Raw genomic sequence first — 72,089 nt, forward strand, 5'->3', positions numbered from 1 at the left:
TGTGTATGAAGCGTCAAATTTTTTTCTTGTCTCTATTGATCCTTGATCCAACGTTTCTGAGCTAAAATCTTGATATATATTTAAGGTCATTGATTAATGAATTGAAAATATTATGGGATGATGGTGTTCTCACGTATGATGCCCACAAAAAATAAAACTTCAATATGAAGGTTGTTGTTTATGGACAATTAGTGACTTCCCTACATATGGTATGTTATTTAGTTGGAGTATACATGGGAGGTTGGCATGTTCGTACTGCATGAAGGATACAAATCTTTTAGATTGATGCATTGAAGAAAGCCGTGTTGGGATAGATGACCCACTACAGTGGAAGTGCCATGGCCCTTTTACTATCAGGTCAGATTATTGGGATGCAATGTGCAACAAGTGGGCGAGCCATGAATTTTGAAATCGCTCAGCAATGGCTACACAAAATCGAGTGAAGATGCCCGATATCCATCTACACACAGGTGGTTCTAGGACTTTTGGGAGTCACCAGAAGATAATGGTAACTCATTAATATATATATATATATATATTGTCAAATTTATAAGTATTTTTGCATACTTTTTAATTGATTTTTTTATCATTTAACCTTGTAGGAAGCCGAAAAAAGAGGCCATTTGTCTTCTAAGGATGTGTTTGTTGAAACGCATAAACGTAAAATCACGTGAGAGTTCGTATCAGAGAAAGTGAGAGCGACAATGATATGTATTTATTGTATTAATAAATATTGTAATATACAAGTTACCATGAATTACATTATCATAAACATTATAATTCTTAATTCATACTGTAATCATTACTTTGTATGAGTCGTACGAGGAGCAGATGATTGAGCGATATGGCGATGACTTCACTCAGCATCCGCCTTTTGATCCTGCAGCATGTGTGACTGCAACCGGTGAATCCAAAAAAGGTCATGTGTTCGGGTTTGGGAGTAATATGAACATCACAGCAGTCGTTGCTTCTTGCAGCCAGGGCTCTCAGAGTTCTCCCGCCAACATTAACTCCGAGCGTTCGATTGACCCTATTATTTCTTGGGATGGTGTCCGCCAACTTCTTCAGGACACAATGCATGACTTTTTATATGAGGACATTCTCAACCTTGTCTATAATGAATTGTGCAACTTTTTTCGGGACAGAAGAACTTCGTCTACCTTCAACATGAACTCTGGTGCTCGTCAGGTACATATAATGTTTATTTCAATACATATCTAAAGTTTCATGTTATTAGTTTCATGTCAATAGATTTCAATACATATATACATGATTGAATACATATATGCATGATTGAATCACTATGAAATTTTATTGATAGCATTAGAACACATGTATGCATGATTGAATCACTATGAAATTTTTTTGACAACCTTAGAACACATATAATCATGATTTTATCGCTATAAAATTTTTTTTACAACCTTAGAACACATATATGCATGATTGAATCACTACACTGTAAAAAAAATTGATAACCTTAGAACACATATATGCATGATTGAATCACTATGAATTTTTTTTTTACAACCTTATGTATAAATGAATCACTATAAATCTTATTTGACAACCTTAGAACACATATATGCATGATTGAATCACTATAAATTTTTTTGACACCTTTATAACACAGATATGCATGATTGAATCACTAAATAATTTTTATGACAACCTTAACACATATATGCATGATTGTATCACTATGATTTTTTTTTGACACCCTTAGAACATATATATGCATGATTGAATCACTATGAAATTTTGTTGACAACCTTAGACCACATATATGTATGATTGAATCACTATAAATTTTTTTGACGCCTTTTGAACACATATATGCATGATTGAATCACTATAAAATTTTTATGACACCCTTAGAACACATATATGGATGATTGAATCACTATAAAAAAAAATTTACAACTTTAGACCACATATATGTATAATTGAATCACTATAAATTTTATTTGACAACCTTAGAACACATATATGCATGTTTGAATCACTATAAAAATTTTTTAACAACCTTATAACACATATATGCATGATTGAATCACTATATTTTTTTTGACACCTTTTGAACACATATATGCATAATTGAATCACTATAAAAATTTTATGACACCCTTAGAACACATATATGCATGATTGAATCGCTATGATTTTTTTTGACAATCTTAGAACACATATATGCATGATTGAATCACTATATAATTTTTTTGACACCTTTTGAACACATATATGCATGATTGAATTACTATAAAATTTTTATGGCACCCTTAGAACACATATATGCATGATTGAATCACTATAATTTTTTTTGACAACCTTAGAACACATATATCCATGCTTGAATCACTATGGCATTTTTTTGACAACCTTAGAACACATATCTGCATGATTGAATCACTATAAAAAAATTTTGTCAGCCTTAGAACAAATATATAAATGATTGAATCAGTATGATTTTTTTTTGACAGCCTTAGAACACATATATGCATGATTGAATCACTATAAATTTTGTTTTACAACCTTAAAACACATATGTGCATGATTGAATCACTATGATTTTTTTTACTGCCTTATAACACATATATGCATGATTGAATCACTCTGAAAGTTTTTTGACAACCTTAGAACACATATAAGCATGATTTCATTACTATGAAATTTTTTTGACAACTTCTGAATTTTGTTAATGTCCTTCACTTTATTGTTAGTGTATGTGTCATTCAGCCATGTTACTTTGATTACCTTAGATTAGGTGCATTACATATAATTTATTTCATTATATTTTGTTTATCAATACCAACATTTTGCTTCTCTTGTAGGATACTAGAGATGATCAATGTAGAGGAGCTGATGGAGGCATGGATGGAGGGGCAGATCGAGACAATGAAGAGGATGATGCTCTGAATCTTGACGAGGATTAGCTTCATGTGTTGAATTCGTTTCACGTACTTGTTGTTTCAAACGAAACTTTTTGTATATGTTCACTTGTAACTAATTAGAACTTGGCAAGGATTATACTGGGTTGTTAAATTTGTTTCACTTATAACTTGTGTTAAATTTGTTTCACCTACTTTGTATATGTATTTTTTATACACAGGTTATATAAATTGTATAACGAGAATTTTTTTCTCAATATTTATATTTTAAACAAAATTGTTTTATTTTTATTTATTTTTTGTGATGGATTAACGACGGATATTATCCATCACTAATATTCAGCGATGGATTTTTTGAAGAAATTTAGTCGTAAAATGGCGATGGTATTTGTCGATAAATAATATATGTCACCAATTTAGCAATAGATTAGGGACATATATTTATCTGTCTTAAAATCTGAATCAGTCGATGTTTTGTGACGGAATGTAATCCATCGCTAAATTGGCAACAGATATTAGAGACAGATATGTATTCATCGTTAAATTTTAGCAACGGATTAGCGACAGATATGTATCTATCACAAAACCAAATCAATGCTTATTTAGCGATGGATTAGAGACGGATCATGACATTCGCTAATCCATTGCGAATTAGCGATGGAAGTAGTGACAGATCAGTTCTGTCGTTAATTAGCGACAAAAAAAATGTGACAGACGCTATCTATCGCTAAGTCGTTGCTAAACAGTTCAGCGATGGATTTGCGATGAATTAGCGTCATATAGCGTCCGTTCGCTAATCCGTAGAATTCTTGTAATGGTTTCCCACTAACATTACTTTTATATCAAGTTTCTTCATCTCTGCTGATGAAATCAATAAGATGGCTCATTCCGTGGCTTCATGCAGCTTGATATTGTATTTTTTTCCTTTCTCTCTGCAATCGTCTCTTTATAAGGATCATAAAAATGGTTTTTTAGTTCTTTCTATTAGCCTTGTAGAATAACGAATCCAAATTGGCATTTTTGCCAGCTCCTTTTTGTTGACAAAAGAACATGTGGTATCAACCTGTTTCCCAAAACCACGCTCTTCATTGCCCTTTGCCTCTTTAATATTCAGTCTTTCTCTATTTTTTAAAAATTTTAATTATATCATCTATTTTCAATATTCCATGTAGTTGGCTTTGAAATAATGCTCTTTGTGATATATGTCCAGTTTCTTGTACCTTTCGCTTCATAGCACCATGGTTTTCTCGACCCATTTCAAAGAGGCAAAGGCCAATATGGACATTAGCTTTTCCCTAATGCAAGTAAATAATGGACATTAGCCTAATGCCTGAATGACTCTAGTACGCATGATGCTACTATTGCAATTTCATTTTTTCATGGGAAAAGGACAAACCAAAACAGACGTTCAAAAGTAAATGAAGTAGAGAATTTGAAATAGTGATTTTAGTAGCAATGTGTAGCATTTTTCACTACCCACTAAATAGTAATTTCATTAGCAACTTAAATAGATATTTTCAATATAAACCCAATAGAGATGGAGTATCACCAATTAATAAGTGACTGTCACTAATGTAAAGAGTGTCTCAATATTGCTTTTCGAGAGTTACTATATGATTGGTACTGCACATTGACCATCAGTGTCGCTAGTTGTACTACTATAATGCAAGATGAGTGTCGCTAGTTGTTGGTCCAAAGTAGTGTCGCTGAATAAGTGAGAGCATCTCGTGGTCTTGGCTTGAGTTGCTACAGGATTTGTTTTACAATCTGCTAAAAAGGAGTGTCGCTCCCCATTGTGCACCGGTTTTTCAATCAACTAGTTTTGGTTACATTAAACAAATTTTCAATATTAAATAGAAAAACATATTCGATTGGTTAAACTAAATAGAAGGTTATATAGTCACCTGCAAAATCAACTTAAAATCAATGTTTTGTTTTCTACGTACAGAACACCAACATTGATAAAGATGATAGCCTGATAGAAGTGCCGAGACGATGATAGAAAATCTCTCTCTCTCTCTCTCTCTCTCTCTCTCTCTCTCTCTCTCTCTATATATATATATATATATATATATATATATATATATATATATATATATATATCTTTTCGGTATTACTTTTCAATAAAGCAGGGTACAGGTATATATAAATATTATTGATTTGAATTTCCTTAAATCAAGTATATTGGTTACAAATGGAAAGCCGATATCTCCAAATGAGAGGATCGACTTTCCTGATATACATGTAAATTTACATGACATTACAAAAGGTAAAACAGTAAAAAAATAATGCTAATATGCCCCCTCAAGTTGGAGCGTGCGGGTCAAGCATGCTCAACTTAAATTTTAAGATGGAAAGTTGATCACTACCCAATGTCTTGGTAAATATATCTGCAACTTTAGAATCAGTAGGAACAAAACCACTTTGAATCTTTTCTCGGATAAGATGGTTGCCTAACTCAATATGTTTTGTACGTTCACGATAGACTGGGTTGCAGCAATGTGAAGAGACGCCTAATTGTTACAATATATAATCATATGTTGAGGATGGGGGATTCCAAGATCTGTCAATAAGTATTTCACCCAAGTAAGTTCGCAGCTTGCCAGAGCCATAGATCAATACTCGGCATCTGCAGAAGAACGAAAGATCGTGTGGATTGTTTCTTTGATTTCCAAAAAAATGGATTAGACCCAATCATGATACAATAGCTAGATGTGGATCTGCGGGTCATTGGGCATGAGGCCCAATCCGAATCACAATACCCAATAATGTCTAAGGAGCTGGCTGCATTCATGAGTAGACCATGTCCAGGAGTAGCTTTAACATACTGTAAGATTCAATAAGCTACATCCAAGTAGGGAGTGTGCGGCTGGCTGAGGAATTAACTCAAAATATGAATTGCAAATAAGATATCTGGCCATGTGATGGTAAGATAGATGAGACATCTAATTTGGCAACGATATATGCTTGGATAGTTAGAGGGCATTACCACCCTCATTGTCAAGTATGAGGTGCTACTTCATGGGAGAATTGCACGGTCTAGTTCTCAAATATCCCATATCCTCTAATATATCTAAAGCATATTTTTGTTGAGATAAAAATATACCTTTCTTGGATCAGGCCACTTCAATGTCAAGGAAGTACTTAAGGAGACCAAGATCTTTGATACAAAACCGAATATTGAAGTCATGTTTGAGTTATTTAATTTCGGTGAAATCGTTGCCGACTATAATAATGTCATCAACGTATACTAGCAAGAATAATTGATTCTGCTTTCTGGTTCGAGAAAACAATGAGTAGTCCTCTTTGGATTGGACAAATCCGATTTGTTTCAAGTATGAAGATAGTTTGGCAAACCAATTTATTGAAGACTGTTTAAGACCACGAAGAGATTTCTTGAAGCGACGAACTCGATGTGCCCCCTTACTGAAAAAACTAGGAGGCAATTTCATGTATACCTCTTTATTCAAATCACCGTGGAGAAACACATTGTTGACATCAACTTGATATAAATGCCAATTGTGAACGGCAATAACAACAATGAGGCATCTGACTATAACAAGTTTAGCTACTAGGGTATATGTCTCATTATAATCAAGTCACTTGATCTATGTGTTCCTTTGTGACCAGCTACACCTTATACCGTTTGACATAGCCATCAAATCAATATTTGATTTTATAGACGCATTTGCATCCCACTGGTTGGGTGTAGTAACCAATGTCCGCACTTGTGGAGGGGTGACAACCAATTTTCTGATAACGGTTGGGTTACATCAAGGATCTGCTTTAAGCCCTTTCCTATTTGTGATAGTGATGGATGAGCTTACGAGATCAATTCAAGAAAATGTACTGTGGTGTATGTTGTTTGCTGATGATATTGTTTTGATTGATGAGTCTAGAGCTGGGGTTAATGCTAAGTTAGAATTATGGAGACAGACATTGGAAGCTAGAGGTTTTAAGTTGAGTAAGAATAAGACTGAATATATGGAATGCCGGTTTAGTAAGCAACAAAGTAGTGATGGGAGTGTAGTGAAGCTTGGTGAGCAAGAAATACCAGTGAATGATTATTTCAAATATTTGGGATCCATCATTCAAAAGTATGGAGAAATTGATGGAGATGTAAATCATAGGATAAAGGTTGGGTGGATGAAATGATAAAGTGCAACTGGAGTGCTGTGCGATCGTAGAATGCCATTGCGGTTGAAGGGAAAGTTTTATAGGACGACTATTAGACCTGCTTTACTATATGGTACGGAATGTTGGGCTGCCAAGAGACATCATATTCAAAAAATGAGTGTAGCTGAGATGCGGATGCTTAGATGGATGCGTGTAAATACAATGAAAGATAAAATTCGGAACGAGGAGATACGTAAGAAGGTAGGCGTTGCACCCATTGAAAATAAGATGAGAGAGAATCGTTTACGGTGGTTTGGACATATTCGGCGAAGGCCTAATGATGCTCCAGTTAGAAGGTTTGAGAAATGGGAAAATATATTAGTTAAAAGAGGTCAGGGTAGGCCTAGGAAGACTTGGATGGAGATAATAGGAAAGGATATGAATGCTTTGAACCTCACCGAGGACATGGCATTGGATAGAAATGATTGGAGGAAAAGGATTCATGTGGAAGACCCAAAATGAATTTCTTTTTTGGTTCATATCGCTCACCCTAATTGTTTTGGGATGAAGGCGTAGTTGTTGTTGTTGTTGTATTTGCATCCCACTGGTTGTTTTCCTTCAAGTAAATCAATTTGCGATGATTTCACTGACCATAGCATCACGCCAATGTTTGTGTTGCATGACTTGAAGAAAGGTTTTATGTTCTAAACTTGTAGTGATGGCTGCTAAGAAAACTCAGTGATTATGAGAAAACATGCAAGAAAAGAAATGACATAGAGGATGACTAGTGCTTGGAGATGCGTTGCTCGAATCATCTAATTGAAGTATGGGAGCTGCTGAGTAACATCTAAAATCTTTGAGATATGATGGTGGGTGACAAACTCTCGTATTTTTGGATAAGAGTTGGTTTATATGCATGACTTGAGGAAATGGCCTGAGGTATATCAATGGTGTCTTATGTAGGAAAACTCATGGAGGGTGAAGAGGCTGGGATTTGTGAACCATTAGATATGGCTATAACTGACTCAGACCTTTCGGTTTGAAGTGGAAGCTCTTATGACTCAAAAATGAGAATGGGCAATATACTAATGTCATCATTGTGAGGAAGACTATGATCTCAAAATGGAAAAATGTTTTCATAAAATTTGACATCTTTACTAACAAAAAATTTATACAACTCGAGATCATACTCTTTATACCCAACTTGACCATACAAATATCCCACAAACACACACTCTTTAGCACGATTATCAAACTTCTGGGTATGATAGATGTTACAAGCGTAACATAGGCATCTAAAAACCTTTAATTGATCGCAAGGAGGTGTTTTGTTGTGCAATACCTCATATGGCATTTTACCCATCAATGGTTTTAATGTGAGATGATTTATGAGGTATGTTGTAGTGAGAATGCATTCCCCCAAAAATTGATTAGTAAATCAGTTTGGAAACAAAAAGCATGAGCCACATTTAACAAATTTCTGTTTTCGTTCAACTACCTTGTTTTGTTGTGGAGTCACCACACAACTATTTTGATGGTTGATGCTTTTTCATCTAAGATATGTAATCATATCGTTAGAGAAAAATTCAGTATCATTATCTGAATGGATACTTAAAATATTAGTACAAAATTGGATTTCAACCATCACAATAAAATTTTTAATAACATTAAAAGTTTTAGATTTATGTCTCATGAGTTATACCCATGTACAACAACTATAATCATCCACTTTGGTCAAGAAATATTGGGCACTGACATGGATAAAGTTAGGTATGCTCCCCATATGTCATAATGGATTAATTCCAATGATTTAGATGTGGAGATTAAACTTTGTCAAAAAGGTAATCTAGTTTGTTTGGATTTATAACAAATAGCACAAGGGTCATTTGGTATATGCTCATGCACTTTATTAGAATTAATAAGAACTTATAATCGAGAGTTTGACAAATGTCCAAGTCTATGATGCCAAAGAGAAGAAGTTGATGAAACATTAAAAACATGAGTACCATCAATCTTAAGAATGTAGAGGTTGCCCTGCAGCCTACCCGCTTCAATCTTCTTCTTCGAGTGTAGGTCTTGAAAAAAACCATAATCATCTTTGAATATAATCTCACATTGTAAATCATGAATTAATTTGCTAACTGAAAGAAGATTAAAGTAAAATTGAGAAACACATAAAACGTTGTTCAAGGTAATTTCTATGGACAACATAACACTTTCGATGTGTGTTTCAAGGATGGAAGAACCGGTTGAGAGACCGATGAGAGGGTGGGAGATAGCTCCGGGAGACATAATGGTAGACAATAAATCGGCAATGTGGTCAGTTGCACCTGAATTGATAATCCAATATTGAGATATAGATAAACAAACTGAAAAATTAGTTATGTTACCAGCGAGGTTAGCCATGGGTGATAGAGTTTGGTTACCTAAATTGACAATAGCTATGATTTTGTTATATTGCTCCCGAGTAAATTAAGGAACATTAGAACTTGGGTTCGACTTTTCGGGTTCAAGCATTGCAACACATGCATTTGCGCTAGCTTAGCCGCTAGAATGAGTGTTGGGAGTGTTCCTTGGTCAAATAGGAAAACTATGAAGGTGATAGAAACAAGCTTTGAGATGACCCAATCTCCCACAATGATCGCACTTGGGTCGAGTGCATCCCTGGGGTGCCTTTGAGAAGTCTGTTTTTACAAATTGTCTACCTCTATCCATGGCAACAACAACTGAGTCATGGGTGGATGTAACTCAAAGATCTTGTTGTCTCTATTCTTGTACTATCAAGGCTTATGCCTTAGAGATAGTTGACAATGGGCTCATGATCAGGAGTAGCCAGCTTCAGATGGCATTATAGTTATCATTGAGTTCCATCAAGAATTGCACGAGTTTCTCTCATTGTTGGAGCTCTTGGATGATTCTCATGGCTCTACAAGTGCATAGTAGGATGATAACATATGTAGACATCTCATCCCACATGCCTTTCATCCTAGTGAAATATGCTGCCATCGAGGATTGAGTTTGTCTTAAGTTGATAATATCTTATTTGATCTGGTAGATCCTGGAGCATTTGATTGAGAAAAGTGTTTTTGGAGTTCTGCCAAGACCTCAAGAGGACTCTGCATAGATGACACTCAATGCGAGATCTTTATGCATCGAGTTAAGAGATCTTTATGCATCGAGTTAAGTATCCATGACAGCATCATGTTGTTGCAATGTTCTCATGTAGCAGCATTGTTTGAAGATAAATCAAGCTTAGTAATGGTTCCATTGACAAAGCCCAACTTGTTCTTGGCACTCAATGCCATAACCCTTGCTCTACTCCGCATGAAATAGTTATCACTGGTGAGTTGTTGAGAGACCAACGAATTTCCCAGGTTGTCGAAGTAGTGAATAAGGAATGGGTTTGACATCAACATGGCATTGAATGTCAACCCATTCCCGAACATATCAGAACTGTTGTTGTTATCAGCGAGGAGTCACACGACCACGTAGGTTTGATGAGATGCTGTTGATCAAAAAACAGGAAATAGCAGGCTCTGCGGGACAGAGGCTGGGCTATAGTCTGAGGATCAGAAAACTTGGTTTTGCAGAAATGCAATGACCTGAAAAAGATTTTGCTGCAACACCAAGGTTTCTGCTCTGAACTCTGACCAGAGAACTCATCGTTTTGCAAGAGTCTGATGACATCAGCGAGACCAGAAAGGTTATGCAGAAACCAGAAAACGATGGATGCATATTGTAGCTAGCAGGACGAAGGGCTGATTCAGAAAAGAGTTTGTTGCAACCCACAAATTAGAAAGTAGATCAATCTGAATGGAAGGGCAAATCAAAGTAGAGGCTCTGATACCTTGATAAAGATGATATCCTGGTAGAAGTGCAGAGACAATGATGAGAGAAAAAACCTTTTTCAGTATTTTGGGTATTACTTTTTAATAAGACAGGTATATATAAATATGCTTGATTTGAATTTCCTTAAATCAAGCAGATTGGTTACAAATGGAAAGTCGATATCTCCAATTGAGAGGATCGACTTTCCTGGTATACATGGAAAACGTCCTGATTTACACCTAAACTTAGGTGACGTTACAATTGGTAATACAGTAAAAATAATAACGCTAATAAACGTTGACACCAGCTTGCAAGGGAGTCGTTCAAGCCACAAAGCGAGATGAGTCCACAGCTTGCAACGGAGTCGTTTGAGCCACAAAGCCAGATTAGTCTACAGCTTGCAAGAGAGTCGTTCGAGCCACAAAGAGAGATGGTTTCGCGTGACAGAGTGCACAGAAAGGAAGATCGAGAGAAGGTTGAGGGGGATCGAGAGAGAGAAAAGAGGTGGCGGGAAAGAGGAAGATCGAGAGTAAAGGAACGGAACCGAAGGTAGAACATAATGGCATGCCTTGCCCTTTTTCTTTTTCTTTTTAAGCATAGTTAACGGCGTTCTGCCATTAACCTCGGTCAGCCAATTTCAGGTCCCCACAAAAGCATGCGGCACCTAAAAATGAACCGAACACTAAGCTACGTACTCGGTCAGAACACCTAACCACGTCCCCACCTTACCTGGTTGCAGGAATTTCAAAGGTGGGCCAATAAATGATTTAATGACAACTGGATTATATCATTTCAGACCTTAATATGGTGCATCTGGCAGCTTCACAACAGTCAAGTGTTTGGGATTGGGTGGAAAACAACCTTCTACTGTTCATTTAGACTGCAACCAGATGACCAGAATACATGTTTTGCGTGTGCTCGGGAGCTCCATTCACCCAATTGCTATGGCTTGACATGAGTTTAATTGTTGGCACCGACCTCTGGAGGGGCTGGGTTAAGATCAACCTCTATTACATTTTTATTCAGAGATGGTCAATGGGGTTTACTATCGGAGTCATACAGGAAATTAACATTTTGGCAGCAAGCTAGATTATTGGTGATGATAGAATCTTGTGCAGAGATTGGGATTGTTGGGAGAAAATTAATTTTTTGGTCCCCCATGCCTCTGGTGTGCAGAGATTTCTCATTGAATAGATTGGATCCAAAGTATGGTTTTATGGGTTTTATTAAATAATAAAATGAACACATCTACATGTTAGGATTAAACAAATTAAAAACATATGCAGTTGTGTTTTTTAGAAGTGTTTAGGGTGGTTTTTATGAGGTAAATATTTGGTGCTATATATTGAAGGCACAATTGAGTATAAAAACCTTGTTTTCAAAATTTTTTTATTTTTTTCATAGATGGGACCTTATGTATTTTTAGATTTTGAATAATGTGATCATGACATGCAAGCAGGCAATGGCCCACATTGCATTAAAATTTCACAACTCCAAAACTCATTTTCAGATTGAAAAAACATGACACAAGGTTTGATCTTTAGCCAACAAACCATAATGAACACATCTATGTGGCTAGATTGCGTTGATAAAGCCTGAACCTATGACTTTTAGCTCAATAGTTTTGTGTCTTTAATAGCAGCAAATATTAATAATGCTATGGTGCTTCGGGAGTACCTACTCCCACCTTGTAAAAACCATGTGTAAGTTACATCTTCTGAATCTGACTTCATAGATGCATTCAACATAGTTTATTTGACAGGAATTCGGCTTTGGATCATGATTTTTGGACACAAAAATAAAGTTTTTTAGGTTTTGAAATTTTGGTACATTGTCGGCCATTGATTTTTAAATATCTTAAAAAACCTATATATAGGTGGCATTCACATGATTCAAAATGTGTTTCTACTAAAAAAGACATATATATATATATATATATATATATATATATATATATATATATATATATATATATATATATATATATATATATATATATATATATATATATAAGCAATGATAGGGTGCAGGAGCACCTACTCTCACCTAATAGAAGCTTTAGATTCTCAAATTTCTTTAACTTTTTTTGTTGTTGAAACCACCTAATAGAAGGGTTTAGGGTGGTTTTTATGAAATAAATATTTGGTGCTATATATTGAAGGCATATAAAAACCTTGTTTTCATATTTTTTGATTTTTTTTCATAGATGGGACCTTATGTATTTTTAGATTTTGAATAATTTGATCATGACATGCAAGTAGGTAATGGCCCACATTGCATTAAAATTTCACAACTCCAAAACTCATTTTCAGATTGAAAAAATATGATACAATGTTTGATCTTTAGCCAACAAACCATAATAAACACATCTATGTGGCTAGATTGCGTTGATAAAGCCTGAACCTATGACTTTTAGCTCATTAGTTTTGTGTCTTTAATAGCAGCAAATATTAGTAATGCTATGGTCCTAAACCCTAAACCCTAAACCCCATTTGTCGATTGATAAAGATTGGTAGCACCTATGTGTATTGGCAGAACATACACACAGTAATATTTCAGAACAGTAGTAAGAAGCAACACTGACAAACAGAACCTATGACTTTTAGCTCATTAGTTTTGTGTCTTTAATAGCAGCAAATATTAGTAATGCTATGGTGCTTCGAGAGTACCTACTCCCACCTTGTAAAAATCATGTGTAAGTTACATCTTCTAAATCTGCCTTCATAGATGCATTCAACATAGTTTATTTGACAGGAATCATGCTTTGGATCATGATTTTTGGACACAAAAATAAAGTTTTTTAGGTTTTGAAATTTTGGTACATTGTCGGCCATTGATTTTTAAATATCTTAAAAAACTATATATAGGTGGCATTCACATGAATCAAATTTTGTTTCTACTAAAAAAGACATGTGTGTGTATATATATATATATAAGCAATGATAGGGTACTCCCGGAGCACCTACTCCCACCTAATAGAAGCTTTAGATTTTCAAATTTCTTTAACTTTTTTTTGTTGATGAAACCACCTAATAGAACGGTTTAGGGTGGTTTTTATGAGGTAAATATTTGGTGCTATATATTGAAGGCACAAAACTATTGAGTATAAAAACCTTGTTTTCATATTTTTTAGATTTTTTTCCTAGATGGGACCTTATGTATTTTTAGATTTTGAATAATTTGATCATGACTTGCAAGCCGGCAATGGCCCACATTGCATTAAAATTTCACAACTCCAAAACTCATTTACATTGAAAAAACATGATACAAGGTTTGATCTTTAGCCAACAAACCATAATAAATACATCTATGTGGCTAGATTGCGTTGATAAAGCCTGAACCTATGACTTTTAGCTCAATAGTTTTGTGTCTTTAATAGCAGCAAATATTAGTTACGCTATGGTGCTTCGAGAGTACCTATTCATAGATGCATTCAACATATATAGTTTATTTGACAAGAATCGTGCCTTGGATCATGATTTTTGGACATAAAAATAAACTTTTTTAGGTTTTGAAATTTTGGTACATTGTCGGCCATTGATTTTTAAATATCTTGAAAAACATATATATAGGTGGCATTCACATGATTCAATTTTTTTTTCTACTAAAAAAGATATATATATATATATATATATATATATATATATATATATATATATATATATATATATATATATATATATATATATATATATATATATATAAGCAATGATAGGGTGCTCCCAGAGCACCTACTCGCACCTAATAACAGAAGCTTTAAATTTTCAAATTTCTTTAACTTTTTTTTTTGTTGTGACCCTATAGATATGATCTACAAACATTATTTAGATTTTTTAACAAGTTTTGGATCATGTGATTAGCGCATAAATGTAGGTTTTTTAGGACCTTACAATGTATCAAAATTTTATGACTTGAAAAAACCTATTTTGATGTTAAAAAAATATGATATGAAGCATGATTCCTGCAAAATAAAAACTATGTACATCTATATGATTTGATTGAAACCTACAACTATGATTTTGGAACATTCAGAGCATTGTAACAATATATATATATATATTTATATATATATATATATATATGGGATACCACCCTCGGTGGTCGGGTCTCATGTTTTGAATCATGTGAATGCAATCTATAAGCAGGTTATTATTTAAGAATACAGCAAATTAAATCAACAGCCAACAATGTGTCAAAATTTCATGAATTGAACCACGAGAGTTTACATTAATCAGGCGACTCATTCCAATGCATGTTTCCTTCAAAACGCATGTGGCTAATCCATTTCCATCCATCTTTACGATTGGATTTGGGTATCTTTTCATTAACTTTGCATAATGAAGTGTTTGAGGATCAGCTTGAGCATACATTTTTTCTTCCTTCCGATAAAATATAAAAAAGGTTCCGCGTGAGCAACTAAAGTTTGCACCTGAGATTTTTTCACTGCATAGTAGCGTACGAAGACACAAAAGGTGGGATCTGCGGTACTCCCAAGTTATTCCAGAATCAATACCGAATAGTATTTGAAGAGATACAACACATTGAGTTGAGCCAGTACTACGGAAAATTGATAAGACATGACACACAGAAGGACAGGCACTCAAGAAGCGTTTCCAGGAGTACATAAAATTCAACGGTACGCTACCACCATTAGAGTCCCTTGCGCTCTGATAGCACAAATGCGGCTGCATCAGATGATTGTGTACGTATGGACCTTCATCTAGCTGTCCAAAAATAGTTAGGAGTCCATGTTTTCCATTCAAGGCTTCTTCAACTGAATGCAGCAGCCGGGCCTTTCAGTTGTACAACAGCAGCAACTCCTGTGGCCCAGACCCAGTCTGGTTAAATAGAGTCTTGCCTAGTGTATGTCTCTATTCCCTGCATGCTGCTGAGTTAAATTTCACTCTAGCTGGAGCAGCCATAGCAGTAACCCCTATCTTTGTCAGAGGAAAGAAGCAAAAAGAAAAAAAGAATGCAGGAGTATGGTGGAATCATGATGCTTGGATTTGGGTTGGTTTGAACCTAGACGTATAGCTCATGAATGCAACCTAATAACTAATACTATCCAGGCTAGCCAAATCTCTGTGCATAAATGTACTGGCACAAGATGCTTGAGGCTGCTATAACACAGGAGGGAGGATGTGATTGCACACTTTTAGCGTGCTGCTGCATCTGATCACCTTCCATCTTTAGCAAATGAAATAGTAAATTTAGCAAGAGCATTTGAAGCAAGCGTGTGATTAAAGAGGCTAGAAACACAAGCACTATTGTTCAATCTCAAGCAAGCTTCTATTTGGCACATTATACTTTTCTCATTATCCACTCTTCAGTATCAAACCACCATGAAAGGTATAAACGCTGCAATATTGGAAGTTTGTATCAAATTAAGTACCAACATTAAGGTTTAGAACATACCAGCAGCAGCCTTTTTCACAGCATAAACACTCTTAGTGGTCAAGAAATTAAAGGCTATGCTTTCGTCAAGTTTACCAAGCCGAAACACAGAAATGATGGCTCCCAACTAAGCGAGAACTCAGTCTATACATTGGAGAGAATTGAACCAAGCAACTCTTACATGCAATTAAAAGTGGGAAAAAACAAAGAGTATTGTCATTCCATGTTGATAATATATGAGCCAAAATTACAAAAGGTGCGTGAAATTGTGTGACGACCCTGCAGGAAGCTGGCGATGAACATCTAGAGAAGGAAGCATTTCATTCCAAGCACAAAGCAAGCCTTTCTTTCCTACGCACAAGGATGTGGCACTTTGCCCATACAAGAGCTCCAACGAGCACCATGAGGATGGCAAGCCGGCCCGAACCAGGGTAGGCTACACCAACAATCGGTAACATTAGGAAGCAGTAGAAGATAAACAAGATGTCGTTCAACATGGGCGATGAATAGAACATCCTCCCAAAAGACTCAAGAGAGAGAGAGAGAGAGAGAGAGAGAGAGAGAGAGATTTTGATTCATGAACAGAGTGTTTTTATTGCTTCTGCTGCTTGCCGTATTTTTTACTGATAATCTCTGGAAATCAATTTTTTCTCTTCTTGGAATTGTCACAATTCAGGCAATATTATTACAATATTACGACAGCCCCCTCATTTGGGCAACTTTGCCAGCATCCTCTTCTTCTAAAGGTACCAGACGTGATTCAAACTCGACTCTGCTGGTCAATATCTCGTCGGGCTCTCTTTTTTTAGTTCGGTGAGCCAAGCTCTGGCCGAGCTGCTTGTGAAGGTTATAAGAGCCCGTGAGGCTCTCAGCTTGGCTCTTGTATATTGACAGTAAAATAATAGACACTTACGTACGCACACCATAACGTAGAGCATAGTTAGCAAAATTCCGTTTAGAATACTTCTTTTCCAATAAAACTTTGTAAATGTAAAACATGCAATGAAACTCTCTTTTCAAAGAAAACGCAAATAAATTTGTTCTTTCAAGGGAAACGTTTATTACAGGGAAATTTATCTTTAGAAAAATTATTTTTCATAAAAACTCAATTATTGATCCAATTAGATGGGATCTTTAGATAAGATCGAACCGCTCTTGTGTGTTGTCCATCTTTCCCCTTCCCCTCCCACCACCGCCCCCTTCTTCCGCCTCCCCGTCGGACGGCCTCCCCAGCAGGATCCCAAGTTCCTGGATGTGCACGTCCGGCAGGAAAAAGAAGGGAAGGAGAAAGAAAGGTCAATACAGGAGCCGTCTGATCTGGTTCATACCAGTAAACATAGTTTGTTGGTATACATATATTCTAGTTTTCTTATATATAAGGTCCAAAACCTACAACCGATGATAGATTGAAGTCATTCATTCTCTAGCGATCAAGTTTTTCATCAATTGGACTTTACACATTAAATTTTTATCATTCATTTAGTAAGAAAGATTATGAAATTTTGATATTTATTTGTCTTTTTTGAAAGGGCTAAAAATCAACGGACTACAATACTTTGTATTATGCATTGTGAGCAGTTTAGTTTCAAATAACATGTCTAGATGTCATAAAGTCTTCATGTAATGCATATTTCTTAGAAAATAAATTATAAAGAACAAATATATAAGGTCTGATCCGTGAAATGCTCAAACATTGGAGAAGGAGAGGCAGCCGATCATCATTGGTTGTAGATTTTGGACCTTCATTTCCTTGTATGGTCCCCTTTCCCTATATTTATTTATGTCTTTTTGACCCTTTTTTATAGCATTGATGAATTAAACCCGTGTATATTGTTTGCTGATTTCTCTGAAACTAAAGTTTCTATGCTATTTTTCTTATCACCTTTTTAAATGCCAAAACATTTCAAATAACATATTCAATATTTAACGGTCGTTTGTCATTTCACGTATTGCTAACTATGATGTAGAATAGTTAGTTCGCATTTGCGTCTTGGAAAGAGGAGGGTTCTGGTGTGCAAATTGTATCTTTATCAGAAAGAAAGAAAAAAGTATTTCTTTTTAGGAAACTAGCTCGAGCTCAGATCGTTATGTGCTCAGGTTGAGCTTAACTCGTCCCAACCTCGAACTGACTGGAGCTTACTATGAAGCTTAACCAGCCTAGCGTGGGCAAGCCAACCGCAATCCTTTGGGGTCCACTTACCTGCCCTAGTATTGTTTTCTTGAGTATCAGCAGTCGTATAATGGAACTCTGAATTATGGCCTTTTTTGTGAGAGGATCTCTCGGTCATTTGATGGCAGCTTGGGATCTGTCACAAAGATTGGCGACTTGGAGGACATGGAATGCAGTTCAACATGCAAGTTCCAAAACTTTTAAAATATGGGACATGGGTAAACGAATTCTTTTAATTTTTTGATCAATAGGAGATATATTTGATATTTTAATATTTAAAATACCAAACTATTATACATTTTAGAATAATGACCGCCCAAGAATCATATATGCACATTATCGCTCGTGTCACCATGGACACTCCGCCAAAATGGTGTGTCGCTATCTCATATCTTGGGATAGTGAAGCTCTTAAAATCTTTTCTTTTTTTTAAAGAAGTGTATTTCATTGGCCTAATAGATTCAGCATAACAACCAGGCCACGGTACAAGAAATATATCCCCTGACTAGATTCTCTCTCTCAAGGGCTACTCCCTTCTCTCTTTGAGTGAGTTGATCCTATTTTCCTAAGTAAGGCTACAACCAAGGCCCACCTCGAACCGGTGCTGTCAACACCAACCCTACGATGGTTTCAACCTTCTCAAGCCCAAATTGTGAAGCACTTACCTTCCCCAGCTGAACCAACCTCTGAAGTAGTATGTCAAGTCTCAATAAGTCGTCCAACCCTTCCCTTAACCCCACCAAACCAATTTAGAACCTATTCATTCAATTTAGCCTTACCCATTCTCTCTCCCTCACCCTGTCAAGATTCTTTTTTTTTTTACTTTCTCGAAGAAAGATCACCATGATTGGATGTACAAAATGAATCATTACTATGTAAATCAATCAATACCCTGCGCACCTCAAAGGTGAAGAAGCCTTTATGTGGTTCTATTGGCGTAAGCAATGTTGTGACACCTCTACTTGGATAGAATTCGAAAGAAAACTCTTGAAAAAAACTTAAAGTAAAAAGGGTTCATTCAAGAATAACAAGCGGAGTTTGAGGACCTTAGCACTATGTGCAGTGACTGGTTTGAACCCGTTTTGGTTGATGTATTCATGAGATGTCTAAAACAAGAAATTAGAGTTAAGCTCATGGCTCTTGACCCTCAGACCTTAGAGGAATGCTATGTGAAGGATTGAATTGTGAAAGTGTTTGGAAAGGTCCTTATATGTAAAGAGGCCTACCCGACCCCCCTAATAGGCCCGAAATGCCCACTCAAGGCAAAGAAGGGGTGTGAAGCCTAAATTTGATTCCCAAAAAAAATGAATTTATTTTCAAGTCCCAAATGGCGGATAGATGCAAGAAAGGGTAGTGTTACAATTGTGATAAAAAGTGAAGTTTAGTGCACAAATGCAATACCCTTAAGATGTACATAGTTTGTGAGAGCGAATAAAAAAGTGAGGATGAACCAATCTAAATCGTGAAAAAAATGGATGAAAAAATGGATCGAGGACTTGAAATCACATTTCATGCTCTTATGGGGGTGTCCTTTTCAAACTCCATGTGAATCAAATGAAGGATTTACCAGTAGCAAGTCGAAGTGCTAGTTAACACGAGGTCAACCCATAATTTTGTACAAAAAGATATCATGTTGATCCTTGGATGTCATGTAAAGGAGCAACCCATGTTCAATGTAATGGTTGTAGATGGCAATCACCTCAAGTGCACAAGTGTGTGCCCTAACGTAAATTTGGATCTCTAATAATCCAAAATTAAGGTGGATCTCTATGTGTTGTCCATCAAAGGTGTTGATATAGTGCTAGAGATGAGTTGGTTCTGATCCTTATGAAGAGTCTATTGGAACTTCAGTAAAATGAAAATGAGTTTTGAAAAGGATAGAAAAACAACTTGCCTAAGGGCCCATAGGCCAAAGGAAGACGATGATATAGGCCTTATATGTACTCTCCAACATTTTAGAGCTACTCAAAAGGTTGTCTTTTGCGACATCCAAACAAAAAGCCAAAGGAGTGTCAACGGGGAAGGAAAGAAAGTAAGAATGAATATACTCTCAGTAGTAACTTGTGATCTATGGATCAAGACATGTAAAATACAAGGGCATGGTGAAAAAATCTAGAAGTTAAAGAGGAACATGAAAGAGGATTCAAGTGGTCACCGCTAATACCAAGTGAAGGGTGATGGCCATTTACAAGAGAAAGTTCTTACTTCTTGAAGATACCAAAATCATTCCCGACCTCTTCCACCATTACTACTTGTCTCCCTTGGGTAGACATGAAAGGGTCTTTAAGACCCAATAGCAAATCAAGGGTGAATTCTATTGTCCCAAAATGAAGGAACATGTAATGAAGTATGACAAATACTGTTTTGCTTCGCAAGCCAACAAATACAAGGCTATAAAGCCTACCGGCTACCTCCACCTCTTACCCATTTCAAACCGAGCTTGGTTTGATATCTCTATGTACTTCATTGAAGGTCTACCTCCCTCCAACAAAAAAAAAGTCATTTATATTGTACTTGATAAGTTTACCAAGTTCTTCCACTTTATATCTCTACCCAAAAAATACTCTACTCAAACTGTCATAAAAGCCTTCTATCAAAACATAGGGAAACTCTATGAAATGCCAAAGTCCATTGTTTATGGCCGTGACTCTATTTACCAACCAATTTTGGAAGGAGTACTTCACCCTCTTAAAAACCAAGATAAAGTACAGTACAACCTATCACCCCCAGATCGATGGTCAAACCGAAGTAGTCAACCAAACAATAGGGACCTATCTTCGTTGTTTCACCAATGAAAAACCTAAGTCTTAGCCGACTACTTAACGTGGGTCGAATGGTCTTACAACACCTGCTTTCATTCCTCCACTCAAATGACCCCTTATGAAACCTTATATGATCAACCCCCACCCAAAACCTTAACCTACGAGGATGGAAGTGTCAAATCCCCAAAAGAAGTAGACAAACAATTGAGGACAAGAGATAAACATATTCAAGACCTCAGAAATAATTTGACTAAGGCACAAAACTGAATGCGGCAATTTCATGACAAGAAACGAAGGGATAGAGGTTACAAGTTGGAGAATGGGTGTGGCTCAAGAGAAGAACGCGAAGGCAAGTACCAGAGCATGAATGGGTCATTCACAAGCTCACTCCTCTGATATTATGGGTCATACCAAATTTTCCAATAGATTGGCCCAACTGTATACAATATCAAATTCACCCTGTGTTTAATATGTCAAGACTTAAGTCACACCATGGAGACATGCCTGAAGGAATGTCAGCTTCCTCAAACCAAACAGAAGCCAAGAGGCCAATTCTACCTCTCAAAAGTTAGAAGTTGCACGTCAATGAAAGAAAAGTCAAGAAACATCTAATGGAATGGGACAATAAGGAAGCTCCAGCCTGGGAATTTGATTACAATCTTTAAAGACGATACCCCAGCTTATTGCCTAGTGGATTGTCTCTTTAGAAGTCTGAGCATAGTTGCTTAAAGTAGCGAAGATTGTTTGGTTGATCAATGATAAGGTTCACACCGCCCTCCAGTCAACTTCAAATGCCTGTAAGCATCTTTGACTACTATAAATGATATGAGGAACACAATGCATGAAGTTTCAGATAAACAACAAACTTTAAATGCATGCATGCAGCTAATTTATACAACCATTGGATAAGGAAACATGCACAAGGATGATATGGCAAGAAGTGATACTAGAAGGCTTTCACAGAGATAAATGGTTGCAAGGATATCTTGTAAGAATGACTGACCAACAGGACACATGCAACAAGGAATCCATAGCTGCATGAAGGTTGACAAGACCAATAAATGAGGAAAGGATCCACAAATGTTCCAATATGGCGTGGCTCCTTATAGTTTAGGAATGAATGTAAACTTGGGAAAGAATCGAATGATGAGATGGTAGAACTTCATACCACTTTGAATACATTCAAACCACAATATAGAATTAGCCATCATCTTTACATTCAAACCACAATGTAGAATTATCTATCATCTTTGTCATTGTTTTTCTTGTATGATTCGCTTGAAAAGCCTCACGAGTCTGTCTCAGCATTGCTACTCTAGCATTTCCAAAAGATCTTGCAACTTCAACATCAATAAGGCTTTTGATTTTGCTAAATATGAAAAAGCTTTTCTATTTTGGGCTTTCATGGCCAGACTTTTGGTCACCATGAGATATTATTGAATCATGTACAGTCCAAGGTGCAAGTCTTACTACCACAATCAGTGGTAGGCTTGAGGCATGACTAAAGCTTGCTCACATGCTAGGGCCACGAACCCATGTCCCCTGCAAGTTCAATGAAGTTAAACTTCACTCTCCTTATTGTGGTTTATAAACCAAAGAAAGTGATGTAGGAGGTGAATAAGACCATCCACAAACATGAATTCTAAATAGTATGGTCTATAAATAAATCACAACCCCAAGAGATAGTCCATCCAACACTTAGTGAAAAAAAATGACCATCTTATGGATCCAATCTTGTTAGAGATAACATCAATGAGAAGAATATATGTTCATATTAACTCAAGCAGTAAGTGTGTAAGAGTTTGCACATCTGATGTGGGTGACATCGGGAATAAAGTTCATTCAATGTTGGAAGGCCACCCAATGGCTTCTGTAAACTTAGCCAACCATGACAAAACTTGGCCAAGGAATGTGAAGGAATTAAATGTCTATAAGTTTGCACAAAGGCAGAGAAGATCGGATTCTTATGGGAGGCACTATGTGAGATTTCAAAGTCTTACAGATAGGCATGCCTCAACCTCGACCCAACTAAATTGGGTTGCCAAATTATCAGAGTGGCACAACAAAAGCAAGGATGACTCCAGAATCTTAGACAACCATGCCTTACTCGGGCGAACTAGAAAACCCGATTTGAGAATTCTTTTTTGTAATGTGAAAGGCAAGGCATGTAAGAAGAAAAATAATAAAAAAATCACATGAGTGGAAGATGACCATTGAGGATGGTCCAATAGCTCTACCCCAATGCCAAGTACTGGGTGAAGAGGACTTCTATACAGGAAGGTTTCTACTTTTTGGCAATATCGAGATTGTGTATGACCTCCCCTCATTCCTTTGAAGTATTCTCAAAGTGGGTCCTAAGACCCTACAAGGAACTAATGGCGAGTTCAGTTGACCCAAGAAGATACTTTGGGTCATGGACCCTGCCTCAAATTTTTGTAAGTTGGACAAATAGAGAGGACTTGTCTCAAATTGGTGCACTACAGATCAATTAGGGCTTTATGATGGTAAAGGCATCCAAAAGTCCAAGAAGCTCAAAGGAAGTGAGGGCAAGCATGCATCAAAGTACAAGCTCAAATCTTAATGAAAACACCCTCAAGGAGAAAATGCAGCTCATAGTGTTTGAATCAAATCCAATCACTATTTTTTATTCGAGTGGAGGCCAACATTGGATCCACCGCTAGTGAAGTGAGCTTTCTCCTCTAGAGGCTCACAGTTGCAGATGACTCACATATAGGAAAGACATGTGGGTGTTGTGTGGTGCTAAAGGCTGTAAGATAGTCTGCCAATAAGACGAAGGGAGTGCTTCCACCTTCATCTTTGATTCCCTCTTTGCAAAGCTACTTCTTGGAAACTTGCCTAAGGGACTAGACAATTCTCAAGATTGGAGGGATGATACGATTCCAATCTCTACGAACCTAACTCATGATCCAAATAGTGAGAACCTAGTCTTGGGAGATCCAGATCCAACTTCAATGGCTCGGAAAGTGCAATTAAATCTCTTGTAGAATGAATTAGATCCAATATCCAAGCCTTCGATGCTCCAAGCCACCTCAACCATCGTGGGGCCCATGACACATGAACCATGCCAACTCAGCCAGAACACCACCTCAGCATGGGATCCACCCTTGAACATCCTCCCTATGAAGGACTTGATGGCAAGTGGGCCCACAAGGGGCACCCCTTCTAGAGAGCTCCAAGGGAGATGAGGGCCCCACCTCATGTGCTCCCCTCACGACCCATAAAGGCCCTTCATGAGACTCGTGTAGCCTCTTGGGAATACCCAAGCAAGGCCTAATAGCTTGGGCCTCTCATTAGTGATTTTTGTTAGGTCTTCTCTCTCTTTGTTAGGTGTTATCTCAAGTTAGAATAGGTTGCTAGGTTTGAACTTAATATTGCTTAGGAAGTAGTAACTTTGCTTTGGTCTTTGCATTTTACTTTTACTAATCCACTGGGGCCTTGGCCTATATAAAGGGCCAACCTCTATAGGTTTTTAAAAAAAGGAAGGAAAAAATATATTGAACTTGAGCTTAAGCTCCTTATCTCCATGGGCATGTCTCTCTCTTTTCTTCTATCCCTTGGCCCCTAGGCCTTCTTCCAAACTCTGGTCCCTTCTTGACCTTATTGTAAGTCCCTTCCCTTGACTCGTCTCTCTTACTCATAGTGGTGGCTGATCCTTAGTGGATTTGATCACTACGAGTGGACCTAGACTCCAGCCCAAGCCCATCTTCACCAGGGTGCTCAAGAACTCACTTAGGTGGACTCACCATTCCGAAGAGCTCATGCATTTTCAGTGGTTCTAGCACGCATTTGCAGTGGTTCTAGCACATCCCCAGCCATATCTACCAGTTGCAAACCTTCCCAAGTACCTCTCCTATATAAGTCCCAATAAGTCGAAACCATCTTCATCTAAGCTCAAACTCACCTCTGCACCTCCTTGACCCAAACCAAGTATAGTTAACCAACCCAATTTTGTATGTTGTTAACTACAAAATTTAACCAAACTTTCCTAGGTCATGGATTCCTCATCCAACCTGATCTAACCCTGCAATTTTAACCATAGGTGCTCCAAGGTGTCCCCAACCTACCTCCAAAAACCAGCCTCAAACTCCAAACCAGACCCTTAAATTTTAACCATACCTTTCCAAATGTATCTAAAAGTGTCACCTAAAAAATCAGCCATTTCTGTTTAGCCAATTGAGAAAAATCACCTTTTTCATAAAGTCTTTTAGAACTAAACAAAACCTGTTTTTTGTTTTTCTTATTTGAATCTATATGAATTTTGTTTTGGATCAAATCTGAATCCTCTGTGCTCAGAATGTTTCATTGTTCTATATTCGAGTAACAATTGTGTACAACGGCCATCTATCGTTAAGTCCCATGACTCTCATCCACAATTGAAGGGTCCAAGTCATCTCCCTCAATGCTTATATGTGACTCTTCTCAGTGGAATTTGTTTATTTATTTATTTTTTGCATATATCCTCATGCTTCTCATGTATGGTCTTTCTCTGCTCCAACAAATATCTTGAATTAGGTAATTCTTAGATAGTGTCAAGTCTACAAGTTACGATTTTTTCTTTCTCCTATTTGTTCATGTCTTATCGTGGATTTTAAATGGTAAGTCAAATGTTTTTGCACATTTTGCTTTGTGCTTCTTTCATTCTTTTGTATATTCTTTTTTTTAGATGTCTATTTTTTGCTTTGTGTTGCCCTTTTGTTCATTGAATTTGTTGAATTTTTCTTTGTTGAATGTGTTTATTTTTTTCTTTCTTTGTAGGAATTAGAACTTCATCTGAAATACATGCATCAACCGTACTTTAGATTTTGGGGAATATATCTAAAAAGTTGCCACATTTTGGCATATGGTCAGGCTCATATTCATTTTTTTCTTGGTTCAGCTTTGGTCATCAGCTCTTCTATCTTCCAAGCTTGCATCGTCAGCCGCGGCAATGATCAGTTGCCGAAATGGCTTTCATCACGGAAGCCTTTACTCTTAAGATCATTATGTAATTTATAGTTTGTCTTCGCAGCAAATATATTGTATTATGTAAATGCTTTAATGTACAAGATTGCATTGTCGGTTGAGACACAAAAAAAAGTCAATGAAATGGCATCGATCATCCTAATCTTTACTCTTTGGATCATTTTGTAATATGTAATTTTTCTTATAAATGTTTTAATGTAAATATATTAATATCATTAGTTTGTTCGTGTTTGTTCATATTTCTCCTCAATTATTACTTTGTTGCAAAAATTTCCATATTTTCAATTATAAGCTCCCTTGTCATGCTATTTTGAACTCTCTTTGTCTCTCTATCTCTCTCGTGTGTGCCTCTCTTTACACTCCACCTCTCTCTAACTATCCATCTCTGTGATGCATGACTCGTACCAACCTACGTGATATTTTGGGGAATATATCTTAAAAGTGCCTACATTTTTGCATATGATCGGGCTCATATTCACTTTATTCCTGACTCAAATTTAGTCATAGACTCTCTTGCCTTACAGATTGCATTGTCAGTCATGACAATGACTAAATGGCTTCGATCATGCAACCTTTACTCTTTGGATCATTTTGTAATTTGTAGTTTGTCTCTGCTATAAACATCTTGTATTATGTAAATGCTTTAATGTATAAGATTGCATTGTCGGCCGTGACAATGAATAGTCGACGAAATGACATCGATTAACCCAATCTTTACTCTTCATGCTTCCTTTGATTTGTTTATATTTTTTTAGCTTTGTATTTTTTAAGGTTTGGATGATATGTGTGGTCGTTACCTTGTATTAGGTACCCCTTCTTGTAGGTCCCATAATCACATGTAATCTTCTTGTTGCGCAACACGTAAACTGTGAGTCATTTGAGGGTACTTATTATTATTATTATTTCTTTTACAGACTTTCACTTGCTTTGATGAAGCTTTTTTGAAGTCTAGTGATGTCTCATTTTTTTTGTCGTTATGTGCTTGAGGGTATACATGTCTTCTTTCTTTTTCTTTTTTTCTTTTGCAAAGGGGCTCGTAATAGGCTTTGGTTTTGGATGTGTTTCATGTGTTAATGTATACACCGATGGTGATGGAGGAATGGTATGCATAAGCAATGAAAATGGTAGGTAATGTGTTGATGTTAGCGTGTTTGGCTTTCAACTTCTGCCAACAATCGCTAAAGGATCAACCAACAAAAGTCAATAGTATGTTTGAACGTGCAACATTGCTCCCACATGTTTACTGCAGTCGAGAAGACTTAAGGTGACCAAGCACAGTAACACACTTAGTATATGAATTGAAACTCAATTCATTCTCACATTTTTCTAGCAATAATATAATAATGTTTAGATGCTATTTTTTGGCCCAGCCTACCTTAGAATTGACTTGGATGAAACCCATTATCCTTATTGGCATTCCACCTACCACACATGCATCATTTGTATAAAGTAACAATGGGAATTACAATATTGAACTCAATATTTTTATATTGGAAAGTGCACATTAAATTGAATGGATTTCGTCAGCAAATACGGTAGCACTTTAAGTTGGGTGAAGGGCCAAACATTGTTTGTTAGTGGCTGTTGTCTCAAGGCAAAATAACAAGCATTGCCTAACCTTAGACTATTGGGAGGTGCGGTTTATTAATTTGCACCAGAAATAAATAAATAAAACAATTATTTTAATCCGCAAATGGCAATATCTTCTCCTTAGAATTGGAAACAACAATAAGGACTAACTTGGTGGACCCAAGTTAGGATCCAATCAACAAAGTTGTAATGTGTCCAAACTTAAGTGGGCCAAGTTCTAGGTCGGCTAATCCTCCCTGCAACTGAAGTAGGCTTTTCAAAGCTATTGAACTTGTGCTCTCGTTCAACTTCATTGCGTTATGGCTTCCAATTCAATTGACATGGCCATGCATAGTTTACAAGAGTGAGAAGCGATGCGCAGTGCGTGAAGCAAGAAGCGAGTGTTCAAGAAATACCTTCATATGTGAAGCGTGAAACGTTTAGGAAATGTACAGAGAAGCGATAGAAAGCAAAGTACAAAGTATCAAAAAAAAAGAAGAAGCCAATATATAGGTTTTACGATAAACATAATATTTTTCAAAAAGAGAGTACAAATCTTGTAACATGAAATAGTGCATTTTCAGCATCATTGAAAGTTCAATTTCATAATGGTGAAGCAACTTCCCGTAAAGTTTTGAGAGTATTAAACCGGAGCAGATCCAGAGATCAGGCCCGAGTAGTTTACAAAGTACTCAGACCACAGTGATTTTCTGTGTGCTTGTGATTTACACAAAAAAACCACTACACACATCAGCGATTTTTTGTATTTTGTGTGGCCCAAAGTACTCGAGCAGATCACCTGACCACGCCTCACATGAGCTTGCGAGGATTTTAGAAGCATAATCTAGTGCAAGACAAATTTGTCACTTGAGGGGGTGTTTGTGACTCATTGGACAAATGCCACTTGGACACACCAGGTGGCGTTAATTGTCCAGGACCTTTGAGTCACACTGGTTCCCTCCTGAACATGTTAAAAACAAAGGGGGGTCCCCCGCCGGACCAGTTAGTTCCTGCATGTCAAAAATGGGACGGCACCCGGGCAGGGACAGGTCAGTCTCCACTTGGGTGCGTCGCCCCGTGATTCAAACACGCCAGTATGCATAAAACCAATTCTAATGGAACATCTTCTCCATCCATTTCCCCAATGAGTCACACGAGTTGCATAAAAGACTGAGAATAGTGAATCAAAATTATGGAGGTGACGTACAACCCATATATTCTACCACGTTAGGTGTTCACCAGACCACACCTGAATACGGAAGCTAAGACCAAGTTATCCTTCCATAAGAAAATCGCACCAATACGCTTAACATAAGAAACAAGGGGAGGCTTTGATTGATTATGCGTTTGGGTTGGGAAAAACACAGCATGTGAAAAGATGCACAACCAAGACGGAAAAGGTGCGCCCACCCGTAGAGATTTGTCCATTTTAATACGTTTATTTACAAAAGCACCACCTACCCAACCGACAGAAAAAAAATATTATATAAAATATTTAAGGGCAAAGGCAACCCTATTTGGGTTAGGAACCCATCAGATCAGCTGAGATTGGATTGGATGATCCAACTGTTAATTAGATGGGTCTATCTTGATGGTCGTCCGATCCACAGTCTGCTCATATGGGCTCTTATGTAAGATCCAATAAAAGACCATTGCCAATTCGGATCCAGTCGATGCCGCTCAAAAAGCGAAGATTTCAGTGGCATAAATGGCTTAATCTTACTGGGCCAAAGAACACAAAAAGAATTCATGGATCCTGAATCCAATCCTTTTTTTTTTTTTTTTTTTGGGGGGGGGGCGGGGGGGGCTTTTTTACTCAAACAGTCAAAATCCTAAGCATCTGGCAGGTTGATGTTGATGTTACTTTGCTACAATAACTCCTGGGACGTTAGATGCCCTTCCATAAATGGTTCAGTGCAGGAGTCCATGGTTGAATGCACGTTGCAGATACTGCATATCATATCATAATATTGCATATCAATTACATTCAAGTACATAAACACATTATGTAGTCATTTAGCCTTGTAACAAAAAATTACAATATTTATATAAACACCTGATCATAATCAAATACATGTATAGTTAACATCACTAGCACCATACACTGTACTCAAATAATGTGTCTATCCGATTCAGCTCTGGAACCCATTCATGTCAAACTGGTTCATTTTCTATAACATGACATAAATTCAAACAAGAGTTCTAACTCAGAACTTCATGGATATAATTCATCAGTTGATATAAATTCTGCTATGGCTAGAATACAATGAAATAAAATTTAAAATTTTTACTGTAGTTGTACAAATGTGTTAGCTAACTACAACCGAAAATCTTGCCTCATGGATAAATAAATCATTTACTGAAACTGGTTTTCTGTTCACTGAACAATCTTGTGGTTCGGTCTTACCGAAGAATCATCTGCCAACAAAAACCCAAAATGAATTAATTATGTAATTTTTATTGTAGTTAGATAGGTACGTCAGACAAAATCTTCAAAAGAAATTAGGTCTAAACTTTATCCTATATGAGAATTAAAATTTGTACATGACAGTCTGTTCATGTTCTTAGACAGATTGTGTTTCAGAAATTTCAAGTTTCTCAAACCAACTTTTACGATTTTTAATTCACAAACCATAATGAATCTGTGTACAAAATTTTTATCGTGTCTATTGCAATATATAAACTATCTTTGATAAAAAAATTGGCCATAAACATGAAGAAAATTAGGATAAATAAAATTAACAAAATTATGCAGTCATTAAAGAATTTCTATCATGATAGAAATTCTATTCTGACTTGCAGTGATCATATTTCTTAATCTAGACCTCAAACAAATCTATTTTTTTTTTAAACTTTCCTTATGTGTCTGGAATATCTCTCTAAAATTTGAGAATTTTTGGATTCACCATTTTGGGGAAGCAAGTAATTCTTTCAGACTAGTCAAAATAAAAAAATTAGGACAACATGCTTTTAGCATAAATACTTCATTTATTTCATGCTTTTCATAAAATAAGCAACATAAACATACTTTAACAAGGTTTGATTTAACATAAACTCATCATTAACATGTATGTACATATTTAAACATGTAAACACAAATATCACATTCATATCATGAATCATATATCAAATCATTTGTTTCTACTTTAGAAACTATGTTTTTGGCACAACCGATTTCCCAAAAATGATTTCGAGCTTATGAAAACCTCTAACACAATTTTTAAAGCATCATAACCCTATTTAATCATAGTATATCATGATCAACATGCTAAAAATATAAAAAAAAATAATATACATCATGGATCTACTTTGAAAAACACACACAAACACTCAAAAACATGTATTTTTCTAAAAAACGGATTTTCCAAATTGGAGGACAACCCAAACCAGCTTCGGGCCCTTCAATAAGGGGTATGGAAGAGGGAGAAAAAGAAAGAAGAGAAGAAAACAAGAAGAGAGAGAGAGCAAATAAAGGAGGTGGCATAAATATGACTCTTTATAGCGCTCTTTGGGTTCCCAATATCTAAGGCAAGTCTTCCTATCCTTCTATTAGTTGGATTCCTAATTGGCATATGAAAGTTCAAGCCAATTGGGATTCTCAACCATATTTAGTTTCTAATTTTTAATTTTATTTTTTTGTTTAATTTCTTTATTTAAGTATGGTAGGTGGATATGTCCCACTCCCTTGAGATATTTATTGACACATGGAGTCCAAATTCCATTAAAAACTCTAAAACTCCTAATTACACAACCTCTTTCTCAAATAGGCAACTATTGACTTTTAAATCAAGATAGAATCTTAATAATTTAGAAACTTAGAAAGTAGATTTTTACTAAGTAGGATGGTCCCACCTAGGGAGGGGTGTCCAACCCTCTTGGGATTCCTTCTTCCTTAATTAAATAAATTATTAATTCAAATCCAATTCATTTCTAGTCTAAATTTCAAATCAAATTTTAATCCTATATCCAATCCAAATCCAAATTACCTTTAAACCAAGTTTAGATCCAAATCCAAATTTATATCTACCTAAATCCAAATTTGAAATCATGTTTAAATTAAGTTCCAATTCAAATTCATGTGAAATTAAGTCTAATTAAATTCAATTTTCAAATTCAAATTAAATCTTAACTGAAATACAAATTCACTTTAGAGTCAAATTCGGATTAACATTCACACTAAATTCTAATTTAAATGCAATTCAAATAAAATTAAATCCATAATTAAGACATAAAATTCATCTTTATCGATTTAATAATTACTAAAAAATTTATGAGTATTACACATTCCATTATTGTTAAGAGTTGTCACTTCCCATAAATTATCGCCAACAATTGTCATTCCCCTTGGTTTGTCATCAATAGATGGGTTAATGACACATTTATCTGTCATTAGCGCAGAATGTGTTGTCAACCACCTTTTCTAATGACAAATTTAATTATCATTAGTAGATTCTGAGCATTCTTTTTAAAAAGTGTATACAATCCTTATCAATGTCACTTACCTTCCAAAAACAAACCAAAATATCCCATTTTCTATATCCCATTTACAAAAATAAACTTTTATTCAAGGCAACATGCCTTGGATTCATCTTAGTCATTCATTTAAATCAATCTAATAGGAAGTGGCCATCCATTTAGATCTTGGATACACAAGAAACATATATAGATCCATTAGAAAAACTATAAATAAGGGAGCCACCTCCCTATAGTGGATCTGGTTTTTATCTCTCCTAGCACCTTTACTTTGTCAGAGTCTCTACAAAGCCAAGCCTAGCCTAGTTGACCAAGCCTAGCCTATATAGCTTAGCCGACTTAGCCTAGTTCTAGCCCGTGTCAAGCCTGGTGAGATTGAGTACTTTTTTATTTGCATTTTATCTATTTTATTCACTTTCAAAAGTTTAGATCTTGCTAATGTTGGTATATTGTTTATGTTTTTATGTTTTTCTCAAGTTTTGGTGGCTCTCGCCACCGAACTCATCTTTTTCGCAGGTTTGCACCTGAAGTATGTACTTTTGCAATATCGCTGCTCCAAAATGGAGATCAAAGATCTCTGGTCTGGATGATCCTTGCTTAACGGATGAAAGGTGCGAGATCTTGAATAATACCCCACCACATCTCAAGTTTGGATCCGAGTATTGGATCTATTTCTAAAAGAAAATTGTTTTTTATGGAAAACCTGAAATATCCTAAGTCTAAGAAGGTGTTACCTAAGGCTAAGAAGGTGATATCTAATTTTAGAGTAGGTGTTATCTCTATTTAGCTTTCAATTTATTTTAAGCTTTGTAACTTATGAGGGTTGTAAACAACCTCTCTTGTGCCGATATATAAGCCTTGTGAATCTTCATTTAGGTATGCTAAATAAATTACAGAATTGCTCTCTATCTTAAATGTGTCCTTCCCTTTCTCTACCGGACATCTCTCCCTCTTTCTCTCTTTTGGCTCTTAAGCCCTCTCTCATGTCTCTCTTTTTCTCTAAGGCCCTAAGCCTCTATAGTTCAAACCTTTAGTAGGTCATCCAACCAAGAGAACTTAGGTTGCTGCCCAAGTCCTAGTTTGTATAGCATTCTCAACAACTGCTGGCTCAGACTCACCCTCGATGAATCCAACCTCCAGTTGACCTCCCCAGTTTGCAACCTAGTAGTAGACATTCCCAACAAGCCTAACTGCAACATAGTAAGTAGACCAACCCAGACCTTGAACCCAACCCTCTTCTTGTACTCACACAAACCATGTGAACCTAGTTATGGCTACATATCTGTTTGTTGTGAAATGCAGAAACTAGTCAAAATTGCAAACATCATATCTCTCTAACCATAAAAAGTTTAGGTCTAAAATTTGAACCATAGCTTTCCCAATGTGTCCCTAGCCTACCCTACAAAAATTAGAATTTACCTCCATTATTGATTTTTTTAGTGCAACCTATCAGAGCCAAAATACAATGTTTACCAAGTCCAAAACCTAAACCCTGTCGCATGTTCCCAAACTTGTATCTCTCAAACCCCATGAAATTTGGCCCTAAAAATTTAACATGACCATCTTCCACATGTCTAAAAGCTTGACTTAAAATTTGGTCATAGGCCCAGGAACACAATAGAGGCCATGAAGCATACAACACACATGCATGTAGTAGACCCAACATTTTCTCTCTGGCAGTTACATAATTTGATATGCGTAAGAGCATATGAATTTTTGTCTTAGACAATCAAAGTGTCATATATTGGTGTCATATGTCTATGTGCTAGGTGAGGAAAGCTTTTCTACTTCTTATAATAATAACTAGCATGAGCACATTAAGGTTAGAATTCTAGTATGTCTTTCAATGTGGTCCCAAATAGTATACTAGTAAATATGCATATATTGAGTGAAAGTCGTGATTTCTCATACAATTTGTTTTGTAAATCTTGTTTTTTGGGATATGTTTATAATTATTGTATTTGTTAAATTTTGTTTGTGGTATCCCTAAAATCTCTACAACTTTAAGAATCTTATTTTAATTAAAAATATTACCTAACGAGGGATAACCTTATCAATTAAGAAAGTGGGGTTGGAGATTGGCATCAACTATGATTTCTTTTCTTAATGAAAGACTGGAGTCCCCATACTCTATAAATAAAGGGTCTCATTTTAAGGAGGAGAAATGAAGAAATCCTTCTAGTTAGCCTTGTACCATACCAAAAGGCAAGCCCAGGTCTACCCCATTTTTTGTGCTCTTAAACATAGGGTGGACACAAAAACTTATGTTTGATTCTCTTTTGATGGTTGTTTAAGTTAAAGTAAGTTGATCTAGCCTTGTACCTTATTTTTTCTTTTTTTTTAATCAACATGGGTTTGAGAGCTTTAGCTAGGAAAATGTACATTGTCAATTTATCTTTTTCTCTTAAGGTTATTATTAATTTATGTATATTATTTATTTAAATTTGTTCTTAGATCCTATATATATATATAGGTAAGATCATACCACGAAATCATATAGCACTTGCATGGATTTCGATTGCTTATTTAAATAAGCTTGATCTTATTTCTAATCTATTAAAATCATGTTGATGATTGTTGATTATAATTATATATTTGTTTTATTTATAAGTATAAATTATTTATAATTTAATTCATCTAGTAATACTTAGATATTTCAATTGATTATTTATGATCTTATATATTAATTTAGAATATTGATTTGGTTAAAAAGATTTTATTTGCATATTTAAATTGACATGTCATATGAATCATATATAAAAGTGTACAACTTCTCGCATTACTATAATTATTTTAAATAAATAAAAATAAAAAGAAGATGTCACTCTCTCGTAAAATAAAGTGATGAAATTCTACACTTAATTACAATCATATGTGGATATGTCATTCTTCATTGATATATTTCATATAATATTTGAATTTTATAAAATTTATTGGTTATTTTTAGTATAGAAAATGATTGTACTATCCTATAAAAATGGTACATTCTTGCAAAAATCCATAAATATGCCAAAATACTCTGCATTTTCAAAATAACTGAATCTTGACTTTTTAGAACTATTTTTACTCTTCGCAGCATATGTATGTAGACCTCTTGATGTTTGCATAAACATGTTGTGAACCTTCAAATATGGTTAAAATTACCAAGGAGATTCACAATATATTTGAGCAGACCTCCTGACGTTCACACAAACATGTAGCGAACCTCTGAATATGGTTAAAATCAATAAGGAGATTCATAATATATTTGTGTGGACCTCTTCATGTTTGCACAAATATGTTGTGAACCTCTAAATATAGTTAAAATTCTCGAGGAGATTCACAACATATTTGTGTGACCTCCTGATGTTCACACAAACATGTTGCAAACCTCCAAATATAGTTAAAATTATTGACAGAATTCATAATATATTTGTGTGAACCTCCTCATGTTCACACAAATATGTTATGAACCTCTTAATATGGTTAAAATTACCAAGAAGATTCATATTATATTTGCATGAACCTCCTCATATTCACACAAGTATGCTGCGAACCTCCAAATATACTTAAAATCATCAAAGAGATTCACAACATATTTGTTGTAAACTTTTCCACATTCACACAAATATGTTATAAACCCCCAACTATAGCTAAAATCACCAAGGGGATTCACACCATATTTGTGCAAACTTTCTACACTCAGACAAATATCTTGCGAACCTCTAAATAGGGTTAAAATTAAACTAAGGAGATTCACATGATATTTGCTTAGATCTACTGACCTTCACACAAATATCTGGCGAACCTATAAAAGATTAGAATTAATCAAAGAAGTTTTGCTTGATATTTGTGTGGACATGCCGACATTCACACAAATATTTTGCAAACTTTTGAAAGATTGATATCAAAGTAAAGATATTTACATAATATTTACATAATATTTACATAATATTTACATAAACTTTTTGATATTTGTAAAAAATATCTTGACATCTTATACTCGCATGATTTCATACTCATATAAATACTTGCATTTTTTTGCGACTATGTTGTAAATCTTTTCGGTGATTTTAACCATATTTGGAAGTTCACAACATATTTGTGTAAACATGAGGAAGTTTGTGCAAATATGTTTTCAATCTCCTTATTGATTTTGACTATATTTGGAGGTTCACAACATATTTATGTGAACATGACGAGGTTCACATAAATATATTGTGAATCTCCTCGATGATTTTAACCATAGTCAAACGTTCACAACATATTTTTGCGAACATGAGGATGTTTGCATAAATATGTTGCAAATTTTATTAGTTTGATTTAAACCATATTTGGAGGTTTACAACACATATATATGTACGTGAAGAAGTTTGAACAAATATGTTGTGAATCTCTTTAGTTTGATTTTAATCATATTTGAAAATTCACATATTTGTGCGAAACTGAGGAAGTTTGCATAAATATGCTGTGAATCTTCTCAATGATTTTAAACATAGTTGGAGGTTCACAATATATTTTTGTAAATGTGAGGAAGTTTGCACAAATATGTTGTGAATCTCCTCAATGATTTTAACTATAGTTGGAGGTTCTTCACATATTTGTGCAAATGTGAGGAGGTTTGTATAAATATGTTGTGAATGTCTTCGAGGATTTTAACTATATTTGGAGGTTTACAAATATTTGTGTGAATGTGAGGAGGCTCGTGCAAATATATTGTGAATTTTCTCAGTGATTTTAATCATATTTAAAGGTTCACAACATATTTGTGTGAATGTGAAGAGGTTCGTATAAATATATTGTGAATCTTCTTGATAATTTTAACTATATTCGGAGGTTCACAATATGTTTGTGCGAACTTCAGGAGGTCCACACAAATATGTTGCAAATCTCCTCAATAATTTTAACTATATTCGGAGGTTCACAATATGTTTGTGCGAACTTCAGGAGGTCCACACAAATATGTTGCAAATCTCCTCAATAATTTTAACTATATTCAAAGGTTCACAACATATTTGTACGAATGTGAGGAGGTCAAAGGTTCACATCATATTTGTGCGAACATGAGAAGGTTCACACAAATATGTTGTGAATCCTTTCAGTGATTTTAACCATATTTGAAAGTTCACAACATATTTATGTGAACATCAGAGGTTCATAACATATTTGTGCAAACATGAGGAGGTCAGAGGTTCGCAACATATTTATGCGAACGTGAGTAGGTTCACACAAATATGTTATGAATCTCTTTGGTTACTTTAAACATATTTGGAGGTTCACATCATATAACATATTTGTGTGAACGTGAGGAGGTCTGTGCCAATATATTGCGAATATCTTTGGTGATTTTAACAATATTTAGAGGTTCAAAACGTATTTGTGCAAACGTGAGGAGCTCAACGCAAATATATTGCAAATCTTCTCGCTAATTTTAACTATGTTCAGAAGTTTGCAACATATTTGAGTGAACTTTGGGATATCCACGCAAATATATTGTGAAGGGTAAAATGATCATAAAAAGTCAAGAATAAGTGATTTTTTGACATGCAATTTTTTTTGGCATTTTTGTGGGTTTTCGCAAGAAAAAGAAAGCACCATTTCTATAGGACAATATGATCATTTTCCGTTTTTAGTATCCTAACCTACAACATTTTCCAACATCCACGAGGGTTCTTCATCATAAAAAAAAAGGGTTATTGAATAAATTTAATTTAATTTTAATATTTTAAGCTAATTCTTTTGCTAGATTGGATCATTTGGATGTGATCTGCAATTTTGTTTAGTAACAAACAGGTTCTGAATCGTGTCATTGCGACTTGTAAGGAGGTTATTTTAAGGACTTCAAAAATCACTACCAACTATATTTTAAAACTTCATGAGTCAAAAAATCATATTTATACATCAACATAACACGACGACCCAAGGTTTCATCACTAACAAACAAACCATGTTGAATACGATCCATGTAATCATACTAAGATTTCTAGCTCAATAATTCTGTATCTTCGGTAGCACCAAGCATAAACCCCTCTATGAATAGAATGTATGTGCATAAAATATCAAAGAATTTGCCTAGATAACCAGTTGCTGAACAATATCACGAGAAATTTCCGAGAATGAATTTGTGGAATTGCCAGAGACATGACGATACGCCAATTCAAACAAATAACATGATGGGTCAATAGAACTGATCAAGAGATATCAATTATAAAAATACCACCACTCACGAACGCTTTTCAATCTGGATCGCAGATCGGTTCTCATGTGAGCCTCACACCCACGTGTTGAACGCGGATCTGCGGTCCAGATCGAAGCGGATCTGTGGATCTGTGGGTGGTGATTTTTTACATCACACCTGAGATCTGCTGTGTCATATTGACCCAATCGAACCCAAGTTTCACCGGTCAACGCAATATTTAACAGTCAGAGGGCGGCCACCCAAAATGTACCCCGAAAGTCAACACGGAAAACACGGGCCCGCTGAGTGGCATCACCGTAGATTCCGACTCAACGAGGGGCGATTGTCGACGCGTTTGCCGTCCTCACCACTTTCCGCCCCACCGCAAGGCCCTTTTTCTTCTCTGCCCCTCATAAGATTTCAACCGCGTCGGCCTAACGGAAGCAATTCCATCCCAACCCTCCCCATACACAAAAAATGGGAGAAGGCCCAAACCCTTCCCATTTCCTCCTCCTCCTCCTCTTCTTCTCCTCTCTGCAGTCTCTCTCGTCTTCGTAAATGCCTGTGAGTTTCTCCTCCCCCAAACCTTAACTCTCGGAATCGTCTCGCGATCTTCCCTTTCTCCCTCTCCCTGAAACAATTCTGATTCGATCGGGAGATTTTACTTCGTTCTCTGTTGAATTATCGTCAGATCTACGTTCTCTTGTCATTGATTCCTTTCAGAAAGGGCAGTTCATCTAGATTTTTCGTCTATAGCAGCGTAGATCTGGTGATTTTTTGCGGGGCACTAGCTACGGAGCTCTTGAGGAAACTTGTTACAACTCGCAGAGGTGGAGAGGATCGGGGTTGCTGTTGATTTCTTGTGGAAACCCTAATTATTTTGTATCAATGGGTCTAGCTGAATAGATCGGGTTGGATTGCTAGGTTTTAGTGTTGATCGAGAGGTGAGGTTGGTGGAGGGAAGGTGGTTTAGGAGTTTTGGGAGATATGAAGGGCTTGATTCCTCTTCAGACCGGGAAATCTGCTGGCGGAGGTGGTGGTGGACGGTTTTTTACGTTCGGGCTTGTCTCCTCGTGGTATGCTTCCAATATCGGAGTGCTTTTGCTGAACAAGTATCTGCTTAGCAATTATGGGTTCCGGTTCCCGATCTTTCTGACGATGTGCCACATGATGGCATGCTCGCTGCTGAGCTACGTAGCGATCGCGTGGTTCAAGATGGTGCCGATGCAGACGATTCGGTCGCGGGTGCAGTTCATCAAGATCGCTACCCTCAGTGCCATATTCTGTGCGTCAGTGGTCAGTGGGAACGTTTCGTTGAAGTACCTTCCCGTCTCGTTCAACCAGGCGGTAGGGGCAACGACGCCGTTCTTCACTGCAGTGTTTGCCTATATCATGACGGTGAAGCGGGAAGCTTGGTTGACATATGTGACGTTGATTCCTGTTGTTACAGGAGTTATCATAGCGAGCGGGGTGAGTTGAGCTCGGTGTTTCTTTCCTTTTGGCTTTTGTAGCTTGCGTTTTTGTCTGAAGCAGATTTCTCTGTTTTGCTTTTCATCTCCTTGATTGATGTATTGATTTATTATCATATTTTTTTGGTTGATAGATTGCATTCGTTACATGACATGTCTAATTTGCCTATTGAGTACGGATCAGTTCAGGGGTACCCCTGATAGTTTCTCCAATGCCGTCCATCCTTAGTGATTCACAGCATCAAACCACCATGTGTTTTCTGCTTTAGTTTCAGCCATCGTGAGATGCATGCCATTCATCGTGAGCATGAACGTTTTTTGTGGGGCCCATCTGACATAAGCAATCCAGCTATGGTGGTTTGATACCGTGTTCATCGTGATGGATGTACGGCATCGGTGGACCGTACCCCTGATCTGATTCACGTTGGGCAGTTTATTATATTTTTGGCAAGTCATAATTTTCTTACGGATGGGACAGTTTTTATCAAGTTTTGAATATCAGCAATGACGTTTCTTCCGCTCGGTAAATCAAACATGATGTTTTAGTGCTTTCTGGCTTTTGGGCCGGTTGTGTCCTAAGCAATGTATTTGTTGTTTTCCTTCTGTTGGTGGCTATTAATTTTACGCTATTTTTATTCTTCATCAATTTGATTTCATTCATCATATCATATTGTTAAATTGACTGTTGAAAATGTGTATTTGTGCCACAGTATGTTGTAGCTTTAGCAAAACTTCCCCACCTTGTGGCTGGGTTTAGTGACCTTCTACTTTATTTAGATGATATATGAAATGTTGGATTCCTTGTCAATGGATCTGTCTTTTGGTTTTCTGTATATGGATTAACTGACCTTATTTTTGTATGTTTGTAGGGTGAGCCTAGTTTTCATTTGTTTGGGTTTATAATGTGCATTGGTGCAACTGCTGCAAGGGCATTAAAATCTGTGCTTCAAGGGATTCTACTGTCTTCTGATGGGTACTGCCTTTTTCTATTAATAGTGCGCCTACAGTTCCATAAAATATTTATGTGATTTGGATAGTTAGACAGGACAATTTGGACAGTTAGATAGGCGGAAACCATGTGCTATTTTTTTATTTGTCCTTGCTCATTACTGGTTGAGAAACATTTTCTGTTAAGGAGCTAATCATGAATGTGTAACAGCTGCTCTGATTTAGGGTGCCTTTTGGAATACCTTTATGTTGTTCATGTGACTGCTAGGCATCCTTGGTTTAGATAGTTTTATTTCTTTTCAAGTTAGAGCTATGGGTCCTTTGGAGCTTATTATTACTTAAGTAAATCACTGCAAAAGAAAAACAGTACTGAAACTCATCTCCTTCTTGTTGATAGGGAAAAGCTGAATTCTATGAATCTCCTTCTCTACATGGCTCCTATTGCTGTGGTGCTTTTGCTGCCTGCTACATTATATATGGAGCCAAATGTGCTGGGCATGACTATTGCGCTTGCAAGGCATGATGTCAAAATTGTTTGGTACTTGTTGTTCAATTCATCATTGGCATATTTCGTGAACTTGACCAATTTCTTGGTCACAAAACACACTAGTGCTTTGACTCTGCAGGTATGTTGAATATTACAGACAATTGTCTGTTTTTATGGATTGAATAGCTACTGATAAAGGCATACATACATTTTGTTATTCATTACTACACCGTGAATTTCCTGCTGTTATACTAAACCTTTTGTTATTCATTGGGTCTATCATTTAGTTGTTATACTAACGTATATACTAAACCTTTTGTTATTCATTACTACACTGAGAATTTTCCTTTGGCTAATGGCTATAAAATAAATTAATCTAGTTGGTTTCAACTCTTGGATGATTCGGTTCAACCTCACACATAACCTTGTTGCAGTCTCATTGCTTCTAATTAGCCCTTTTGTAGCAGATGCCACCACAATCTTCTGCTTGGTGTAGCAACTAAATGATAGACCCAATTTCTGTGAGAACGCAAACTTGGTGGTCATTAAACAAATAAATGATTGCTGAAATATGGCATTTAATTGAAAGCCTGGTTTTGATTCACTTTTATGTTTTTTTCTGTTGTGTTTGCACACTAGTTATTAGCTATGTATCTGTGTAGGCTCATTGATTGAATTGAAGCAAATTACAGAAGAAACAGTTGTAATTGAATTCACTTAAATCGTAAATGGGCCTGCTTTTAAGGGAAAAATAAGTATTCATGGCTTTTCCTTGTGAATATCGTGTGAATTTTTTTGTCTATTTCCTGTTGATATAAGGTACAGTGTAATTATTTAAATTTTTTTAATCATCTTCCATTGTTGAAGCACGAACATGAAGAATATAGAGATCTAGCTGTCATGATGAATTAATAACCTAAAACTGGAAAAGTCATTTTCTCCCAAAAATCTCCTTATCTCCTAGAAGTTAAAGTTAGTTAAGGTTTTTGTAGATTTTCTCTTGAAAGCAAATATGATGATGTTTCCTCTGTAGATTTTCTTGTAAAATGATTGTAAAGAATGTTCTGTGGCATCGAGTAATTGTGTATTACCAAAAGGCTAGTATCTAAACCTGAAAGTAATGTTTTATTTTTCTTTTCTAGTGCTCTCACTTTTGATGATTTTTCTATGTTTTTCTTTTTCTTTGTTTCTTTTAAAGGTTATCCATGCCTTATTTCAACCTGGTAGATGGTAGGTCAATGGAAAACGAGATTGTTCATATCTTGTCTGTTTTTATTTCTTTTTGGTATGGGCAGAATTGCTAGGAATCCTAATGCTTCTTATGGTGTTTATAATCATCATAATTCATAAACCCAGATATGCATGTGAAAAGCATGGCAATGGTTAGGATTTCTAACTCTATGGGTCAACCAATGGAAAGAAAATGTCTTGAAGTTGTTTTGATTCTCCATGAGTGATAAAACTACTGACTGAAGAAGTTGAGTGTAACTTCAATAATTTGCAAGCCTGTGGGTGCATGTGAACATTTCATGATTTGCCTCCACATAGGAGCAACCTACAACTAAGAAGGGGTCATTGTGGTTTCTGAATGATAACCTAAAAGAATCATGTCAGTCTGTCACTTGGAAATTAAATTTAACGATGCAAAGAGGACTAAAAAAATATATTGGGAGCCATAAACACTTTTGTTGGTGAGGCCTTTATATCAATGAAGTTAGATTCTTCTAATGCTCATTCAGAATTAGGTGTCTAGTAAAGGCCTTGTCCATTTATTTAATATTCCATATTAGGGGTATAACAATTTATAAGGAGAAATATCTTACTTAACCCTTTAATGCCTCATGATGTAAAGAGTGAAATCGGACACTGGTTCATAGTGTGGTGAATCTGTGAAATGATCAAATGGCATTGCAGAACTAGAATATGATGTTAAAAAAGATATCAGAAGGCTACATCCAGTTACCATCATCATTAAGGGATTCAACATTCTGAAGTATCTGGTTATAGTTAGGGTTCTGATGGTCCAAGATGTTGTCCTAGTGCCCTTTGTGAAAGACATAAAGGATATGGGTTGCTTAGCAATTTATCTTTTCCTATCCTGTAGCCAAGAGGAAAACCATATGTTAGGGATCTGTTCAGAGTTACCAGAAGCTTCTTAGATAGGTGGGAAGCCCACTTCCCGGAAACTCGCTTCGGAAGCGCGATACTCCTCGCTTCTGAAACTTGATGAGAACCTCGATTCCCCCACGCTTCTTCTATGCTTTCCACATGCTTCATCTTTTGTTCTTATATGTTCTCTTACTCAACTTTTCATGTTTTTTATGTGTTTTCTCTTTCTCACTCACTTCTATGTGCTTTCTCTAAATTGATAGTCATCATTTTTATATTTTGTTAAAAATTTAATTCTTACACTAAAAAATCATGAAATTTAATATCGTTCACTTTTATTTTAGTTTTTATTTGTGTTTCATTTTTATTCCCATTCAATTCCTATATAGATTTGTATTCCTCGCTTCTCACTTCTCGCTTCCACTTCCCTTATCATTTCCTGCTTCCGCTTCCCTTATTGTTTCCCGCTTCTGCTTCCGCTTCCTAGTCTGGCAACCTTGGATCTGTTTGACTTGACCAATATAAAAAATGTTATGGAGTTTGGTGAATGACAAGGTGTTGGGACCAGATGGTGTTCAAATTTACTCATTTGGTCATTTTTGTAACTTCTTCTCATAAGACATTTTTCCAGTGTATAAAAAATGACATCAAAATGAATGTGATCCTGAAAGGGCTAAATAAATCACTTCACATTTTCATTCCCAAAATAGGGGCTTCTGATGTCATGAGAATTTGGCCTACAGAGTCTCCAATTTCCAGCTTAATAGTTGCAGTTGCAGGATTGGTCTATGTCTTTCACAGTCATGATTCATGTTTTCCTTTCCAGTATTAGTCAATTAGTCATTGATCCAATGTCAACTTTCTAGTCTACTTTTTCATCCGTTTTGCAAGTTCATTTACACAAAACTGGTAATGCTATTTTTCTCCAGCTAGGTCATTAGATTGCTGGACAAGTATTTCAACAAGGCGTAGTGAATTCTTATGGTTGATTGCTTTTCTGTGGTTCAGATGCTGGGTTAGGTGCTGAATTTTGTTTGTTTAAAATTACAAGAGATAAGTATCAAGTGTTCTAATGTCTAGGGCTCTAAAATTATACGCTAATAGGAGCTATGATTTCAATTGTTTTGATTCAGAAATTTGTTTTAGCGATAGCTTTTAATTCCAGGCCAATCCCACACTGGATACCATCCACCTTGTCTACTAAATACCGTGCCACGCTGGATGCCATCCATTAACGTACTGAATATCATAGTAAAATCCTCTGTTTTCTTAAAAAAGTTCCTGTTCCAGTATTTCTACTGAAAACATTTTTTTCTTAACTTTTTATATGTAAAAGTCTTTTTTGACATAGCCCTTTCCTTCAATGTTTTTTCCATTTTTTGTTTCTTCATTAATTTTCTTTTTATGCTTAGTCCATGCTTTTATTCTTTCTTTCAATTGACCCTCTTCATGGTGTATAATGGAGAATTGGGTTTTTTCAAAACGTTGAACACTGTGGCCTTACACCTCACCTACAGTGTCCTTCACAATGTCCAGATTTTGAAAGTTGGAGCTGGCTATCATGATTTTCCTTATCAACTTTTTTCAATTATAGCAGCGCCTTACACTGATTACTCCAAATATATTGTAGCTCCTTCACTCTCTTTTCCATGTTTGCTTTTTATCCCAACTTTTTTCATAATTGATTTGTAGTAGTCATTTGTTTTTTGGTGTCTGAGAACTAAGCAGGTTTTGGTATATCATTCTTGTATGTTGTTGCAGGATGCTACCACTTGTTTTTTTATTTATTAATAGCTTGACTATCAGAACACAAAAAAAAGTCCAAGGACTTGATGTTATGTGTAAGATTGGCCAAGACATTTTAGTACGAAAATCCTCATGCTTAAGTGGTCTACAAATTAAACTTGTGAAAATAATTTTTTATAGAGCAATACATACTTTTCCTGGCTTGAAATTTAGGGACATTTTTTAAATTTTACCATGTCAGCATGGACCCTCTCATTGAATATGAGGGAAAGAAGAAGAATATGAATTTGTAGTTTAGAGGAGCCTTTGGAATATCAAACTTAAGAAGAACTATTTTTGCTGGCCACACAGATAAAAATTGATTATTCTTCTGAAAATTCAAAATTTCTCAAACAATGAAAATAATCATGATTAGATACAAGGTGTGCAAGAATGCAAATTTCAGGCTGGAAATTGTAAAATGGGGAGCCTTTGTGCTTTATTAAGGCACTTCATACAGTTGATAATGGTCCTAGCCTGACAAAGTTTCCCCCCTTCTTGTGCAAAGGGATGCATATCCCTAGAAAAAAGTTGTAAGTTTTATTCTTAAAGGGCACACTTTACAGACCACAGGCCACATATGTGTGTGGTGTGTGCATGTGTGTGTCCTACAAATGTGATCTTGCTTGGTCTAATTAGTAAAAAAAAATGTGCTTTGGATCATCCGATTGTGTTGTGTAAGCAAGTTTTTTAAGAGAACTAATGGTCCACAATGTGCCAAAAGTATCATGATTGGAAAAATTCAAGTTTTTACATTAAAACTACTCGGATCCAGTTTGTGATATTGAACTATTCTGAACACATCTATGTGGTCAGATTGATCAGATGAAACTCCTGACTTTCTACTAGAGTATGGTATCAAAGTTGAGTTCATTCACCAACTATAATCCTATATAACATGGACACTTCTAAAAAGTATGGTATTAAAGTTGAGTTCATTCACCAACTATAATCTTATATAACATGGACACTTCTAAAAAGGCAATGCATCCCTGTTGCACCCATGTCGGTGTGGATGTGGCACTTGGACACGGATTCTTCTGTGTCAGGTGTGGTCAATTGCACCAGGATCCATTTCTGTTCGAAACTGGACTCGGTTAACCCTAACCAAATATCTATATTATATATCCCATATACTAAATGCATCTTACTAGCTGAAAATTTGGCTGTAATTGTTTGCTAAGATGACTGGTCTTCTGAAATCATATAGGCATCTAGAGTTTCAGTGGAAGGCAAAGGTACAGATTTTAAGTTTTTCTTTTCCTATGGCCCTTCCCATTTAAAACTAAATTTATAGCACTTATTCCAATTCTCTGACCTTAGTTTCGATGATAATTGTCTTATCTACATCTACCCTCCTTAACTATTATTTGCTAAACCCACTCAGTGACCACTAATTAATGCCCTAATTTGCCAAAACCTGTGTTTTTAGTCACATTAGGAAACATGAGATAGAATGAGGAAGGTGGTTGATTTGGGAACGGGATGGACTTTGAAGAATGATGTAAAATTTGACCCATATGACTAGCTTGTGCCTGCAAGTGCACTCTCTCTTTCTCTCTCTTGTTTCTGCATGTGTGCATGCACACTGTGTAATGAAATACAAAAAGAACAATAGGATGCCTTTTATGGGCTTTACAAACACACTAAAGTGTGCATAAACAAAGACTACTTATGGGCCAAATACAAGAACATACACACAGGGCCACTAATGGGCGAGAGACAAGAGGTAAAAAATATAAATATTTATTAAAATAATTGCTTAAGACAATCATACATTGAGAGGAGAGGGAGATCCTCTTTATATACAAGAGGCTCAATAGAGCTGTTGGGATGCTCCCAACAGCTAGAATTAGAGCTGTTGGGAGCTCCTAACAGCTTTATTTGATCATTTACCAAATAGCCCCTATGAAAAGGGAAAAGAAAAAGTATATAAAAAATAAAGAAAAGACAAATGTGCCTCTAATGGGCATAGTCTATTACAGTTGATTGAAATGACGAAAATACCCCTAATGGATATTACCTATTACACCTTTGTAAATTCATATATATATATATATATATGTATATATGTGTGTGTGTGTGTGTGTATAAAAAATAAAGAAAAGACAAATGTGCCTCTAATGGGCATAGTCTATTATAGTTGATTGAAATAACAAAAATACCCCTAATGGATATTACCTATTATACCTTTGTAAATTCATATATACATGTGTGTGTGTGTGTGTGTGTGTGTGTGTGTGTGTGTGTGTGAATATACTTTAACACTCCCCCTCAAACTTACAGTGTAATTACTGAAAGTTTGTCAAGCAAAAAATGAAATCTTGGGGAAGAAAGCGCTTTGGTGAAAAGTCCTGCAGGTGGAATTCAGATGCTACATAGGGCAAGGTAATAGACTTCTTCAAAAACTCTTCACGCACATAATGGCAATCCATCTTAGTGTGCTTAGTATGCTATGAAATGTGTGGTTGCCAGTGATTTATATGGCATTTTTGTTGTCACAACATAACTTTGATGGAGTTTGAACATATACTCCCATGTCTTCCAATAGTCTTTTCATCCACACAAGTTCAGATGTCGTGGTAGCCATGGCACGATACTCAGTCTTAGTTGATGATAACGAGACCTTTTGTTGCTTTTTGCACTTCTAGAATACCAATAAATCTCCTATAAAAACACAAAACCCTATAGTTGAGCATTTATCATTGGGATCTCTACCCCATTCAGAACCATAATACACAATTAAATCAAGAGAGGAGGAGGAAGACAATAGAAGTCTTTTATAAACAATTTTTTTTAAATATTAAACAATTTTTGTAACAACACTCATATGCATAAAGGTAAGAGAGTGTTGAAACTAGCTTGTTGTGTGTATTGCATGAGAAATATCAGGTCTGATAATAGTTAAATAAGTCAAGGCACCAATCATTTGACGATATGGAGTGGGGTCATCTAAAGGTATTCCATCATCTATATTTATCTTAGAGTTGATTACTTCAAAAGTGTTCACCCTTTTCTCATCAATAATTCTAGACCTGTCAATTATATCAGTAGTAAACTTAGATTGAGTCAACAAATAATTATGGAGAGAGTAAGCTACTTCAATCCCCAAGAAAAATCTAAGAAATCCTAAGTCAGTCATTTCAAAAATTTGTTTAAGAACATGCGTAATATAATTTACTCGTTGTTTGTCTCCATCAGTTATGAACTTATGATCATGTCATCAATATAGAGAAGTAAGATAACGATACCTGCATCAGATTTTTTAATAAACAAAGCAATGTCATTATAACATGAGGTATAACTAAGCTTAAGCATAACAAAACTAAATCAGTCATACCAAGCTTTAGGAGCTTGTTTAAGACCATACAATGTTTTTCTTAAGTGAAATACTTTGCCAACAGGAACCTTATATCCAGGTGGTAAATTCATATAAACTTCTTCCTTCAATTCACCATTGAGGAAGACATTCTTGATGTCCATTTGGTAAATGGGCCAACATCGAATGACAACTACGATTATAAGAGTTCTAATTGAGGACATCCTAGCTATTGGTGCAAATGTCTCATCGTAATCTATTATATACTCCTGTGAATAACCCTTGATCACTAATCTAGCCTTATGTCTTTCTAAAGTTTCATCACTCTTGGTTTTTACCTTAAACACCCATCTACACATCCTATGGTTTTCTTTCCATGAGGAAGATCTTTTAATTTCTAAGTATTTGATTTTTCTAAGGCACATATTTCTTTGTTCATAGCACTTACCCATTCAGGATAATTCTTAGCTTGATTGTAGGAGGGTTCAAAGTAGGAGAAGAATTTGGCTAGACAGACTCTATATCGAGTAAAGGTCTCATAGGATACAAATCTATTTGGAGGTTTGTGTGTCCTTCGAGATTTTCTAAGAGTGTTTGGTTCTTGATTTTCTATACTAGAATATTTTTTTAGGGCATTAAGATGTCTATCACCTGCTCTTCTTCTATACTTGATAAGAGGTTTACTATCTATATCATGAGATTCACCACACTGGATATTGGTTTGGATCATATCATTAACAACATCATTGTTCAATAATTCATCATTATATTTAGGAATTAATTCCAGAAAAGAATAATCATCATTTTCTTTCATAGGCACATTTAGCTCAAAGAAACTTTCTTGCTCTATAAAGGTAATGTTCCTTGAAATATAGAGTTTATCATTTTTAAAATCATAGCGTCTAAATCCTTTCTGGTTTTCACCATAACCAAGAAAAACACAAAGAATGGCTCATGGAGAAAGTTTGCCATTTTTATTTGTAAGGACAAAACATTTGTACCGAAAAATCCTTAGTCTAAAATAAACAGGAGTGATTTTAGAAAGTTTTTTCATAGGGAGAAATGTTTTAAATTTTTGTTGAAAGAAGTCGATTTATGAGATAAACAACAGTAAGCGTAGCTTCAGCCAAAAAGTATTTTTGAATATGTTTAGAAATAAGTAAAGTTCTAGTGGTTTCAACTATATGCCTGTGTTTCCTTCTGCCAAACCATTTTGTTGAGGTGCATTTGCACATGATCTTTGGTGTAGAATGTCATGATTTTCTAAATATTTTTTAAAGTCATTTGACATAAATTATCTCCCTGAATCAGAAAAAAAAATAGAAATATTGGTTTAAAGTAGATTTCTAACATGATTATAAATTTTTTTGAAAGTTTTCAAAACTTCATATTTGTGCCTAAAAAAGTAAATCCAAGTGAAACAAGAGTAATCATCTATTGAGTACAATCCCATACGTCCGAGTGAATTAATTCAAGTGGTTTGGAAGCAAAAAATGTTCTCTTAATAAGGAAGTGCTTTCATTTTCCCAAGAATGCAATCAAAACATTGAATCTTTTCATTACAAAATTTTCTCAAGTGAGATACATTGGATAACTTAGGGATGCTAGGGTGACTTAGTCTTTAATGCCAAAAAAAAATCCAACTTTTGTGCATTGAGACAAAAAGTATATTTGGGAATGATCAACAGGTCCATGCAGTAGAGATCTCCTTCTCTATGCCCTTTCCCAATCTGCATCGAGGATTGAAGATCTTGTACCAAACATTGGTCAGATGTGAAGGAGATACTATAACCATGATCGGTAATTTGGGAAACTGAAAGAAGATTCAAATTAGGTTTTGGAACAAATTTGACTTCTGGAATAGAAAAACTTGAATTTTTAAAATTTTCAATTCTTTTGATATCAAGAGAGGATCCATCTGCGGTAAGGACATTAAATCTACTTGAATTACCACTATAATTAGATAACACAAAATTATTGGAGGTCATATGGAAGGAAGCACCGGAATCTACGAGCCAAGAGATCTTATTGAGAGACGAGGAAGAGGAGACCGTAGCATCAGTAATGGAGGATGAGCTTTTAAGGAGCTGTTGAAGAGCTTTCACTAGTTGGGACAAAGACATGCTTCCAACAGATTTTGGATCTCTACTGGTAGTGTATTTATCTTCTTGAGAAGATTCTAGAGTAGCTACTATTTTCTTGTACCTTTTCCTTGAATTTAGGGCAATAAGGCTTGATGTGCCTTGGTTCTCCATAGTTATGGCAAATGATTTTGTTCTTTCTTCCATTGTTTCTCCCATCATTGCTTCGTTGGTTCCTAAAGTTATTTCTATTGAAATGAAGAGGCTTGTAAAAGTGACTATTGGCTCTGGGTTTAAAAGCCGCCAACACATTATCTTTGATCTCCTTCGATTCGCTCATAGATTTTAGCCTTGTTTCTTTCGTGCAAACTTGGGCTAAAATCTCGTTCAACGGTGGAAGCTCCTCTTGCTTATGGTGGATGATGTTTCTCCGAACTTGCTCAAACTCAGGTCTTAGGCTTCTCATGAATTGAAAGAATTGCTCCCCAAGGATTTGATTTTTCATACGGCGAGCATCGTTGGGACTATCCCAAATTGGCTCCATCTTAGCTATTTGGTCCCATAATCTTTTGAGAGTTTTATAATACTTTTCAACACTCTTCTCCCTTTGTTTACAATTATAAATTTTGTCTTGCAATTCCCATTTATGGGCGACATCATTTTTGAGTGTAGGTTTGTTTGATAAAATCCCATGCTTCATCGGCCCTCTCAAAGTCCAATATATTTTCACACGGTTCTTCACACATACTTCCCATAAATAGGGACAAAACTCCAACTTCCCATGCTTTAATGTCCTTTTTGTAGTCCAAAAGAGTCTTTTCTCTCTCGTTTCCCTCAAGGGTTTCTTCTTTGGCAACTCCATTTTCTCCACAAATGGATTTAGTGAGAATAGGTTGAGGTTTCGGTAAGGAGCCATCAACATATTTTCACAAATCTTTGCCAATCAATATCTGCTTAATAACAGTTGCCCACATATTATAGTTTTTCCCATCAAATTTGATGGGAACGGTAACCACTTCTTTTTTGGTCATCATATCAAGAGAGAAGGGAGAAGAGATTAAGGTAAAGAGAAGTGGTTGATGAAGTGCTTTCCAAAGCAATGAAGTTCATGAACACTCGTTTCTCCTTCACGTACTTTTGAGTGGATGCTCCTTCACCTTTTTCACTTCCAAGATGCCTCTAGCTATGATGCCATGTAATGAAATACAAAAAGAACAATAGGATGCCACTAATGGGCAAGAGACGAGGTAAAAAATATAAATCCTTGTTAGAATAATTTGCTTAAGACAAGCATACATTGAGGGAAGGGGGAGATCTCCTTTATATACAATAACGAAGCTCAGTAGAGCTGTTCAGATGCAAACCGCTAGAAATAGAGCTGTTGGGAGCTCCCAACAGCTCCATTTGGTCATTGACCAAATAGCCCCTATGAAAAGGGAAAAAAAGAATCTAAAAAATAAAGAAAAGATGAATGTGCCCTAATGGGCACAGTCTATTACAGTTGACTGAAATGACAAAAATACCCCTAATAGGAATTACCTATTGCATCTTTGTAAATACACACACATTATATATATATATATATATATATATATATATATATATATATATATAATGTGTGTGTGTGTGTGTGGAGTAAAATCATAGTTTTATTTTTTCTCACATCTAACACTGTAGATGTAATCTATAGGTTTTGTTTAGTGGGAACCAGCTTTTGGATCTTCGGAATCTGACCTGTATACAGGTTTTTCCGGTGATCTAAAATCAATGGCTATGAAGGTGCCAGTTTTTCCCGACTCATAAAATCATGTTTGTTCATCGAAAAAACATGTTCCAAGAGTCGATTCCCACTAAATCGATCATGCTAAACACATCTAACGGTTCAGATCTGTCATAAACACTTAAAACTTATAGGGCAGAATGAGAAATGAAGCCTAATATGTTCAGTTCTCATATATGTGTGTGTATACACATAAAGTATATATATATATATATATATATATATATATATATATATATATATATATATATACATACTTCAACACATTGGTATTAGAGAAACTCAAAGAAGTTCAATAGAAAACACAACGGGGAAAGGAGAAAAATAGTTTGTTAACTCAGTTTTCTTCCTGGTATCCATCCAAGATTCATCTTGCAGCGATTCCTGTGCATCAAATTGATACTATCAGATGTTCAGAATAGAGGGACCAGTAAAATCAAAGGATGAAGATGCTGGCATTGGGACCACGGTGTATCATCAAATACTCACTCTCAGGCAGTGAGTTGAACTTATTATGAATTCTTCAACTAGGACTGACCAACGGCTCTATCCAATCGAGGGGCATACACCTTCCTTTCATTATTTTATATTTGAGTCTAGTTATTTTTTGGTTCTAGGTATTTCTCACTAATTTATAAATAACTTCTAACTTCAGTGACGATGTAACTTCGAAATTGGACTTACACCACAACTGAACTTGGACCATCTTTGAGTAGAATAATTAACCATGACTTCTTTTCAGAATGCCTAATTTGGATGTGTCAATACTCATCGTCTGAAACCTCAGAATGCTTAAGTGTGCATGTGCATTAGCTTATGTTGATCAGGTTTGTCCACAAGAAATTTTGTTCTAGATCTCAGTCCATGCTTAGACAGGACCCAGTTGGACTAAGGTTGAAGACTTCAGGAGTTTGATCAAGACCTGTCAAGCCATGCTTCTAAGGACTTTAGGGTTCCTATGATGGTTCTCAATGTGTCAATTAAAAGGTTAGCTGTTGGTTGTCTTGGATTGAGGAAAACATGCAAACAAATATAAAACCTTTCTAGTGCATAAAATGATGCTCATAATTTATGTTGGAAAAATGACAGAGATGGAATAATCACCTTTCAGCTTTGGAAAGTGGTTCTGGTTTTGCATCATCTAATGTTGCTATGTATGTTTTCTTTTGATGGTTGTAAAAGATGCTGCTATAGTTGTTAGGGTCACTGTAATCGAGGTCATCATCTGGGTTAAATACAGGGATGTGTTTGGTGGAGCAGAATCTGTTTCCACACGTGTGAGCATTCATGTCAATACAAATGCTTCCTCAAGCAGAGGCCTCATATGTTCTCTTTGTTACCTTGACCTGAAACAATAAAGATTTATTGTTAGCTTTATCCGAATAAGTACATTGTTGAGGGTATTCATGGCCTAAGAGGCTTCATACTGGTGGTATGCACATGGATCTTTTATTTGTAAATTGTAGCCACATTAGTTCTTGATGATAAACAATGTAACTGCTGTTTGGTACTTGTACATGAGAATGCATTGCTATGTTTAGAAATTCAGCAATTTAAGTGGAATGTTCTGGTCAGGTTACTGTTGTAGAAATGGTGTGCGTCCATTCATTTTGTTGGTCTTGTTTCTCCTCACAATGGATTCTGTAGTTTTTTGTAGTTATTTATGTAGCTCAGCAACTCGGAACTTGAGTTTATCCTTTAGCAGGACATCTGATGCATATGACTTTTATATGTGAGGGGTAAAAGGTGTTGGAATGGTTAGAACATGAGTATTATAGAACCTATTATCAAGAGTACTATAGAACCATGTTGGTCTTAAGAACTGGGTCGCAGATGCCCATAGATTACATAACTAGTACATGTTCATTTTTTCCTTGGTCTTCTGTTCTCAAGTACTGGGTGTGCCTTTTCCAACAGCAGCTCCGCTTGTCTGGTAGGATCTGTTAGTGCACATCACCTTGTGTTGGGGATGTTACAAGTTCAAAATCCAATGGTACTGTTGTATAACTGGTGGGTGTCTGCCTAACCCCAGCTTGCCTATCAAAAAGAAAGAAGAAAGTGCTGTTTTTGCCTTTCCAGCGGTGCCTAGCCAACCTAAACCATCCTGGAGCCTAACCCAGTTTTACGTGTACATGGGCCTATGTCTTGGGTATTGGCCTGATAAGATCTGGGCCCAGCAAAAACCTGATAATGACTAGGCAAGGTGCAAGCCTTTCCTCAGGCATGTGTCAGGCTCTAATGGCGGGGATTAACTTGCCTGGTGTCCACCTCTAATTGTCGCCAATGATGTCTGGCATCAGTGGAAGATGTTAAGTGCAGTACCAGATTACAGTCTCTTCTAGGTTGTAGAATATAAAAAGAAAACTTTATCCTAGGACTGATTAGTTTGTTTGATTGGCTAGAACAAGTTAATCATGCAGTACTATTACCTACTCATGGTAAAACCAAAAGAAACAGAATGTTGTTCTAGTCTTATTTTGGTTAAGAAGCTACTTTATCTAATGACATGGCTTTTAAAGAGTTGGCCTTAGCTTAATAGGCTTGATTCGTTTTACAGGTGCTAGGCAATGCGAAAGGTGCAGTTGCAGTGGTGGTTTCCATCATGCTCTTCCGCAACCCTGTCTCTGTGACCGGCATGCTGGGTTATAGTCTCACGGTTATTGGTGTGATTCTTTATAGCGAAGCTAAAAAGCGGTGCAAGTGATAATCCCCAGCGAAAAGCATCTTGTCGGAGCTTCATTCATGTTTGCGGCAGCTTGTCTGAGCTTCTTCCATGCCTCAGCTTGCCAAATGCACACCGTATTCTTTTGTTGGAGACTGGAAAAAGGGTTTCCATCTGTATCAACAGCAGAATAGTTGGAGCATAGAAAGATCTAAATAAAACCCGAGATATTTTTTGGCTTTTTCTTATTTCTCTTTTGAGGAGGGGGTGGGGTGGGGGATGCTTGGCATTCTTGTTTTTAACATAGTCGCAAGGAGTGCCTTCAAAGAACTAGCCCTACTCAACGGTCCTGTTTACCTGTTAATCTTTTATTTAATTTTAATGGAAGATGCTCCTTATAAAAATTACTGTGTATGGCAAATTTGAAGCGTTTTTCCAAATGTTTCACAAATTTTGAAATCCGCTCGTGTTAAGGGTAAAAAGGTTCTTGATTTTAACAGTCACAACTTCAAAGAATTAGACCTACTCAACGGCCCTATTAATCTTTTATTTAATTTTAATTAAAGATGTGCTTTATAAGACTTATGAAAAATGATCAAACTGTAAGGCAAATTTGATGTGTTTTTTTCAAGTGCCTCACAAATTTTGAAATTTGCTCGATGCCTAAATTCATAGGTTTAAATTTTTTAGGACCTTTTTACATTTATCCCAAGTGGATCATTTGATTTTTGTGCATTATCTCACAACAGCTGATTTTGTTAAATTTTATTAAAAATGAAATTTGCATGATATTTGTATAGAATTCATGAATATACAATGGTTATTTTAACAAAGTAGATTTGCATAATGAATGTGAGCATCTTTTTGCTTCACAACCCAATGCTGAATTATGAATTGTGTAACACTTGTGAAAATATATTTTTTATCCGATGCAAAATTCATGAAAAGTATGCAAAATTCATAGACTTTTGCATGTTGTCCACTTTTAGTGATGCGAGATTTAGTTTAGCATACAAATTTACTTGTATATAGGCATTTGTGTATATTTTTTTATGAGAAAAGAGCGGTAATCCTGTTCTCTCTCTAGAACCTTAACCTTTTTTTTGTACCCTTCAGCGATTCTTGTAAAAGTTTTTTTATTTCATTTTGATGCTCATCGACTTTTCAATTAATTTTTTTGTTTCATTTCAGCGATTATCGTTGTTTTTGAATATTTTCTTTTTTTTTTAGATATGAGTAGTTAATAGCCTTATAGTACTTTTTTTGTTGTGGATGTATTATGCATGTTTTTCTATTATGGTTGTTTTATTTATGTAACCCTATGTGGTTGTGAAAGATACTTTGGATGTTAACCTTTATCCACACCCTTGGAAGGGGTATCAGTGTCTCAAGTGCCTTTATTTAGTTGTTGTCATTGGGTATTCTGAATGCATGAGAATGCACATCACCTGCTTCCTCACTTGCTGAATCACATCCTCTCTTACTTATTGTAAGACCTTGGCAACTCCTTCAAAAATTGCATGTATGTTTGCTTGTTTTGTACTTAATATTCAATGGCTTTGTCTTGGTGTATTGGGGTTAGGGTTGATTCGCACAAGCATTCAATTAGTTAGATATTGTTGGGATTGACTGTGCACAAACATTGAATAAGGGTTATTATGAGTTTTTAGTTTTCTAAGTGGTTGTTAACTGAATGATAAGTTGTGTGGTTGGTTTTGAAAGTTATAATGACTTCTGAAATAGTAAGGGTATTTTACTATAAAATTGATCAACCTATTTGAAGATCTATATTGGTATCTAAAAATAGTAGCTATAACGAATTTGTAGTATTGATGTCTCATAAAACTAAATATGCAAAAGAGTCAATAATCTTTCGGTATAAGTGTTCTTCAAAATTAGATGACCAATATATATGGATACATGTCTTGGACTATGATGATGTAGAATCAATGTTATACAGTCACGATGTTTACATAGTTGCTAATAAAGCTATAGGAGTTAGTAAAAGTAATCAAGAAGTCATTGTTTGTGAAGTTAAACAAAAAATGGTTGGTTTCGAAGTTACAAAGAAAGCAGTCGAAAGTGATGTACAAGAAGTAGTCAGAAGCGATGTACAAGAAGCAATTGATGAAAATCTTTTGGATGATGTGCATCTGTCTCAGGCACATTTATGTATTGAGCTCAGTCCTTTGGAGAACGTCACATTATCCCAAACATTTAATGATGAGAGGATCACTGCAGAGAATGTGAAACCACATGAGCAAACCAGTATTGGTGATCTTTATCGCAGTAAGTTGGATGACACCCAACCTTCCAATATAGATGACAAATCTAAATAAAAATTGTTTGACATTATAATTTATGCTTGAATTGGAGGCGTTGAAAATGCAGAAATGTTGCATGCATGAAAGTAAAGTGAGTAGTAATATATACGACACATTTTAATTTAGTTTGTGTAGCCGATCAATCCATTTGGTGTAGTAGTGATGACGATCATAATAAAAAATCAGATGATAGCGGTGATGATGACTATACCATGTCAGCTGAGCAAGAATCATAAATGATAGGAGAAGAAATTATATGGTACAAATAATGGTGGGTGAGAACAATGCACGAATGATATTTGAGAAGTCAAACCCTTAATTATCATTCAAGGAATAACAATTGAAAAAATCATTAAAGTAGAGACATCTGAGTTGTATAACGAGTTGCACAATAAAAAACTCAACGATTATAAACAATTCAAATGGCTAACAATAGACCCAAATGATGAAGAAATTGCTTACGATAAAAGGTTTAATTATCTTGAGTATTATCACGAGCTTTTAAAAAATCTTGTGATCAGGAATAACTATAAAGAAAAATTCTTAAAGAACTATAGTAACAAAGTTAATGTCGTATGCACAAGAAAAACCTGCAGACTATGTTTGATTGCCCCATGAAGATCTACTGCACAAGCATGCGCAAAGCACTATTCTTTCTAGTCAAGAGGTATGAAAGTATGCATATATATGGTGGAGCATTGGATAACCTCATAGTGGATAAAGTGTCTTCCAAGTGAATTTCAGATATTATTTACAAACGCTTACATGATAACCCTAAAATGACTTCAAGAAAAATCATGAATGACATAAGTCATGAGGAAAGTATTGAGGTTAGATACAAACAAGTATGGTATGGATGACAATTGACCAGGAAGACGATATATGGTTAGTTTGAAGAGTCCTTCAGGATGCTTTCCTTCTATTGCGATCATTTGATGACGGCTAACCGAAGATCGCTAGGCATCATCAACACCGATCATAAAGATTGATTTCATTATTTGTTCTTATCATTCCGTTCATGCATTGATGAAATTTTGAAAGAATGTCCTCTAGTTCTTCTGGTACATTCTTAAAAGAAAAATGCATGGGTATATTATTATCAAACCATGGTATTGATCTTAGAAGTGAGATATTTTATGTGTCATTTGTAGTTGTAGATAAGGAGTCAAAGGCATTTGAAGCCATAATTCTCATGCTTCGATGATGATAAATACAAAAATAAAGTAGAGTTGATTATTGTCTCAGATAAACACTTAGTGCTTCAGTATGTTGTCCCTCACACGTGGCCTAGATGTCATGTTCAATTTTGCATAATCATATGATAGAGAACTTTTCTAAAAAATTTGGTTCACCACTTAGTGCACTTTTGTGGATCACAACTCGAGCAACCGCCACCAGACAAGAGTGCAATTATTTTATAAAAAAAATACAGGAGCAAAATGAAGTCGCATATTTGTATGTGACTAAGGAAGTGGTCCAAAAACATTGAGCTAACACTTTCTTTCGAGCAAGAAGATATGAGTGTTTAACCTTTAATATAATGAAGAGCTTCACTTTGTGGATCCTCCCCATACATGACAAGCCCCTAGTGCCTCTTATTGAGAGGCTTCATCTCATGTTGATAAAACTTTATAAAAAAAGAAAGATTAGCGGACAGAAAATATCAGGCATTATTGTGCCTGAGGTAAAAGAGAAGTTAGATGAACTTAAAATAAATACACAACTACTATGTGTGCAAGTATGCATTGCCTCCAACATCGATATGAAGCCCACAGTCGTTCTCATAGCTATAATGTTGTTCTTGAAAAGCAAACATGTTTTTGTGAAGAGTGGCAGGTTAGCGAGATTCCATGCTCATATGTGATCCCATGCATTTTGTACGAGGGTAAGTTATTAGAAGATTATTGTGATAAGTTCTTCATAGTTGAATCATATCAAGCCGCATATCGTACATATCAATTCTTTTCTATTGCAGATAGCGTCTCACACGTCGCTCCTCCAACCTTTATTCTTGTGTATTTACCAAAAGTGAGACATAAATCAGGGCAACCTAAGGTTAAGAGACAAAGAACAGAACACAAGGATGTAGTGCCATACAAGTACAGTGTATGTGGTTAGGTTGGCCACAACAAGTATAAACACTCAAAAGTATGTAGGAGTATTTTATACTTTGAAAAAATATTTAGCTAGTTGTTTTTAATGAATTGCTTCTTTATAATTTATAGTGTTTTTCAATGAACTGCTACAATGTCTTGTGTCCGTTGTATATATCTTAAGTATCTTGCGAAAGGTACTATGTATAAACACGACACAAGAAAGACTTGTAATTTTAGGTCACTAGCCCCAACGCCGCCCCCCATCCTCAATCCCAAGCAAGGACATAATTGAGGTGGCTGATGTATAATTATTGATGTTCTGAGTTATGTGTGTATACACCCAATGATACTTACATGTACATATATGTTTTCAATTGAAGATGAAAATAAAGTGATGTGAATGAAAAAGGCATGTAACAACCAAAATATAGTGAAGTGCTTCTATTTGAAGAAGAAATGTTGTTGGTCAATTAAGTGTATATCACATGTTGTTTAGTTGTTTGGTTGCTTATTTGTTATGTATGTATGTTGTCTCATTTAAATCTAACATGAATATATCACTTATTTTTTATAATGTAATATTTAGAAAGATTTATAAAGAGACTCCAAAAGTACCACATGGAACAAATACAAGCATGATCTACTCTGTCAAAGACCGTTTATTGTACTTTGTATATTTTATTTTGATAATAAAAAACATAAATGCAATTTTGACAAATTAAACAAAAACTTGTAAGTCATTTGGATATAAAATTCATTCATGGTTATATTTAAAAACTTAGTTGTAATTTTTCATGTAAGGTTGACAAAATGTGTAATTGTTCTATTATGTTTGTGGATAAATTTTAGTTATAAATTTTAAAATCTTTGTTTGTATGTATTGTTAAATTGTTAAACAAGCCAATTTGTTCTATAATAGTGAAATTTAAAACAAAAATGTCACATATTTTGAAAAAAAATTGCATATATATGTGTGAATTTGCATACAAAATTCACATGTATACGTGTGAATTTGTATAAGAAATTTACATGTATACATGCAAATTTGCATAGAAAAATCATATATTTAGTTAGAAATTCACAAATTTAAGAAAAAATTTCATGTTTTGTATACATGCAATTTGTTATGTATTTTTTATCCTTTTGCAAAAATTTTCACATAAAGAGAAAATTCGCTTACATGCAAATTTGCATAAGAAATTTACATATTTAGTTAAAAATTCACAAGTTTAGGAAAAATTTGCATGTTTTGTATACGTGCGATATGTTCAATATATGTGCAAATTTCTCATTCTTTTGCAAAATTTTGTACATAAAAAGAAAATTCACTTATTTGAAAAGAAACTTGCATGTGTACTTGCAAAATTTCCATCTTTTTTTAAAATGAAGTTGCTCATACATTGCATTCATTCCATTCTTTCATGAAATGAAGTTGCTCATACATTGCATTCATTTCATTCTTTCATAAAATAAAGTTGATGCATTGCATTCATTTGTATGTGCGGAGTTCCTTTTCAAAAATATTAAATGCAACCCTCCCCACCTACTAGCATTAAATGTGATACTTTGATATTTAAAACAACACTTTGATATTTAAAATGATGCTTCAATATTTATAAAATGATGCTTCAGTACTTACAAAATGAAGGTTCACATATATTTTATGCGAACTTCGTGAGGTTTTCCTCATAAATTGTATGCGGACCTCCTTTCTTATTTCTTTAACCATCACATAAATATATATCTGCACCTTGTTTTCGCACATGTTTCACTCGTAAAAAACAACCTTACCGAAAAAACTTGAAGGATTGGCAAAATTTTTGCCAAGAAAGAAGAGGTTTGGGGAGCACAAGAACCCTAGGTAGGGGTGTCAACGGGTCGGGTTTGGTTCAGACTTAGGTGAAACCAGACTTGGACTAGATTTTTGGGTATAGTATCAGGTCCAGACCCCAGTATAATTGGGTCTACTATTAAAAAAACCACATCCGAACCCGATAAGAACTACATGAACCAAACCCGAACCATACAGGGTAACTATACTTTTTTATCATTTTTATATTGAAAAAATTGTGGGTCTTAATCAGAACTCGGGTTGGGTCTGGATCTGGTATAAAATTTCATAAACTATACTCAGGTGCATGTATTAATCAAACCTTCAGGTTCGGACCCAGATCTTAATCAGGCCATCTTATTTATCACAATACCCAGACCTTATAAGGTCTGATTCGGGTCGAGTCCAGGTAAACTAGGGTCGTTGACACCCCTAACCCTAGGTTATGCGAAAATAGCCCTGGGTTGTGCATAAAAGGTTTTAAAAATGAAACATCACTTTTAATGCTTGCGGAATTTTCACGCTGAAAAGAAATTTTGCATCATCTTATGCAAAACTTTGTGATTTCTATAAACCTTTTAGAAATTTTGCAAATATTTTAAGAATTTTGCAACCACTAATGTGAAACTCTCGATGAAATTTACATTCTAAATGCCTATATATATAGGTAAATTTGTATGCTAAAACAAGATCTCACATCGCTTAAAGTCGACAACATGCAAAAGTTTATGAATTCTGCAAACTTTTCATGAATTTTGATCAAAAGTAGACTTTCTCAACCACCAACGGGAAAATCTTGACAAAATTTCTATGGGATTTTTGCAAGTGTAGCACAATTCATAATTCTGCATGGGGGTTGCGAAAGAAGAGAGAAGGAATTTCACATGGGGGTTGCGAGGTAGAGAAGGTGCACACTTTCATTATACGAATATACTTTGTTGGGATGTATAGTGCAAAATTTGTGATTTATGTGAAAATATCATGCGGATTTTATTTTTAGTGAGTTTTAGCAAGGTCGAGAGAACGTTGTGACATAACTCACAAAAATGAGAAGATCCACTCATGCTAAGGGTAAAAGGGTCCTAAAAGTTGGAAACCTGCAAAATTAGACATATGACGGATTTCGAAATTGGTGTGCCATTTGGGAAAACACATCAAATTTGTTATAAAATACAGTCATTTTATGTAAAAATTATTCTAGTTTAAAGGAATTCCTATATATTTTTTACTCATGTTGAACTTTGCAAATTCCTATATTAAAATGCCTTGAGATTTAAATTGTTCACGATTATAAGTGCCATAAGAATTTCCTTTAGTGTTGGAGTTGTGCATGAACTAAAGTTGACCTGCTCTCTCTCTCTCCACACCCACAACACCTCTATGTACTTAGAAAAATGATGCATCCAATCAGCACTGGTAAGTGTTAAACTCTGCTGAGCACATTTATGTTGTCAGATTGAGTAGAGACAAATAGTTTTATACTTTGGTTAATACCAAATCTGACCGTACAGATGTATTCAGCATCTTCTATTTCTTAAGAATGACTGTTGGATAATAAGTTTTTGGTAAAAAAAAGGTTTTATGAATCTTTAAATTTATTAAAATTTTGAACCATCGATTTTTGAAGCCTTATAAAAAACTGCTCACAGATTATAATTAGATTATTCAAAAGCCTATTTCTACTAAACGTGCCGTGTAGATCACATATATAAGGCTGGATTCTAAAAAAAGAACATAAACTTGAAAATTAAGATTGTCCATAACATCCTATATATATATATATATATATATATATATATATATATATATATATTATCCTTGTAAAATGGAGCAGTTTTGCAAATTGCCTTATAATTTGCTGAAATCCTCCTCATATTCAAAATTATGATTCTTAATTTTTATAACATTTTTACCCTTTGCAGACCCATGTGAACACACACGCGCGCGCGCACACACACACACACACACACACACACACATATATATATATATATATATATATATATATTGGGAACCTCCTTTAACGTTCTCCTACGAACCTCCTGACATTCACACACACACACACACACACACACACACACACACACACACACATATATATATATATATATATATATATATATATATATATATATATATATATATATATATATATATATATTGGGAACCTCCTCTAACGTTCTCCTACGAACCTCCTGACATTCACATGCAAGCCTCCTGACCTTCATACAAATTGTAACGTCTGTGATTTTTGAAAATTATTAAATAAAAAATTATTTTTTAATATTTAATTTTAAAAAAATTGGGATTTTATTTAATGTCAACTTGAAATTGAATTTACATGTTAAATTGAATCACAATTGAAGTAGGATTTGAAATTTGACTTAGATTTGAAGTTAATTTGAGCTTAATTTACATTTAGAATTGCAAAATCGATACTCGAATCCATGAATTGATCTATACCTAAATCAGTCATGCACAGGGGAATGAAACTAATTTCGAATCAATCCCTCGTTGTGCCGGCACTTGTCGATAATGCTTGAAAAAAAAAACTGTGTGAACTGCCATATACCTGGTCTCTCATTCGTGATGTTGTAATTTCCCTTATTGTTGCGTTAATTCTTCAAGCCAAATCTTAAAGTCAGCATGAAATTGGTGTTCACTAGATTTGACCAATGCACCCTTTTAATGTGTAGAAAATTGAAAACATTATGGTTGAAGTACTAATGACTTTGTAAAACAAATCAGTGTTATATCCAATTCATTGACAGTTGTTAGATATAGTTGCATGTACCTGCAGTTCTCAGCTGACTTCCAAGTTTGAAATGATGGTTATATTCATCGTGGTTAGATATATCTACAAGTTTATGCTAGTACCAGTACTAATGAGTCCACATGATATTCTCAATGTCTCAACTTTGAGGAAACTTAAGATAAAGTGGTTATGTCATTCTCCACCCGATTTTGTGCCATGTTAAAATAATTTGAAAAAAATTGATCAATGCCTACATTCACATATGATTTGTTTGTCACCATGTTGAATACTGTGATTGCTTCTGACTTGCATGACATTTTTAACGCTGTGAGAAGTTGCATGTGCATTGTAGTGTAATACTTGAGCTGACATTCTTAACTAAAAGAGGTTGCAAAGCACTATTTGGTTCTATACAAATGTGGAGTTTGGTTCAAAAACTTTTATAACCGCAGATTAAGTATTTCCTACCAGGACTGCTTCAAAAATACAAGTCCCCCCCCCCCTTTGGGAAATCCACTTAGAACCAATCACTAAACATGTCAAATTCCAAATTAACAATAAAAGTGCGAAATCCAAATGGTAAAACTCTCACTCATAACATGTTTACAGTGATAAGGTGGTCTAGTAAAACAGTGTGTGTGTGTGTATGCAAATATATCCTGTGCATACTTATAAAAAATTTATATTTGAAAACCTATTGCAATCTCTCTCTCTCTCTCTCTCTCTCTCTATATATATATATATATATATATATATATATATATATATATATATATATATATATATATATACAGACCATCCCTGAGACGGGCTGAGCCTGTTCAGTTCAAAGAAAGGGTGTCTGGACCCTTGGGTCCGATCCTTTCATCAGACCTGAGCCCAGGTCCTGGAATGGATTAGACCAGTCCCTATTTGGGACTGGGTCTGTCCGACATCATGACACATGCTACATTCATAAAAGAAATATATATATATATATATATATATATATATATATATATATATATATATATATATATATATATATATATATACAGGGGCGTAGCTAGGATTCATGTGAGGGGGGAGGGGGGGCAAACAGGGGTGTAGCAAAAAAAAAATTGGTATGATAGTCTGGGGTTCGGGTGCAGTGCCCCAAATTTTTTTTTGTTGAGATAAAATATAAAATGGCTACAATTATTAATAAAAGTCTATTTCATATGGACAAATCAAACTATTTGCTGCAGCCAGGGCTGGGCTAGGACTGGGCTACAAAAATGGATAAAAATCTATTTCATATGGAATCAGGGCTGGGCTAGGACTAGGCTTTTAACTTCTTCTTTTTTTTAACTGGGCTGGGAGGCAGGACTGGGCTACAGCCCAGTTCTGCCCCAACCCCCCCACAGCTCCGCCCTTATATATATATATATATATATATATATATATATATATATATATATATATATATATATATATATATATATATATATATATATATATATATATATATATATATATATTAGTTATATGCATAACCCGGTGGTGCAGTTTCATGGGCTGATCCGATAATGGATCAGACCTGGGTCCAATCCACTATGGAACAAACCAGTCCTCATTGGGTCTGCGTCTGAACAAGTTTATTTGTTCTTCATTTTAAAAACAAAAAAAAAATGATTTTATAGATATTTGGCAACTTAGTTTGAGTTTTTATACTGAACAAGCGGTGGGTACCTCCGATGACTTTCCATGTGCAAGTATAGTAGGCGGTCATGTTACAGGTTTAAACAAGCAATATTATGGTGATTTAACTAAGTGGCTTATGAAGCCCTGCTTGTTCGCCTAACCGGGTTCAGAAACGAATGCATACCGGATTAGTTATGCATAGTATGAATCTTCGATGATCTTGCATTGTTCGAATGACAATTGTGCAAGTGATTATAACTAAGTATGACATCATGTGAATCGGCACTGCATGCCACTGAATGAATGTTTGTATTGAATTTTCAATGCATGTGCATTAAAGTGTGTGGCATGCAATGATGTGCATATGAATAGTATTTGATGCCCATGAACTAGTAAATGTGAATGTGTATAATGCTCATGCATAGCATGAAAGTAATATCGGCATTAAATCATGCATCAAAGTGCCCAAATTGAAGGCATGTATCTTAGAGATAGATTCATTATGTGTATGCATAAAAACAATAAAAATAATGTAACTAAAAGAGTAATTATATGAACATTAATTCTATTGAGGTTTATAATGATTGTGTAAGCTGTATGGTAGGCTTCATGAAGCTAAGTTTTAAGCACGAAATGTTGCTCCTCCCCAAATACGGAAATAGGGAAAACCTCCGCAGTAGCTGCAGGGTGGCAGGTACAAAACTCATGAGTGAAGTTTGATATATCAGGTTAGAGGTGTTGGGAACACTCTCTCGACTAGGTCATCCCTTACACATGACCGGTGAAATGTGTTCAGCTAGGGTTAAGGCACAACTTTTTTTAAAATACGTCTCTTATGTCATGACCCTTATCTAGGTTAAGCTTGTGTAGTACTCATAGGGCTAAGAAGTAAAACAAAAATTGTATGAGTTAATTTAGTCATGGCATGCATCATTCAAAAAAAATTAAATAAAAAAAGTTAAAGTCACCCATGCATGATAGATCCACTGTTTTGCATTGGTAAGTGCATGCATTATTTATTTGCTCATGCATAAAATTATTATTGGCTTCTGAAATTTTGTCTTGTTATACAATTGTGATGTCATGCATATCTGAAATGGATATTTGTCTGAATTAACGTTTGACTTCATTAGAGTATGTTTTATGTATATTGGTTTTAGTTTACTTGTATTGGTTTAGTACTTTTTATTGGGACTCAATGAGTCTGACTTCACAAAAATAAATACAGGTATTGAGTGAGGAAGCCTAGCGATGACAGGATGTACCGACAAGTCGAGAGCCAATCTTTTTCTTTTTTTGGAGATTTTTTAATTGACATTAAATTCAAATCTGATGTTATTTTAAATTTATGGGACTAAATTAAGTTATTTATGTGATTGATAAATTCAATTTAATTTAGTGTATGATTTGATAAATCTACTATAAAAAAAGGTCTCGACAGGAATGTTCCGTAGCATTTCATCTATTGATGGGTGGGGCTCTACTCCGGCGTATGATATTTCTACTCTAGCTGCTCATGCCCCCGCCTCTACCGTGTCTTCGATTGGATCAATCGGTTCTAAATCAGGGTATAGGAACCCGCTCAACCTTTTTAACTGATCTTTTTAACAAATGATTTTCGTTGTTAATTTTAAAAGTATTTAAAAAATCTCATATAAGTTAAAATTTTGGGGCGTTACACAAATATACACCGAACCTCCTGAGTTTGAACAAATATATTGCAAACCTCCTAATGTTCACATAAATATGTTGAGAACCTTCGAATTTATTTTTTTTGCAGACCTTCGGACACAAAAATGTTGTGAACCTCCAAATATGGTTAAAATCACTGAGGAAATTAACAACATATTTGTGCGAACGTCTAGAGGTTCACAACATATTTGTGCAAACGTCAAACGGTTCACACAAATATGTTGCAAATCTCCTGGGTGATTTTAATCATATTTAGAGGTTCTCAACATATTTGTGAGAAAATCAGGATGTTTGTGCCCAACACTAAACAACAACATTCACTATAGGCATATATTAGAATTGTTGTGGAACATAGGCAAAATAATGATATTATATCTGTGTTGCTGAACTACAACCCACTCTCTATATCTCATATAGATCTCTAACCCACTATCTCTTTGTCTATGTTGTGCACACACAATCTCGATCATTAAAAAAACATGATCTTGTACACTTGGATAGAAGAAAAAACATGATCTTGAACACTTGGATAGAAGTTTTGATTTTTATTCAATACACTAGCAAAATATATTATAACCTTGACAATAACTACCTGAGCACCAACACCTCCACCACCATCATTTCTACGCTCAAGGCTAGTATCACTTGTTCTTGTACTTGAGCTTGTGAAGTTGATGCTTCAACATTTGTTGCCCTGATTAACTATTGCTAAAATAATTTCTTGGGTGTATATAACCTCCTTGCTCCAAAGTTAAGAGTGTGCATATAACATCCTTCTTGGGCTCGTACCACTTATGCTTGCACTTGCGCTTATTGAGATAATGAATTACCATCCATGAAGTTGATCAACTGCAATTGCTAAACTCATTTCTTGGGTGTATATAACCTTCTTGCTCCAAAGTTGAGAGTGTGTATATAACATCCTTCCTGGGTTAGTACCACTTATGCTTGCACTCAAGGTTGTTGATTTGATCAACTGCAATTGCTAAACTAGCAAGCCTACCAACATGTTTCTTCAGACGAATGTATACTCCTTGCTTCCAAGTTGAGAGCATGTATATAAGATCCTTGTTGGGCTAGTACCACTTAACTCGAGCTTTTCGAGTTGATCAATTGCAAATGCTAAACATGCAAGCACATCAACTCATTAGAAGTCTTCCCTATATACCCAATTGCAGCAGCTAAAATTTCATTTCTAGGGTCTATATAACATCCTTTTTCCTCCCAAATTGAGAGCGCATACATGGTGTAAAAAAATTCACAATAACAACGAGTCTAAATTGTGACTCTCCCGTTTATGACCAATCAGAAACACACTGAGGTACACTAGTGCACAATGAGACTAGTGACACTATGTTGGGGACTGACCTGGATCCATTCTTTTCTGTTTGGATCAATCAGATCCATTTTTTCGTGTTTGGACCCATGTGTATCTGATTCAAGTATTTCAGTGAGTTTTGAAATTCTTGCTTTGATTTGGTTTGTTCAGATCATATTCATCTTGGACCGATCCGTATTTGGTTTGGTTTGGATTTATTTATACTGAATTGGATCCACACTGAACCCAATCTACCCTGGACTATTTAAGGAGAACTAGCCCTAGAATGAAGGTATCTTAAAAGTTTTTGAGGAACTCCCCTCTCTAATATCTCATTTTTTCTTTTTTCATGCTTTTTGAGGGTACAATTATCGAGATTGAGGATCTTCCTTTGATTGCACTCATTGCCTCCAATCGCCGGGAACATGTTTCTCCCTTCGATCGTGGCACCCACAGTTTCTCGATTGTCATGAGCACATTAATGAGGGCCAAGCCCTTCATGTTTTTTGAGAAATTTGTTAGGGCAACGATCCCAAGATTGGCGCTCTAACATTGGTATCAAATGTGGTTGTTCCATCACCGGTAGCATCACCTTTCTGGCATCCCAATCGTAGCAGATTGGATCCTTTGTGCAGGCCACCATGTGACTCCTTCGCTCATGCAGGTTGACGATCATCGGCCTCATTCTCACGCAGGCCGACCATCATTGGTGAAGAGGATGCTATCTTCTCTCTTTCTCGCTTCTATTTACAAGAGGGAAAACCCCTCTCTTATTTCTGTTCATGAGAGGGAAACTCTCTCTTCTCATGTCTCTCCCTTTTAATTGTCTCTTTGTCTCCCTTTTTTCTATCTTCCTCTCTTTCCTTTTCTTTCTCTCTCCCTTTCTTCCTCTCTCTCTCTCCTTTAACTTGGTGGGACAGGGCCACCACCCACTGTCCAAACCCACTCTCTCTCTCCCCCTTGTTTACCTCTCCTCTTCCCTCTTCTTCCCCTCTCGTCCTTTCCTTCTTATCTCCTCTCTTCTCATCTTCTTCTTTCTTCTTGTCTTCTTTCCCTCCACACACACACTGCTCCCACGCTACTCTCTCTCTCTCTCTCTCTCTCTCTCTCTCTCTCTCTCTCTCTCTCTCTCTTCTCATTTTTTTACAAGAAGAGCAGCGCCACTACATCTCCCACGTTCCTCACCTTGTTAGGACGCCAACCAGTGAGCGCCTCCCTCTCTCTCGTGCGACACTGCACACAATAGCACTGAATCCCAGCCTATCGCACACAACCCAACTAGGTCTAGTTCGAGTGGATCGAGTCTGATCCAACCCTGTTTGAGCACCGAGCCAGCACACCATCTTGGATTTTCTCATTACTCGGCTCCCTCTCAACATTCTCGTTACTCGGATCAAATGCGATCAAGTGCCTCCTATCTTGGAATTTTCAATTATTCAGGACGCATCACCATTATTGGCACGCAATCTGAGGAGTTTGGAGATTGCGGATATATCAGAGAGCGCTTGGCAAAAGGAATTCCCATAAACTCTCATCAGGTTTTTTACATGCTCATCAATGGTGGTGGATATTTTTGTCCTTATAGTTTGGAGGATTGATCTGTTTATTTTTTGGTGTCAGTGGGTCAGACAGTGTCAGTGTAGTAGAGCATACTGGCCAAGTATGACCCTTCACTAGTAAGGGCAAGTGCACGCCTCTGTTACATTTGTGATGAGGTGTGGTGACCAGGGCACAAGTTCAAGGTACTTTACTTGTATACGTGCAACTCAAATAGTGAGGATGATGAGGAAGTGAGTGCAAAGGCTGAGCCAGAGACAAAGGATCAGGCTGACGAGACTGCAGAGATCTCCTATCATGCCGTTGTAGGAATAGAGGTCCCCAAGACTATGTGAGCATGAAAGATGGTCACAGAGCTCAGGGTGGACATAGAGGAGCACATGTCCCGCATCAAGCAGATCCTTGCAGATCTCATACACAAATTCGCTGAGCGAAATGCAAGAAGGGATCTTGATTGGATCATTTTTTTATAAATCTTGCCTAATTTTTTATTGATCCGCAAGAGGAATGTGCAAATCTTGATCATAAAATAAGCAAGCTCACTTTTTTTACTAGAATAAATCTTTTGTTTGACCTTCAACTTTCAAAGTGACTAGTCATACCAGCACATATATAAGTCATGTTTCAATAACTGCCAATCTAATTTCACGAAGATGAAGATTCTAGAAACTTAAATGAGCAAGACTCCTTGGTCATCTAGTTCTGAAAATGAGAGCTCCAAGTGCATAAAAGCCTGAAACTTTTGATTCCAATGCACTTTAACTTTCTCACTACAAGAGTTGCATCAAACTAATCTGTATTAAATATTTCCAAGTGATCAATCATTTTTTAAAGACTTCAAATGAAACAAATAGGACATGGGCGATTGAACTTGGAATAATAAAGATAAATGGTAATAACAATGGCAATGGATGAAATGGTAATTTTTTTAGGTAAATAGACTTTTTTCTAAGCTTTGGGTATCATGAAACTCAAAAGGGGTACCAATGAATGTTGGACACAACATTCTTGAACATGAATCTTAAAGAAAAGAAAGTAGGTTAAGGAATCTTGGGCATATCTTATTTGAGATCTTCAATTGTAGAGAAACACGTTTTTTTTAATAATGCTTTTTTCTAGAAATTTTTCACTTTTTTTGTATTTTGGCATTTTTTTAAGACCTTTTTTTATGCTCCTCTTCATAAAAAAATGCCCCAGGATAATGCTTGAATAGGTAGGTTTAACTTTGTCCAACTTAGTATTTTTTAAAGATGTTGAAAATAAGACTTAGGAACAAAAGGTACCAGAGCATAAGATGGCTAAGTCTACAACACCGACCAAAGCAGGGGATGAGAAACAATGTCAAAACAAAAGGTAATCTTCATATCTTTCAGTTTGAAGACTTTTTCTTCTAAGTGAATCATCATGGTCTTAAACCATAGAATGTGAGACTCAACATGCCCCTTATGATTCAATAATTTCTATTTTTAGGCTTCACAAATAGATTTATCCTTCTATTTCACTGCAAGCTCAATAATTTTATATTGCCTTCTCATAAAGGGTTCTACTTTCAAGCTTTCTCATCACAATAATGAAAAAGAAACTGTCATTGCTAATGATGGAAGGAGTGAGATGATGTGCATGTGAATTTCTCATAAATATAAAGACTGTTTTGGCAAAATTCATTCAAATGACAAAAAAAATTACAACAAAAGAGGGCAATCCTTTTGAAAATTTTGAAATTTTTTGTTTTTTCTATTTTTCAAATAACTATTTAAAAAAGACAATCAGACAACTCATTCACATTCCCAAAAGATGCGAGAATGGTGAATGCACGACTTTGGACTATAAGAGGTTGAGAGCAAACATTATCCAAATGGTGTAGTTTTACCTAT

The 72,089-nt window shown here is 35.6% G+C and overlaps 1 protein-coding gene across 1 annotated transcript; it reads left to right on the plus strand.

Moving 5' to 3' along the window:
• The first annotated feature begins 38,762 nt into the window (after positions 1-38,762).
• On the plus strand, positions 38,763-55,384 carry LOC149839575 (putative sugar phosphate/phosphate translocator At3g11320). Its single transcript, XM_090002636.1, has 4 exons — positions 38,763-39,810; positions 40,679-40,782; positions 41,155-41,383; positions 54,876-55,384. Exons 1-4 carry the CDS (start codon positions 39,328-39,330, stop codon positions 55,020-55,022), a joined length of 963 nt encoding a protein of 320 aa, XP_089858762.1. The 5' UTR covers positions 38,763-39,327; the 3' UTR covers positions 55,023-55,384.
• Positions 55,385-72,089: the final 16,705 nt, after the last annotated feature.

This window comes from Nuphar pumila, chromosome 4 (genome assembly GCF_984573655.1).
Source record: "Nuphar pumila chromosome 4, dmNupPumi1.hap1.1, whole genome shotgun sequence".
In the NCBI taxonomy this organism is placed as follows: domain Eukaryota; kingdom Viridiplantae; phylum Streptophyta; class Magnoliopsida; order Nymphaeales; family Nymphaeaceae; genus Nuphar; species Nuphar pumila.

Coding starts and splice junctions, on each gene's coding strand:
- LOC149839575 (XM_090002636.1), top strand. CDS start 39,328: ATGAAGGGCTTGATTCCTCTTCAGACCGGGAAATCTGCTGGCGGAGGT. Junction 39,811..40,678: donor GAGTTATCATAGCGAGCGGG/GTGAGTTGAGCT, acceptor GTATGTTTGTAG/GGTGAGCCTAGTTTTCATTT. Junction 41,384..54,875: donor CTAGTGCTTTGACTCTGCAG/GTATGTTGAATA, acceptor TTCGTTTTACAG/GTGCTAGGCAATGCGAAAGG.